At 41.9% G+C, this 69,963-nt stretch overlaps 6 protein-coding genes across 15 annotated transcripts in view; 2 read left to right on the top strand and 4 right to left on the bottom strand.

The window, feature by feature from the left end:
• coasy (CoA synthase) overlaps positions 1-1,792 on the top strand; it is a 6,157-nt gene extending 4,365 nt beyond the window's left edge. The window contains exons 6-10 of the mRNA XM_053614171.1: positions 1-44; positions 180-264; positions 349-446; positions 530-676; positions 785-1,792. The exon at positions 1-44 is cut by the window's left edge and continues 21 nt beyond it. Of these exons, the coding sequence (XP_053470146.1) occupies positions 1-44; positions 180-264; positions 349-446; positions 530-676; positions 785-856 (446 nt within the window). The 3' untranslated portion in view covers positions 857-1,792. The remainder of the gene's footprint in view (positions 45-179; positions 265-348; positions 447-529; positions 677-784) is intronic.
• Positions 1,793-1,890: 98 nt separating this feature from the next.
• LOC128600999 (myosin light chain kinase, smooth muscle-like) lies at positions 1,891-11,013 on the bottom strand. Of its 3 annotated transcripts, XM_053613967.1 has the most exons (14): positions 10,374-11,003; positions 9,045-9,080; positions 6,927-7,054; positions 6,402-6,558; positions 6,000-6,311; positions 5,781-5,877; positions 5,464-5,667; positions 5,149-5,366; positions 3,555-3,678; positions 3,323-3,472; positions 3,109-3,229; positions 2,820-2,910; positions 2,588-2,728; positions 1,891-2,377 (listed from the first exon to the last, which is right to left on the bottom strand). In XM_053613967.1, the coding sequence occupies exons 1-14, from the start codon at positions 10,534-10,536 to the stop codon at positions 2,172-2,174; spliced, it is 2,148 nt and encodes a 715-aa protein (XP_053469942.1). In that variant the 5' UTR covers positions 10,537-11,003; the 3' UTR covers positions 1,891-2,171. The 3 variants fall into 3 exon arrangements, with proteins under 3 accessions (XP_053469942.1, XP_053469857.1, XP_053470028.1); XM_053613882.1 differs by having other exon boundaries at positions 3,109-3,472; positions 10,374-11,005; XM_053614053.1 differs by having other exon boundaries at positions 2,287-2,377; positions 2,504-2,728; positions 3,109-3,472; positions 10,374-11,013.
• A 2,595-nt stretch (positions 11,014-13,608) lies between these two features.
• Positions 13,609-22,844, bottom strand: abcb8 (ATP-binding cassette, sub-family B (MDR/TAP), member 8). The gene is made up of 16 exons (XM_053613513.1): positions 22,549-22,844; positions 19,423-19,753; positions 18,863-19,018; positions 18,525-18,619; positions 18,190-18,295; positions 17,640-17,801; positions 17,451-17,536; positions 17,157-17,254; positions 16,964-17,069; positions 16,851-16,884; positions 16,387-16,523; positions 16,205-16,299; positions 15,911-16,044; positions 14,628-14,775; positions 14,251-14,501; positions 13,609-14,045 (listed from the first exon to the last, which is right to left on the bottom strand). The coding sequence occupies exons 1-16, from the start codon at positions 22,647-22,649 to the stop codon at positions 13,962-13,964; spliced, it is 2,124 nt and encodes a 707-aa protein (XP_053469488.1). The 5' UTR covers positions 22,650-22,844; the 3' UTR covers positions 13,609-13,961.
• A 115-nt stretch (positions 22,845-22,959) lies between these two features.
• LOC128600868 (clumping factor B-like) lies at positions 22,960-24,012 on the bottom strand. Its single transcript, XM_053613634.1, has one exon. The coding sequence runs from the start codon at positions 23,696-23,698 to the stop codon at positions 23,189-23,191; it is 510 nt and encodes a 169-aa protein (XP_053469609.1). The 5' UTR covers positions 23,699-24,012; the 3' UTR covers positions 22,960-23,188.
• Positions 24,013-24,138: 126 nt separating this feature from the next.
• atg9b (autophagy related 9B) lies at positions 24,139-32,555 on the top strand. Of its 8 annotated transcripts, none has more exons than XR_008384575.1 (15): positions 24,139-24,218; positions 25,095-25,247; positions 25,423-25,468; positions 25,572-25,634; positions 25,736-25,906; positions 27,312-28,268; positions 28,354-28,507; positions 28,588-28,767; positions 28,899-29,147; positions 29,247-29,488; positions 29,648-29,750; positions 29,907-29,976; positions 30,068-30,236; positions 30,730-31,048; positions 31,547-32,555. XR_008384575.1 is itself a non-coding variant. In XM_053613198.1 (15 exons), the coding sequence occupies exons 2-14, from the start codon at positions 25,139-25,141 to the stop codon at positions 30,214-30,216; spliced, it is 2,427 nt and encodes an 808-aa protein (XP_053469173.1). In that variant the 5' UTR covers positions 24,139-24,218; positions 25,095-25,138; the 3' UTR covers positions 30,217-30,236; positions 30,730-32,555. The 8 variants fall into 8 exon arrangements, 5 of the variants coding, with proteins under 5 accessions (XP_053469173.1, XP_053468799.1, XP_053468883.1 ...); XR_008384570.1 differs by adding an exon at positions 30,428-30,608 and having other exon boundaries at positions 30,068-30,258; positions 30,730-32,555; XM_053613198.1 differs by having other exon boundaries at positions 27,312-27,453; positions 27,520-28,268; positions 30,730-32,555.
• A 3,010-nt stretch (positions 32,556-35,565) lies between these two features.
• asic1c (acid-sensing (proton-gated) ion channel 1c) lies at positions 35,566-67,567 on the bottom strand. The gene is made up of 11 exons (XM_053613396.1): positions 66,790-67,567; positions 51,338-51,488; positions 49,543-49,670; positions 46,264-46,414; positions 46,102-46,158; positions 45,570-45,723; positions 44,912-45,003; positions 44,720-44,799; positions 42,900-42,971; positions 41,049-41,101; positions 35,566-35,826 (listed from the first exon to the last, which is right to left on the bottom strand). The coding sequence occupies exons 1-11, from the start codon at positions 67,312-67,314 to the stop codon at positions 35,748-35,750; spliced, it is 1,542 nt and encodes a 513-aa protein (XP_053469371.1). The 5' UTR covers positions 67,315-67,567; the 3' UTR covers positions 35,566-35,747.
• Positions 67,568-69,963: the final 2,396 nt, after the last annotated feature.

The raw sequence follows: 69,963 nt of genomic DNA, 5'->3' as shown, positions 1-69,963 counted from the left end.
CCATTGACAGACGAGCACTGGGCATGAAGGTGTTCGGAAACAAGGTGAAGCGAGAAGATATGTGCATGGAGAAAAAAAAAAAAAATAGTTCTGACACATTAATGGTCACGGATTTTTGCTACAGTAATAAACAATTCAGTGGATATACATTATAAACATGTGTGTGTGTATGTGTATAGGAACGATTAAAAGCCCTAACCAGTATAGTATGGCCTGAGATTGCACTTCTTGTGAAAGAAAGAGTACAGCAAGCTAAAGAAGACGGTAAGCTTTTCCTTCTTTCCTCTCCTTCAATGCTTTTTTTTTTTTGATGATTATTGAGTCCCGGGACTCTCTCTACCTCCACAGGGAAGCGTGTGTGTGTGCTGGATGCTGCGGTGCTGTTGCAGGCAGGATGGACAGACATTGTTCACGAGGTCTGGGTGGCCATTATACCGGAGGAAGAGGTGAGGTCATCTTTAGTAACACCTTTTAGTCTCACTGTTCCAATTAAAACGCACTAAAATCCATCTCTCTCTCCCCCCATCAGGCCGTGCGGCGTATAGTGCAGCGGGATGGGGTGAGTCAGGAGGACGCGCTGAGGAGATTACAGAGCCAGTCATCTAACGTGCAGCTGGTGGAGCGGGCCAACGTGGTTCTGTGTACACTGTGGGAACCGGACGTCACTCAGAGACAGGTACACACTATATCAAAACTGACACCGTTCTTAATTATATAATTATAGATGTTGCTGTGTATAATCGTGTGTGTGTGTGTGTGTGTGTGTGTGTGTATCAATCTACAGGTCATGAAAGCCTGGACTTTACTTCAAGTTCGGATACAGCAGAGAAAAGAGGACGCTGGATTTCAGCCCTGAGACGACCGTGTTTTCGCACTTAGTAGTTTGAGGTTTTATTTTTTCACCCAAACATCACACTGAATCAGGTTTCAGCATGTAAAACAGGAACGAAAGCAAACGGTCTTTAACCCCTGACCGAGCTGCTGAGTCATGTTTTGATTTCCAACGATCGCCGCTTTAGCTTTGTATTTTGACTGGATTTTCTACGACAAGGTCGGTAAACGAAGACTTTCGGAAACCTAACTTTCTAGTTTAGCGTTGTCCAAAACATGAACCGTTTCATAAAGCGAGTTGTAAAATCAGTATTATTGTCTCAATCATGTCCTTCGAATCGTGGGGTAGCGAGGAGCTGAGCCTTTTCGGAAAAAGGCCCTACTGGCGCAAGAAACAAAACTCGTTCCTCGTCCCGAAGACGTTTCACATCCGAGGACGAGCCCAAAGTCGAACCGCGACGCTCAATGAAAAATTTACTGGGTGCAAGGCAGGAACGTACACTGGATTGGAAACTGGTCTGTTCACAGGGTGAGGGAGAAAATGCATTAATTTAATCAAATTCTTTATTAAATTAAAAATCTTACAAATTGCTTACGAGTCAAAAAGTTTTATATATATTTTTTAAAAAAACGTTTTAAAAAAATGAGCTTCATGTATGCACACACCTTTCACCGACCACTTTATCAGGAATACCTCTACGCCTTCTCATTTGTGGAACTCTCCAATCAGCCAATCACATTGCAGCAGAGCCCACTGTTTAAAACATCAAGAGCTACAGTCAGCGTGGTTGTTGGTGCCAGAAGGGGGCTGGATTAAAAGTATTTCCCAAGCAGGATGGAGCGAAAACCAAAAAACAAACAGTTCTCAGAGGTCAGAAGAGAACGGCCGTGCTAGTGCGAGATGACAGGACGGCTACGGTAACCCAAGAAAAATATTTAAAAAAAAAAAAAAAGAAAGAAAGATATCACTCTTTGCAAACATGGTGAGCAGAAATACATGTCAAACTTTTAGATGGACGTGCTACAATCAGGAACCTAAGCAGGTGTAGAGGTGAATAATAAAGTGGTCGGTGTACATTGCGAACATTTAACTCTATAGATAATAATGCAGACGTGTCCTTAAGTGACAATAGTGGTGGAAGAAAAAAATTAAATAAAATTGATAGAATGGTCTCTCTCTAGTATCATGTGAATCGTGCATCAAAGTGCCTTTGTGATAATCGGGACCCGGAGACCTTAATCCTTGTCAAGCGTTCTTTTTCGGCTGCGCTGGACCCTTGTTCTTGAACAATTGCAGCTCTACACAACCGCACCTTCCTCTCTAGATCCCCCCCACGCCTCTAGTTTGCCACGGTGAGCCTCGCCGAACACAGCGCCCGACCCAGGTGGTTAGTGGCTCGGATCTTGTACAGCCCAGAATCCCTCGGTTGCACCCGGGTGAGGGTGAGCGTACATAGCCCGTCCTCTTTGTACTCCATCTGCACGCGCTCCGTCTCCTCCAGAGGCTCGTCCTCAAGCAGCCACACCACTTCCGGGTCGGGATAACCTGCAGAAAAAAAAAGAAAAGCTGATGAACGGAGGAACCTTAGCCACACTAAAGATTGTCCGCAGGGACGTTCTGTCCAATCATAATAAAATAAAAAGTTTAACAGCAAAGTGTTCTTTGACTCACAGATTGCTTTTTGTATTCTTTAACTGCAACTTAGACCACTCTAGGACTGTAACTCTTTCAGGTTGTGAATCCTTGTCTCGTTACCTTGGACGATGCAGGCCATGCGTACAGTAGCGCCGCAGGGCTCCGTAAGGTTGTGAAGGGCTTGTGGGAAATTTGGCTCGCTCCTCAGCTGCTGCTCCAGAGCCAGAACAGCCTCTTTCGCCTCCTTCCCCAGAGCCGTGTCTGTAAACGAAAAAAACAAACAGCCTAGAGGTACCGGTGTGGCGTCAGGGTTTATTACAAAAACAGGTAGAGTTCCCATCGAGGGCGTTACCATTCACTTGGCTGGGAGGAGAATCCGAGCCGTCCGATCTGTTGGAGAGGTGCGTCATCCTCTTCAGCGCCAGCACGGCCTTACCGGTTTTCTGCAACAATCACACCGAACGTTCGTCAAGTTCCATCATATTAGAAAACGTCAGCATTCACAGAGTCTTGAACTATTGAGTGCAAAATTCTGGACCAGTTCTGCCAGACAAAAACAACGAGCCTCGAAAGAACTCGAAAAGAAGAATAAAAAAAAGGTCACATGGTCCATAAGCTGACTCATTCCCAAACACACACACCTGCCATCGTCGCCTGGCCAGGAAACGCCGCATCTTGTCTTTGTTCAGGGTTTTTGTGACTCGTCCAGAGGACGACGCCATCCACGGATGAGCCAAAGCCTGTTCACAGGACATCCGCTTCCTGTGCGTGAGACAGAGGGATAAAGAAAGACCGTTATCAACATGTGTACATCCATACAATAGAGAAGGAAAAAAATAAAATAAGTGCACGAACCCTAACTCCTTCTTCAGCAGTTTGCAGATAAAGTCCTTGGCCTCGTCTGTGATGTCATCAAACTCTAGGTCAAACTCCCAGGTTCCAGCGGTGACCAGCGCGAGAGTCTCGACGTCTGAACTCCCCTGAAACGGCGACTCTCCGCTCAGCCTGACCGCGAGACACAAGAGAGATTAAACACAAACCCCTACACGCGTTAAACACAAACCAACGCCCCCGCTACAGTACGTACAGGATGTAGCAGATCACCCCGATGCTCCACATGTCGGTCGCCAGATCCACAGGCTCGAAGTTGACGACCTCCGGAGCCACGAACTCGGGCGTGCCGTGCATCACCTTAAGAAGCTTTCCAGGTTCTGTGGGATCCAAAAGCGTTCAGGTGTATTCATAAGAATGAAAATATTTCATGTAGACACGTAGAGATTTTATTCAGATTAATTATTAAGCAAAGACCTATGGAAAAAAAATTAGGTGATTAAAAATTCTCTCTCTCTCTCTCTCTCTCTCTCTCTCTCTCCCCCCATCTCCATCTCTCTCTCTCTCTCTCTCTCTCTCTCTCTCTCTCTCTCTCTCTCTATATATATATATATATATATATATATAAAAATTCAGCAAACAGTTCTCTTACATAATTAAAAAAAAAAAGAAATATTAAACTAAATATTATTCTAAACAACATCAATGACAACAATAATAGTAATACTAATTATTTAGTATTAATTTGTATTTATTCACAGGTTATGCTGCCCAAATAATTGACTACAATTTAAAACCAGAACTAGTGAAATAGTGAATTTTTAATACATTTCAAATTCAAAATTTAGATATTGATTAAAAAATTTAAAGTGTTTAAGCACAATCTTTAAGCCAAGTACAATTAACGTGAAACTTCACACGAGCTAAAATAAAGAGTGTACGTTTAAAATTGGACTAAAATGTATGACTAAAAATATAGACGATCTTGATCTGTTCATTTTAACTCCTAATTTAAGCCTACAGACATCTGTAAATATTAAAGAACATCAAACAGCAATCAAATAGCGTTAAACAACAAGAACCTTAATCAAAAATGTTAAACGGTTAAAGTTCTTTTTAATTTTATTTAACCACACAGTCTGGAGTGCATTATTCCGCATATACCACAGCGATTTGCCAATGGAGTACACAGTTTGTTTTATCAAACGATCGACACGTCATGCATTTTAACAGCGTATAGTTAGATTTAACATTGTAGAACTTCTGAGAGACAAGCTAGTTTCTGTTCTGATGCTATAACCTGGATAAACGGTCATTCCCCTCTCGACCTCATGCGCCCGCCCTCCCACCCTCCCTCCCTCCAAAAATGCAGTCCATCATTTTACAAACAGGAAAGCATAAACAACCCTTCCCTGGAGACTTTCCTGTGCTGGGACAGCGACTGTTGCAAAGCGCATACCACATATCTCCTAACCAAAAACCTTCACCACGTCATGGTTGGAGTGTACGAGTTGTTTCTACAGAAATATTAGAAATGAGCGTAGTAATATCAACCTGTTGCTCATGTTACAGCCAGAACTCCTGTGCTGTTATACTAACATAAATACGCACACCTTTTGACCAATCAGATTCGAGAATTCGAGTATGCTGTGGAATAAACAGCGTTAAACGTTTTTGATTGGTCAGTTGTTAGTGATTGACAGGTTTTCACAGGTTTATATTAAATGGGTTTGTTCTAATTATTGTTACTATAGTAACAGACTCAGAACATTGAAGTAAAATAATAATAATAATAATAATAATAATAATAATAATGAGTTTTTCCATGACACCACACACAGACCACTCACCGATTTTTCTGGCCAGGCCAAAGTCGATGATCTTTATGAGCGTCCCGGTGGTGTTGAGGCACACTATGTTCTCAGGTTTCAGGTCGAGGTGGACGATGTTTTTGCGGTGAAGATACAGGATGCCCTCCAGGATCTGCCGCATATACTGCATGCTGTTGGGCTCCGTGTGCTCGAAATTCTCGTCCACGATGCGTTCGAAGAGCTCACCGCCAGCAATGCTGGAACACAAGCGAACCGCGTTCACGTTTCTGTAACGATTATATAAAAGGAACAATTGTGAGAGAGACTAAAGCGCCGCTGCATCACAACACTCACTACTCCATGATCAAGGTGATCTCTGAGCGGGTGTCGAACGCTCCCAGACACTGCACCAGCTTCGGATGGCGCAGCTCCTTCATCATCTTGATCTCCTCTCGAGCCGCTTCTTTGTCCTTGGACCCGATCGCACGGTAGAACTTTCCGGCACACACGCGACCCGTCTCCTTATGGGTCAGTCGGAACACCTGGCCGAACTTCCCTCTGTGCAAAGAATATACAGACTACAGGATTCACACTGTGAAGTCATTACATTATAGGCTGAAATGCGTCTTTATAGCACAAGTTACTGCGTCGAGGCATAAGAACGTACTCACACTCCTAATTTTTCATGGATGTTGTAGCAATCTTTGACCTTGTGCGTGGTGTCAACAACAATCTCGACTTCTGTAGGAGTCTCCTCCTGTGGCTCCCCTGAGAAATAAGCGTTTCTGGTTATATTTCTGTTTGTCTAAAAACGTGAAGCGTAAAGTATTTCACAGAACACAAACGTCCGTCCGTCACATTCCGACAGTAAAGCCATAGCCGGTGTGTACCTGCTGTAGCCATCTTGATGCAGTCGGACTCTTCACTGGGATCGCTGACCCCCACAGCGTTGCAGGCTCGTACACGGAAGCGGTACTCGCCCTGTGCGTCAAGGCCCGAGCGGACCCGGTACGTCGTGTCCTTACACTCGGAAGTGAGCACGGTCCAGTCCCCGGATTCAGCTGGCCCGAAACTTTGCATCTCTACCACGTAATCTGCGATTGGTGAACCACCATCGTAACTCGGTCCACTCCAGGACAGAACTAAAGAACTGGGAGTCAGCTGGGACACGAACGGACACGACGCGGGGCGTTCCGGTCGATCTGAGGAAAGGATGGAAAACAAACTTGAGAATGTGAGAAGAATCGACAGCTCGACTGTCGCGAAAGTACAAACAGGATTAGTTCTCGCACTGTTAATGCAGAGAAGAATCGTATGTTCAGCGATGCCTTGTCGAGTTTGAACAAAGATCGTGTAGCTTCCTACGTCCACAGGAAGAACTTCAGAGATGGTCAAGACACTGCCACTAGTGCTGCGCTCGATGCGAGTTCGATCTCCGTCCACCACAACCTATAAGGAAATAAAGACCGAAAGGTTTTCACAAAGAGGTCCTGCTTCTAAAGTTACAAAGAAAATATAGAAGAAATCACACACGATACTTTTATCCATTTATAGTTACATTTAACGTTGTGGAACCTCATGCATGACAAGTTAGTTCCGGATACCACTTACCCCCCCCCCTTCTTACCAAGAAACTGCAAAGTGCAAAATCCTGAAGGCTGTCCACTTACGCAGACACTGGACTTCCATAAATGTTAAGCGAACATCTCTTTACTTCACCATATCAGCGATACACGCCAAATCCCAACAGCTCTGACTGTGAACGAACGATTCAAGACTTTCCTAAGTTTTAGAAAAGAACAACAAAAGCTCGAGACCTTTTTCCTGTTGTGGATCCAGCAGGACGCCGTCGGCCCCGAGAAGCTGAAGGAGCAAGAAAGTCGTGCGGTCTCCCCAACCCGCACCTGCACCTTGTCCACAGGGTCCACAAACTCAACCGCAGGGCCTGAGAGAGAGAACCAGACAGAAATGAGGGGTTGGACGGAAAACGTTTCATGTCAGATCTTGACCACGTCCTGAATCCACTACACTGGGACATTAGGAAACTGTTCAAGACTTCCCTTTCCTAGAAAAACACCCACATGGTACTATATATTCACAGCTAAAGACCTGCCGTTTGGTATAAACATATAGAAAAGAGATACATTGATGTTTCCTATACAGCCATTGAGGCAACATGGTAATATTTTTGTTTTTTTGACAAGGCATGGCCACAAAAAAAAAACTAAACAAAAAAAACCTACCTCAGCAGCTCCTTAGTTTCATAGTTAACTCCAAGATTTTCAAGAGAAACAACCTATTCGAGGTGCTCATCAATGAAAATGCTACTTGCATATGGAGCAGGGGTGGTAAGAATCACCTGGATATCTTCTAGCATTCGATATAAATACCAAATGTCGTCATGGCAAATCATTCCTTGAAACCCTCTTGGCCGAATTCCCACCGGGTCGCCACTGCTGGATTATCCAGTGTTCCTAAACACCACAGATATACAGTACATCCACAGGAGGAACCACATTCCACAGCGAGTCAATTTATGATTGCGTAAAAAGTTCCAGCTGTGGTACGTCTGGGTGCAGACCGAGATTGTGCTTCATCGCAACCTCTGCACAAGTCTTGAAGACCTCCCTGACCATAAGAAATAATAGAAGATCACCAGCAGCTTTGGAGGACAGGTTACCTTGTGATCCAACTGTACCCCGACTTGTGTACCCAAGGAGTACACAAAGAAAGGGAACCGTGACCGTCTGGCAACAGTACTTATGTCAATCACCAAGATAAATGGTCACTTTGAGTTTGTTGAAAGTGCACGAGCACAAGAAGGGATCTAAGTGGTTCTCACTGCCCCTGGCTGTTATTTCCAGGATCTTAACACCAAAAAAAGGTCTTTCAAACCAGTTCGTACGTCCACAGGCAGTGTCTCTGAGCCAGATACTAACATACAGGCTTAAACAGGGTTACTAGGGTAGTGGTTTTTAAGGCAACATGGGATAGATTTGGAACTAGGTTGCAGGTGGAACAAGCAAATCTTGGGGTGTGTTTTTTTTTTTGTTGTTTTTTTTTAGGGGTTAGTATAAAAACAGTCAGCAGCCACCGTGATATTGTTTGACAGCAAATAGTTGGATGTAAATCTAACCAAATGCCACAAATGTAGGCTTCGAAAAGGGAACATGTCGGTGTCTATGTACAGAACCATTTCTTGCAGCGCTTGAGTCATGGTCATGGTCTTACTAGGTGGTGATTAAAAAGCCTTTTTTCGGAAATGCGTACACACGTCGACGGATTGGACAACCCTGAGCTTAAAGGCAGAAACAAAACGACAAGAAGTGTGATGGCTGAGAACAATCAACTCTGTTATACACAGCAGCTTGAGAAGTTACCAAACCACACGTGATGACACCATCAAGCTCGTCACAGCCATGTGTGTCAAAATGAAACTTTCGCTGCCAACTCTCTCTCTCTCTCTCTCTCTCTCTCACACAAACACACACACACACACACACACAAATACACCACGGGCTTTAACCCCCAGAACCACATCTATACACTCATGCTGTTCAAAAACGCTGACACATTTAGCTTGCTAGGCCTACATCTAGACATGGGTGTAGTTCTTCTTAACTAGCTAGCTAGCTAGCTGCTAATAAACTGCTAATTTGTGTTTGAATAACAGATGGATGGAGTCAGGTCTAAAATGAGAATGCACTAGATGTCCGGCTAATCACTTTAGCTGATTAGCTAATGCCCAAGTTTGTTATGAAAAGCTGCTTTCAGAGTCATCTTTAAAATACGTAACATCAGCCGTATTATAGACAGTATTAGTATTAGCCAAACTTATTATTTACTTAAAAAACAAAGTTAGCTAGTCAGAAAACATTGAGGAAAACCATCCATGACAAACAAAGAAACATGGCAGAGATTTACCAAACACTCACCTGTTCCACTGGCAGCTCTTCTCTTGGGTGTGACAGCTAAAACGTGGACAAACAACAAACCAAACAGGTTAAAAGGGATAATTCAGGTACATATGGGACAGGTGGGAGAGGCTGAATTAGTCATGTGACCTCCAGGAAGGGGCAATTAATGCCTAATGATAGCCAAGGACTTGAATTGAAAAGCTATCTTGCAGCATATTTCACTGCCATGTTGAGACACTTCTTCATAGTCGTTATGTATATAGTATTGCTTAAGGAGGCATTGATACAGTCATATTTGTTTTTATTTTATTTGTACTGCTGCCGTGCAACGTGTGAGTAAACAGCTAGCTAGCAAGCAAGCAAAGCAAGTTTTATGTTTAAGATGTTACAGGGATGGTCAACACGAGCGTGCGGGCCAATATCATTCAAAATGAGCGTACGGTCCCATGAATTGCACTTTGAAGGGAAAGGAATTGTGCTCGTGTCTCAGTGCTCGCTGAACTGAAGTGCTCCGTGCTTGCACACGCTCTATTTAAACACCTTACGATGTTTCGCAAGGTTATCTTCATTATATTGTACGATGTATAGACGCTGTGGTCAGCAGAGTTTGCGATCATGACGTACATTCTGATCGCTGTCCTTTCGTGTCGTCTGGTCAGCATGCAAAGTTTACGTAAGCACGTGATGTCATGTGGAGGAAACCCCTGAAGTACGAGGAGAACATGCGAACGCCGCACACACAGGGCGAGGGTGGGATTGGAATCCTCGAGGTTGAAGCCACTAAGCGACATGCTAACCACTAACTCACTATATGATTAAATGTACATATTTATTTATTTATTTATTTATTTATTTATTTAATATTATATGCATATATATATTTCACACGTTTATGTTTGTAAGCACATAAATGAAGATGATTCTTTTCCAACAGTGACACATCCTGACGAGTTTTATTCCTCTTATATGACAGCGATTTCTTAATTAAAGAATACCGTGTACTTTTTAAAAAATTTATCCATTTATAGTTACTTTTAATGTTGTAAGAAATCCACGAGAGAAGATCCTGGTATCTCTTACATTATAGCAGTCTTTCTCTCACCAACCTCTCTGTTCTCTTTCTCTTCTTCTACCAAAGACTCGTTGTTTTTTTTTTTTGTACTTAAGGTCTTACCTATAGTATTAAGTTTATAAATAAATCTGCTTTTTCCAGAATGAAATCATAGAAGACATAATTTCTCATTGTACTCACTTTTTTTTTTGTTCTACCAAGACCATTCAAGAAGGTTCAACTGGAATTACCATTCAAAACAAAGTTTGTGGTCTACGACCGTCTCTTTAACTGACCTTTCGATGCATCCACGTCTGTCTTTTCTTTGTCTTCCGTCGCCGTCCCGTTCTCCGGGCTCCTCAGCCCACATCCTGGAGTTGGAGAATCTCTTGATGGCTTCAGCTCCAAAGTAACGGCAGTCATGTAAGTCTTCTTCTCAGCACCTCCGTTGCAGTCCATCTTTCACAGCAGTACTAACGTTTTAGAGAGGAAGATTAGAAAGCAAGTTTTACACACTCACCACCCCTCTTCCTGTCATGTTTCCTGCTCAGGGTTGTTACATTTTCGCCACGGAGACATCTGTAGCTATGGCTTTCCTTTGCTCTATGTGTACGTGTATGTATATGTGTGTGTTGTGAAGGTCTCGCTGATAGGACCGTGCCTCCTTTTCATCTTTAAAATGCATCAGAGCAAGCAGGCTGGGCGTGTCATCAGCTCTGGATGGGTGTGTGAGAGATCGAGAGAAAGTATGGCACAAGCTGGACAAGTTTCAGAAGCAGGTTGAGATTCATTCGATTCATTAAGACATTATACACAGTATGCATATTTATATATATATACATAAATATATATTAGAAATTAATTAGAAATACACTCATAGATCATGTGACCTCATTTATTATTTTACAGGAATGTCGAAGAGCTGGTCGGACCGTGCTCCCGTTCCTTTCATCGTCTACAATACGTCTACATCCTCCGTACACACACTCTTTTGTTGTATTTGTCTGTGTATGTGTGTGTGTGTGGTGCTTTTGTTACATTTTATTACAGATAAATAGATGCAGGATATGATATCAGGTGACATTATGCTTTAGAAGGCTGTGTGTTCAAATCCCTGTGAATTAGTGGAGCTGAGTGTGCACATGACCTCACACACACACACACACGCGCACGCTCACTCACTAATGGACCAAACTGCACACACATCCTAGAGGCATACCGTAGGCCTATGTTCGAAAATCTAGACGCAATGAGGTTTAATGAAGGGGAAATTTCACATGCATACCTCGGATGCATGTATGCCCTTAAACGCATAAACACACACACACACACACACACACACACACACACACACACATTCCAGACAATTTCCTGGGAAATGAACTCAGGATGTGCTCATCACTCCTTGGCATTTTCGAAAGGGCTAATTGTCCAGCATCCTGTTTTGTTTGTTTTACTGAAGAGGACTGGACATAAATCATCAGCATGGACGATAGCGTATGAACCATGCTACATGCTACGACCAAAAAACAAAAGTCTCATCAACTGGCATCCCTATTGCTTACACGTACATTACAGCGGGTGTTGATTTATTTTCCGTAACAACCGCTCTGGCCATAGTTCCTACTGCTGATTGCGAAACATGGAGGTTTTCCACCACAGGAGAGTCTTCAGGCTGGGGGACTTTCTCGTTAACGTGACAACCTGTGTTTTTTTTGTTTGTTTGTTTTTTTGCCTTATTAACTTGACGAGAAAAACAATAAAGGCTGGTGAAGAAACTGGTGCCGTAACGCAAGCGATTAAAGTGCATGAACTCGTTTCGTAACGTACTGCTCTTTCTTAATAAAATAACTTCAGTTCATCGCACCGCTGCATCATTGGTTATTTTATATTACTTTAACACACCTCGAAGTCTTTTATTCCTTAGATAATCGACTCTGTCGTTACAAAACATAGCTAACTAACTAACTAACAAATTTTTTTCTTTAATAGATTTTGAGATCTCACTCGGTGTAATATTTCGACTGGCCACTAGGGAAAATCAACAAGGACGTTTATTTTTTGCTTTGCTTTGTTTTTGTCTCGTGCGAAATCCTCGTTCATTGTGAAAACAAATGAAGGGAAATCTCTTAATCCATCGTAAGAACTGTTTATTGGGATGGTTGAGGTCAGGCAGGAAGCACCACCCTAGGCGGGGCTAGTTTGATGTTTCAGGACCGTACTATTGTTACACAGTATTTACACTGTAGATTAACAAACAACGAGGTCAGCGCGGCGATGCATTGTGTGTCGTACGGACTGTAATCGGATCTCACAGGCTTGACACGACATTATTTTATATTATACAATGCTTTTGCGACAGTAGTTTATGGTAATCTTGTATATTTGATGTATTTCATATGTTACGAAAAGGTACGACCATTCTGGGAAATTCTATAACTCAAACAAGACTACATCATTCTTCAGTAATATACATTCCCTATATATATATGTTATATATATCTTGTTTTGTAGCCAATAATCTGGATTAAATTGAATCAATTTCTGCAAACAAAGGCAACACGTAATAAAAATACGCAATTTAAACTCTGTGGTATATTCACGATATAAAAGCACAATAATCCGATCAAGTCGAGGCTTACGTTAGCTAGTCTTCTCATGCGTGAATGTACATTCTCTCAGGAGCATGAGTAGGCTACGAACGTCCCCCCCCCCAAACTTATCTAAAGTGCACCTATTATGGTTTTTCAAATACTACCTTTCTCGTAGCGTGTTATATACGTAGCTGTTTGCGAATGTAAAAACGTCTGTAAAATTTCAAAAATCAATCAATGCGCATGACAAACAGAGTTATCAACTTCCAAAAGAAGGAACCGATTCTGAACAGCTGAAACGAGTCGTTTGTGGTTCCAGACTTACTTCCTGTATTAACCTACATATGTTTGTAACAAAAAAAAAAAAAACCCGCCTCCAGTCTTCATCGGCTGCTCGCTGACAACGGTAGACCAGTCGCAACAGACTGGGACGTCTGACCAATCAGAGCAGAGTATGTTCTCTGAAAGGAGGAGTTTATAATGAATCATTTAGAACGGATCATTTAACGAGTCGTTTTTGACATTGGGGAAAAAAATGTAATGCTGCAATTTAAATTATGAGCACGTTAAAGTGATGCGTGTAAATCTATCGTACGAGGCTTCTAAAACAACATTAGGCATATTTCAAAACCATAATAGGTGCGTTTTAAATTTGTAGCTGCGATTTTATTCCCCCGGCTTTTTCAGGAACCAAGAAAGAAAAGACCCATGCTCTACGGCTCGTTCCGATTCCCACGACCCGCCGCACTACACACATCGGCTCTTAGCACTTGGATTAATCGTGAGCGTGATTATGACCTCTCATCGCTATTTGCGTATGTTTTGACATGGACATACTGACCGATGAGATCATAACCACGTTGCCCAAATTATAGACTGAAAGTCTAAGAGGTGTATGGAATGGAGGACGATAGGTTAGACTCTGCCACATGGTGGTGCTGTTATATACAAAATAATAAAACGTTCCGCCTACAAACGGAACATTTTTAAAGAACAACATATAGTGTTTAATTGGTCTCTGTTCCAGCGACCGACCACACGTTTATTCACATTCTTTATTTATTTACAAACTAAACGTTAAAATGTACTGTACACATATGTAGATATAACCATCATGGGAAACGATCAGATTTGTTTAAAAACAAAATTAATAGTTAAAATATTTCCGATTTGAAGATGTGAGCTTCAACGACTCATCGAATCAAACGCGTGTAAAGATCGAGTATGATGCGGTTATAAATATCATGTGGATCCAGGAAACGCTGATCTGCACTTCCTCCGCTCAAGGCTTCACTTCTGGTCGTTAGCTCGCTGTCTTCGGATCAGCTCGGCGTACAGACCTCCTCTTCTCAGCAACTCCAGGTGAGTTCCAGCCTGTCAAGAAGAAGAAGAAGCACACCTGTTTGGAATTCTGGATTCTGATTGGAGAGAAGATCTGACCATTAATAAAACATTGCAGTTGTTGGCAGAAAGTTGTTGTGTATGAAGACTAAAACACGTTGTTGATTATTTTCCTGTAACATCGCACCCCCAAAGTGTTTTCTTTATCCCCTAGTTATCGCGTCTGCGTTATCCCCACCTCCACCACTCTGCCGCTGCTCATGACGCAGATGAGGTCCGCCCCCTGGATGGTACTGAGGCGGTGGGCGATGATGAGGACGGTGCGTCCCTCTGTGGCTCGGTCCAGCGCCTCCTGCACCACGTGCTCCGACTCGGCGTCCAGCGCGCTCGTGGCCTCGTCCAGAATCAGCACGCTGGGGTTCTTCACGAGAGCACGAGCAATGGCAATCCTCTGCTTCTGCCCTCCTGACAGGGTCACGCCTCGCTCACCTGTACGGAGTTTTACTCGGTTACGTACCGGTGAAGGACGGATTATCCCCGCCCACTTCCTTCTATTACTACAGCGCAACCCTGATCTCGTCTTGGGGATCCTCTAGCTTAAAATGCAACACTCACCCACCACCGTGTCGTATCCGTCAGGGAAGTTGGTGATGAAGGTGTGGGCGTTGGCCTGCCTGGCTGCAGCCATCACTTCAGCGTCCGTGGCACCTGGCTTACCGAATCGGATATTCTCCATCACCGAGGTGCCAAACAGGACCGGCTCCTGCCAGAAACAAACAGCACGGTAAATACGCAGCAAACAAAAGGACAGATAGACAGGTAGGTAGACATACAGCATGACAGACAGGAAGACAAATAGAAAGCCATGCAGACAGACAGAAACATAGGCAGAGAGACACAAAGACAGGCAGGGAGACAGACAGATAGACACACACATGGACATACAGGCAGCAAGACAGACAGACAGAAAATCATACAGACAGACAGACAGACAGTCAGACATGTGGACAGACAGGCAGGTAGATAAGCAGACAGGTACATAAAAAGAAACAAACAGGTAGGTAGACATATGTACAGGACAGATGGACAGAAAGATAGTCAGATATACAGATAGAAAAGACAGACAGACAGAGAGGTAGATAATCAAATAGACAGAAAGTAAAGAAACAGACAGGCAGGTAGACGTATAGCATGACAGACAGGAAGACAAATAGAAAGCCGTGCAGACAGACAGAAACATAGACATAGTGAAACAAAGACAGGCAGGCAAGGAGACAGACAGACAGACACATGGACAGACAGGCAGCGAGACAGACAGACATGTGTACAGACAGGCAGCAAGACCGACAGACAGACACGTGGACAGAGACAGTCAGACAGAAAATCAGAGCAACAGACAGACACATGGACAGACAGGCAGGGAGACAGACAGGTAGCAAGACAGACAGACACGTGGACAGAGATGGTGAGACAGACAGACACATGGACAGACAGGCAGCGAGACAGACAAACAGACAAAGAGACCCACAGGCAGCTAGAAAGTCATGCAGCCAGACAGAAAAAAAAGCAGAAGCCCATACTGATAGACAGAGACAGATAGAAAGACAGACATAAAGATACAGGGAGACACTGACAGGTATAAAAGCATAAAGACAGTCAGGCACAGACAGAAAGACAGGCACCAATAGAGAGACATAGAAAGACAGATAGGTATAAGGTCATACAAACAGACAGACACAGAGACAGGGAGGCAGACAGACAGGCAGAAAGTTATACAGACAGCCAAACAGATGGACACACAGACAGTGACACAAACATAATCACTGTATCTATTTACAAAACCTGTTTCAATAGCGTTCTTTCAATATGTTCTGAAAAGACAGTTTATTATAACGTGCCTGACTAATGAATCCAATCACATGACCCCTGAGCCAGGAGGGATCCAGCGTCCTGATGTCCAGACCGTCCAACATGACCACGCCACCGCTCGGGTCGTAGAAGCGCTCGAGCAGCGCCGCCACCGTGGATTTACCTGAGGCGCAGCACAGAGACGTATCGTTTCCATAGCAACTAAAAATAACGGCAACTCGCGGTAGTGTGGAAAATACAACAAGCATAAGGGTGAACATCTCAGCACAGTATGAGATAAACAAACACACACACGCATGCACGCACACACGCACGCACACTACCTCCACCGGATTCTCCGACTATAGCCACCGTTTTACACGGAGGTAGAGTCAGGTTGAGGTTCTTCAGGATCTGGTTTCCGGGTCTCGTCGGGTAACTACAAAACAATAAAACGTGACCTCAAAATCATCCTTAAAAATGAGAAATGTTGCGTAAAAGGCAGCGGAGAATGTCTACCGTGTACCTGAAGTCGACGTTCAGGAAGTCCACTCGTCCGGTCAAAGACTCGCGTGGAATCCGTCCCCCGCCCGTCAGGGAAATGGTAGGTTCCAAGGTCATGTACTCGAAAACGCGCGCTCCTGCACTCATACCTCTCACCATCTGATCAAGAAGACAGATCTTTCAGAACATCCTGCTTGATAGTTCTGGTGCAATCTTTATTCTGATGTTCCACAACATTAAATGTAGCTATAAATGGATAAAAAATTTTTTTTACACGTTGTTGTTTAAAAAAAAGAAAGAAAAAAATGTAATCAACGGCTGTGGTACAAGAGGAATAAAACACTTATTGGAAACGGATGGAGACAGTAAGTCTGCTTCATCACACCCTTCTGTCGTTGATTATTTTCCTTTAACAGCATACCCCATAGTGTTTATTTATTTATTTGTTTATTTATATTACACGATATGTAGAATTGTGTCAATCACCTGCCCGAACAGAATGGAGATGCTGGCCAGGGATCTGCAGAGGACGAGAGGTGACGTGTCAGAGTGTTATAAGTGAGATAAGTGAGATCTGTGAGGTCTGTGATCAGGCTGACCTTTGAACCGTTTGCGAGGCGACCAAAAACGACATGAGGTCACCCGGGGTCATGTCGTTCTGCACCATTAAGGATCCTCCGGCAAAAATAGTGCCCAGAACTAAACCTGACGAGGAATGTTTATTTATTTATTTATTTTAAAACTCATGCAACATGAATATTATTCCGTATTCGTCGTTTATTTAACACTCACAGTTCAATACGATGTTTGAAAGTCCCTGGAACACTGCGATTCCTCTTCCTAAAGCTTCGTTCATCATGGCAGATTTCTCAACCTCTGTGGAGTACGTCCTGTAACGGACACGAGAAACCCGATGCGTTGGATTGGACAGAAAACAAGTCACGCGATGTACAAGATGCTCAGCTCTTCACTTCTGTAGACCAAGTTCTACAGGGCTGTAGAGCTCTTGATTCTGATTGGTTAACGTCCTCGTTCTAATACGTTCTATAGTAACTCTGTGAATGTAAAGAACAACGATGGACCTACTCCAGTTCTCGGTCCTCCATGGCGAAGGCCCGCACTGTTCGCACGTTCCCAAGAGCCTCATCGGCGATGCCTGTAGCTTTAGACACCTACGGGCAGAACCGGATAAAAGCGCTCGTGATATACTTACAGAAACCCGAATTCTGGTTGTTAGACGAAGCATTAAATTGGCCCAATGTGTAGTTATCGAACCTGTTCCTGGGCTTCTCGAGAAAGCTTGCGGAGGAAGGAGCCGATGAGGGCGCCGGCACCGACGAGACACGGCAGCACCACCACCATCAGGCCCGTCAGCTTTGGAGAGATCACGTACAGCGACACGACGCAGCCGACGGTCTGCGTGATGCTCCGTAAACCCTGAAGGTGCAACAACAGGCTCGTAAAAAAAATTAAAAAATAATTATACCTCATCTCTGTTGACAGATTTGAATCTCGGGGTTATATTAACGTGCTCGTTCTAATGCATAGTATAGCAACCCATGAAATTATAAAACGGAGATGTTTATGTAACATTTACAGAAGGAGGCTCTAGTGTGAGTGCTAAGCAAGTTTTACATGTGTTTTTACACGGGTTCTGTGAAGCATGGTGGTGGGAGCATCGCTGCCTAGAGCAGTTTGACCCAACAAAGACACATGTAAATCACTAAGTTTGATTGGTTTATAAAGAAAAAAAAAATCAACTGGATGAACTCTAAGCAGGATATAAGGAATCTATAGAATCTAGAGCTGAAATTTCACCCCTTACCTGAGAGATAACCAGCTTGAATGAAGACTTGAACTCCTGAATGTCAGCAGTGAGGCGGTTAACTAGCTGACCCGTCTTATTGGCGTCAAAGAACGCAACATCCTGTCTGCAGGAGAACGTAATCACAAACGTACCTCAATTGAAATGTATACGAGGTGTCAAAGCAACAACGACAACAACTACAGTTGCGTTAAACGACGACATGTTGTACTTTTTACCCATTTATAGTTGCATATAATATTGCGGAACGCCCACGAAACAAGTTCTTATGTAACGTTATCGCAGCTATCAACAGTCAAAACGTACGGCGTAATTAATAACCGACAAAAACAAACCTTAGCAATGATGCAAAGAGCGATTTCCTCATCTCGCTGGCTACGCTCTCTCCAACCCGGGACAGGAGGATGATGTAACCGGTGGTCAGCAGACCCTGAGGAACACGCGATCGGCTCGTATTCAGTTTGTAAGGCATGACATAGCGAATACAAAGAGTGTAAGTGTTCCAGCTAACTAGTTAGTTAGTAAGCTAGCTAATTAAGATGCTGGGCTAGATCGAAAGCTAGGGTAAAGGCTTGTCCAAGTACTTGTCTTTTGGGTTATGAGCGACCATCCACGTGACCACTCGGCTAACGAAGCGGGAAACTGGAGTGGATACGGATTTGAAGAGTCTCACCTGGAGGCCATACAGGCCAAGTAGCTTGAGCGCAGGTGCGCGAATGTCCCTCATGTAATTTCCCACGTGTTCCCTCATGTACTGAGCGACGACGTTGACTAGATTGCCAAGCATCAGCGGAATCTGGATGTTCAGAGCTGCTGCTCCGAATGCAAGCTGTAGGACGTTCAGAGGAAGAAAACCATTGATCAAATTATGGTTCAAATTCAGGAGGTGACAAGAAGAAAATCCTAACTCCTCCATTTATATTTACTGACCAAACAGACCACAGTCCCACCATCTTGATTTCTGTTCAATTACAAGACTCAAAGGTCAAATTTCATCTACATCAAGTGAGGAAGTGAAAGAAACCGCTACCAGAAGTAAACGTGCGTCTCTTACATCCCTCATGCCTCAACTGTAAATGTTGGCCCCTTGTGCTGCAAGTGGCCACTCCAGTTTCTACACGTTTCTCAAGTCAACAAGAACATCAGACTGTATTTTGTATATTGGATAACTGCAAACCTGCCTTAGATATCTTCTTCATAAATTTGTTAATTAATGACGGCACTCAGACGTACAACAATGGCCCCAATTAACCCGAGGATCTGCGGCCGGACGAACTCCCAGAGGAGCGCCCAGCTGAACTCCGGGATCTGCTCAGGGAGGTGGTGGTTGTTGTTGTTGACATCGGCGCTGCAGTAAGCCACAGTGCCGAACAGCCTCGCCGTAAGCGTGAGAGCGGCCGGTCCCACCACAAACGTCAAGGCCGCTCTAGGCGACTCGATGCGACGCCGGGTGACGAGTCGGAATGCTTTTTGAGCCTGGGTCCACATCCGGATGACTGCGCTGGTGGTGGAGTGTTGGCTTGAGGATTGAGAAGTGCTCCATTGTCGCGAGTGTCGTCCATATCTGTAAAGAAATAAAGAAACCGTGCAGTGAATCCCAAACAGCTGTCCTTGTATGCAATGCTTGAACCAAGCAAGCACTGGTGGGCCAAATCCTTAATCCATCGAAGTGCACTAGATATGGAATTCTACCACCGACCCCCAAATCTACACCGATGGGATTCCAAATAACTCCCTAGTCTCTAGTCAAGTGCACTACAAAAGGTATGTACCGTTAAACTTGATGTAAAGTCCCTTTTTAAACAATTAATTACTAACTACAAGTCAGAACGGCAGTTCCGTTTAAATCAAGCAGCAAACACGACGTCATTTCCTACTCGATGCGTTTTTGAACTAATGGATAAACATACATCCATTTTCTGTACCGCTTCTCCTACACAGGGTCGCGGGGAGCCAGGAGCCTATTGCCTATCCCAGGGGACTCGAGGTACAAGGTGGGGGACACTCTGGACGGGGTGCCGACCCATCGCAGGGCACAATTGCACACATTCACACACTACAGACAATTTGGAAATGCTAATCAGCCTACAACACATGTCTTTGGACTGGGGGAGGAAACCGGAGTACTCTGAAGAAACCCCCAAAGCACGGGGAGAACATGCAAACTCTGGGCACACAGGGCGTAGATGGGAGCCGTACCCCCAGCCCTGGAGGTGTGAGGCAAACGTGCTAACAACTAAACCACCGTCTAATGGATAAACATCTAAAATAAATACATTTCTCCGGTACTTTCATCACGTAAGGAATAAAAACACTCGGGGGCATGCTCTTATGGGAAAATAATCAATGACAGAGTGGTGTATAACAAGGTAGAGTTACTCTGACCACCTCAAACTTTATTATTTTCCAATAACAGCACATCTCGTAGTTGAAATGCTTTATTCCTCTTATACCACAGCGATTTTTTCCCCCAAAGATTCCATTTTTAAATTAGATTGAAACTGGAATTTTTTCATCAACATCTTCACCCCAATCACAACTCCCCAACACCAGCCTACGTTTTTCGCTTCGGAAAGTTTCCGGCTACCAAAACTTCCTCTGGCGTCAAATCGGTTTTTTAATGTTGTGCCAGTACTGTCAAATCCGGCTCCAATAGGAAGCTCCGTGAGGTCGGACTACATTCCTGAATGCCTTTGATCATCTCAACACTTACATCAGAAAATCGTCTCTCTGGCTCAAAAACCATTCTATCCAGGCAAGGAAATAATAATTTCCTTTTCAGCAGCTCTGAATCGCTACCACTAACCTCCCTTCCTGATCCACAAGGCAAGGACTACAAACTCGTCCATTCACTTCATTTTACTCCTATGATCAGAGGATTGCCCTTCAACTAAAATCTGATTAGCACCGCATATGGCCAACGTTCAGCTCCGCAGGTGTGGCATAAGACATGATTTAACTCGTATGCATAGCAATGCAGATATATTGCTTCAGGGTGTTGCCTTCTGAAGTGGGACTGAACACCCCCAGTCACCCCACTCATGAATGCAGCTCCAACATAAGTCTGTACCACACAATTTAAATGGCCAGTTCCTTTCTCTTGAACTTCCTTCTCTATTGCAGCAGTCAAAACAGGTCAGTTCTGTCAGGACCAGGAGTCTCTCCTTTACAGTACCCTCAGTTGCGACATATCCGACACATATTGCCAATTGATTTCCCATCTCTTGCCTCATCGGTCATAACAGCATACATCTTTGACTCGGCCATTTCTCAGACTACTGTTGCAGTCACTTCACGTGAACAGCAAGTGATCATCTTATTCTGACTTGCCTTAGAGAGGCAAGTAGTGTTTGATGGAGGAAAAGAAACAAGGGTCAACAAGGATATACACTCTTTTGGTGAACAGTGGACTAGTTCAACAAACAGACTTCATATAAAAACCATAATGAACTTTCTTTTACTTTCACACTATCCGTTGTTACCCAGATGAGGACGGGTTCCCTTCTGAGTCTGGTTCCTCTCAAGGTTTCTTCCTCATATCATCTTAGGGAGTCTTCCTCACCATGTCGCCACCGGCTCACTCAATAGGGATAAACTCACACATTTAAAATCTCGATCCTGTGTTTATATGTTTCTGTAAAGCTGCTTTGAGACAATGTCCATTGTTAAAAGTGCTATACAAATCAAATCGAATTGAACTGAATTCTCTGCAGTTTTTGTCCGTATAATGAACGGTGATGATGACCAAAACTTTTCAAGCTCCAAAGACGACATAAAAGGTATAAAAGTTATCCACGTGTCTTTGAGTTGTATATTAAATATTAACACGACACGCACAGCCCAATTCAAAAACCAACATCGACCCCATCATGACCTCTTTAATTACTGTTCTTAAAATGGAAAAAAAAAGTCATGATGTTATGTTTTTACATTTTTTTAAATAAAATAATACAGTTAGGTTTTGATAGGTTCATAGTTTTAGGAGGGTTCAGTAGACAGACAGGAGGGCTGAAGGGTTTAGAACCGCCCCTGAGTGACACAGTGACGGTATGAAAGCTTCAGTGGATTCTGCAGTATGTTTCGAGTCAATTGAATCGACTCGAATCAAGTGACTCGAAACCGATTCAGTAAAGTGATTCAATAAGCCTGTCACTTAAGAATGTAAAAGGTCCGAACATGTAGATTTGGGGTGATTTAAAGCAGACTGTCTTGCGCGCGCGCGCGCGCACACACACACACACACACACACACACACACACACAGACACATAAAAACACAACACAACAAATGTGTAACAGATGTTTCTATTTCCCCGTTTACTTCCTCAGTGTGGATAAAAAGGTTAATAAAGTCTCATACCGGCTGGAATGCAGCAGCAGGTCCCTTGATTTGGTCACATTATATCGCAGTAATCGATCAGAACCTTGCGTTAATCGACTGCAGCGCAAAATGTGAAACATTATCACTATCTGATTCGGAAAATAGAACAGATTTGTTTTCAATACAGCTGTTTAATTCAAACTATACGTGCGCCGCCATCTTTAAACTGCCCCACAAGCGTTATCTGAACAAACCCCGCCTCCCGCTCGACGATTGGCTAGGATTGGTTAGACTCGTCCCGGGTTCTGTTCTATGATTGGCTAGTCATTTGAATGCACGCGCAGACTATTCACCAACCTACCATCCAGCCAATACGAAGCCAAAACCCGGAATACGGTTCCGGTAAGAAATTCAGAACGCACCGCTAGTCCGGGTTCTCGGGCGATAGTTTTCTTTTTCACTGCCGCTAGGGGGCGGAGGAAGGTGAAGGTTAACCGATGATTAAAATGAACACATATTAAAATAATAATTTAATAAAAACTACAAAAGTTATACAGATGCTGTAATCCAGTCGCTCTTCTGGCTGAAGAGTTTGTTTAAAGTTAAGACGGTCCTTGCACTCATGCTGCATTCATGTTGTATAGAAAAAATAATGTTCTTCTAAATCTTCTACTGAATCTTATTCTGAATTTTTTTCTGAATCTTCTTCTAAATAGTCTGAACCTTCTTCCGAATCTTCTTTTGAATTTTCTTCTGCATCTTCTTCTGAATCCTCTGAATCTTCTTCTGAATTCTCTGAATCTTCTTCTGAATCTTCTTCTGAATCCTCTGAATCTTCTTCTGAATCTTCTTCTGAATCCTCTGAATCTTCTTCTGAATTCTCTGAATCTTCTTCTGAATCTTCTTCTGAATCCTCTGAATCTTCTTCTGAATCTTCTTCTGAATCCTCTGAATCTTCTTCTGAATCCGCTGAATCTTCTTCTGAATCCGCTGAATCTTCTTCTGAATCCTCTGAATCTTCTGAATCTTCTTCTGGATCCTCTTTTAAATCTTCTGAATCTTCTTCTGAATTTTCTTCTGAATCACCCTCTGAATCGTGTTCTGAATTTTCTTCTGAATCTTCTTCTGAATTTTCTTCTGAATCACCCTCTGAATCATCTACTGAATCTCCCTCAGAATCTTCTGGCATTTCTGAAGCTTCCTCTGACACTTTTGAAACATCTGAATCCCCGAATCTTCGGACTCTTTTTAATTGTCTACTTCTATGACTGTTGAATCTTCTCCTCAGTTGTTTTCTTCTTCTTCATCTACGTCTTCATCTACTTCTGAATTCGTTGACTCTCATTCTCAATGTCCTTCTTCTTCTTCCATTATCATCATCAAAACTTAAACATCTGCTCACCCACCTAACACTAAAAAAAACTCCACCACATTTTCCTCTTAGCATCGAACAGATAAATAAATAAATAAATAGCCAATTTTTAAACAAAACAATATTTAACATTTTACTCTACTTTAAAAGCATATTCATAAAAGGACAAAGCTTTTTCTTCTACTGCGATTTTATATATTAAAATAAAAAAGGGGGATGATGAGGCGGAAGTGACGTCACATGCAAGCCATCGTGACGTCGCGGCGGTTTGTTGACATGTCTGTATTTGTTAAGGAGAGAGAAGAGCAACAACAGAAAAGCGTCTGCGGTCGTGCTGGTAAGAGCCGCGGCGAGTTGATCAACTTTTCATTTTTTAAAAATACATGTATATATTTTAGGCAGATGAAATAATAGTCAAGAAAAATAAATAAATAAAATAAAGCATGCTAGCCGAGTTAGCTGTTTACGTAAACTGTATTGTTAGTTATTTCATCAGCTAGCTGTTAGCTCAGGTTGTTAGTTAGCTTGGGCAGGATGATTTTATTCATCATCTATATATATATATATATATATATATATATATATATATATAATATATAAAGTTTGAACATAAAGTCGAAATGTTTAACGCTATTGCGAGTCGAATAGCGGAGCTGATTGATATCTTTTATTCTTATTTTCCTCTTGGGCAAGTGAGTAAGTAAGTCTTCGTGTCATGCTTCTGGGATGTTGGCTGCATTTCAAACGACTCCGTGTTGGAGATACAAGCTCACTATGTAGTGCGCAGTGCAGTGCGCGTGTAGTGCACTTTGAAGTGCTGGAAGGGTTGATTTGGAATACAGCCGCGCGCAATGTCACCGTCTGGCTTGTTTTCCCCCCTTGTAATAACAGAAAAAACTTCTATTCTATTTATTTATTTATTTATTTATTAATTAATTAATTATTATCATCATCATCATTATTATTAAGTTGTCATGAATTAGGAGTACATCTTGTATCAAGATATATTCCTGTTTGTTTGTTTTTGTTTGTTTGTCAGCATGACATGCATCATAAACAGGATGTTGGAGAATATGACTTCACGCCTTGGTTATTTTTAAACCTCCAGGAAGAAATCAGTTCCACAGAACAGTGTGTGTCGTGGCTTTTTCTTGGAGCTGGCGCGTAAAAGTCCGTCGCCTTAAATCGTCTCGCTTTCCTTCCTCTCCGTAAGGACCCGTGACGAACGATTGAACGCGGCGGAGAATGTGAAGCACGATGGCCGATTTCCAGACCTACCGGGAGTACCAGAGACTGGAGGATTACGAGGAGGACTCGCCTCCGGGAGAGGAGGACCTGCTCATTCACGTACCGGAGGGACTCAAAGGTACGGAGAGGATGGTGTCACGTTCGCTGCGTAAAGTGCGGAGCGATGTGGCGGCGCTTTAATGTATTAACAATTCTCTCTGGTCAAACTATCTTGAGGCTTTCGTCACGCATGGAAGCTGTCTCTGATGCAACACTCTGTTTGTTTGTTTGTTTGTTTGTTTGTTTGTTTCTAGATTCCTGGCATCACATCAAGAACCTGGACAATTTCTTCACGAGAATATCCTTCCCTGTGACATTTACGTTCGCTTCTAGTGTTTCTTACGTTTCTGAGCATGCTTCCCCGAGTCTGCTCGTGTGTTCCTTAACGAAGCCTCGCGTACATCTATCATTTCCATCAGAGGAACGGGTTCGCCTGTATGATGCTCGCCGAGTTCTTCGAGCTCGTGTAAGTAAGCGGCGTTAAGCGCCCGTATGGTTGTTTTTTTTTTTTTCGGACCGGGTCCGGATTCGGAGCGTTTTAACCGGGCTGCGGTCGTGCCCTTCCAGGCAGTTCCTGTTTGTGGTGACGTTCACGACCTTCCTGTTCAACTGCGTGGAGTACGACGTGCTGTTCGCCGACCGGGCCGTGAACCACACCGGGCCGGGCGTGAACCCGCTGGACAGGACCAAGGTGACGCTTCCGGATGCCGTCCTGCCGCCTGAGCGGTGTGCCGAGAGGTCAGTGTGGCCCAGGTTCTACTCCAGGACTCGCCTCTAGTACGAATTCATAAGAAAATAATCGCAGTTTCCAGCTTCACGTTGGCGACTTTCTACTACTTCTACGTCGCAAACTTGGTGCCGACACTGGAGGCTAAACGCTAAATAAACATTTGCTCACCTTTAAAAGTGTCAGGTTTTTATTATTAGGTTTCGATCACGCTAAGTACGTCGTGTCTACGGTGTTACTGTAACTCGATACCTTCCGACCAATCAGAACGGAGAATTCGTTTGAAAAGCTTCGACGTTTTAAAAATTGTTTCCGAAAGCCTCTTTTATCACCTCACGTTTTCCGTGTCCGATCCGGTCAAGTTCGGCTTTTTTTTTCTTTTCCTGTTCAGCTCCTCCTCCTCCTCTGTAATATCCAGACTGTAAACAAACACCATTTATTGCCACACCACGAGAGAGAGAGAGAGAGAGAACCCGCCGTCACGGAGCTTGCTATTTCTGTGGCGGCGTTACACGGAACAGATCCGCTTTCTGAGAAGACCCGTTTAGTAATCTGCCTTCGTTTGAACGCGGCCGTCGTCTGTCCAGCCAGAACGTGTCGGTTACTAGAGGCGACGCGGTTCCAGCGTGGCCTCCGTCCAAGAACAAGCACAGCACGCGCTTGCTTGGCCTGGAGTCGTGGACGTCCGTTCCGTGCTCGTTCGACGGTTTGAGCTCAACACACTCGTGAACAAATAACAAAACGACTTTATACATCACCTTTTATACAAAAGGGACGTTTCCGGAAACCGAGTTTTCTTCTTTAAGGAGACCCTTCTGTAAAAATTCCTGGAAGGAGTCTCTGGCGTCGGCGCTTTCTAACAGAGCTTCGAGGCTTCTTCGGCGAACGTTCTAGACGGGTAAAAAAACCCCCCAAAAAAACGTGCAACGTCTCATTCTTGTAATCCATAATTCATATTGGAGTCATCTCCAAGATGGCAGAAACATCCTCCTTTATTATTGCATCGTGTTTTTATTTATTTTTTGATTTAATCACATTATTATTATTATTATTATTATTCGTTCGGATGCACAGTGATTGGACGGACGCACAATGTTTTATTAGCGTGTGTGACTTGTTAACAACACACATACACACACACTGCAGCCTGACAAAATAAAATGAGCATTACTGCCGCGTAACAATTGTAATGTCTCGTGTGATAAAGTGTCCCGCCGTTTTTATAGTCCGTTATATCGTTCACGTTGCCGAGTCTGAGTCCGGCGCGCTCGCTCTAAAAGAAATGAATTATATTCTATATGTATATATATATCTCAGCACCTTCCGGACTGTAAATCTCGGTTTACGCTGAAAATTGGCAGCTGTAGAACGTGTGACGAGAATGCACTAGAAAACATCTGGCTGTGTCGCGTTCAGGATTCGAGACAACAGCTGGATCATCTTTCTCCTCGTCATGGCGGCCATCTTTTGGGTCTACCGGCTCGGGAAGGTGATCTGCAACCTGCTGGGTTACTGGGAGATCCGGCAGTTTTATAGAAAAGCCCTGAAGATCAGCATGGTGAGTACAGGTGTTCTATTACATGCACGTTCCACGACGGTTTTTAAGCTCTCCGTCGTTCCTCAGGACGAGCTGCGTGACTTCAGCTGGCAGGAAGTGCAGGCGCGTCTGATCAGGCTGCAGCGCGAGCAGCAGATGTGCGTGCACAAGAAAGAGCTGACCGAGCTGGACATCTACCACCGCATCCTACGCTTCAAGAACTACACGGTCGCCATGATCAACAAGTCGCTGCTGCCCGTGCACCTGCGCGTGCCCTTCCTCGGCGACGCGGTCTTCCTGACCCAGGGCCTCAAGTACAACTTTGAGCTGATCCTGTTCTGGGGGCCGGGCTCGCCGTTTCAGAACAAATGGAGCCTGCATCCGAAGTACAAGCGAGCGAGCGAGCGCCTGGAGCTGGCGCGGCAGCTGAGCCGCACCATCCTGCTCACGGGCGTGGCCAACCTGCTGCTGTGTCCGCTCGTGCTGGTGTGGCAGACGCTGTACGCCTTCTTCAGCTATGCCGAGGCCATCAAGCGCGAGCCGGGCAGTCTCGGGACGCGCCGCTGGTCGCTCTACGGACGTCTCTACCTGCGCCATTTCAACGAGCTGGACCACGAGCTGCGCGAGCGCCTCGGCCGTGCCTACCGTCCCGCCGCCAAATACATGAACGCCTTCAACTCGCCGCTGCTCGCCGTGCTGGCCCGGAGCGCCGCCTTCTTTGCCGGCTCGCTCTTGGCCGTCCTCGTCGCGCTGACTGTCTACGACGAAGACGTCCTTGCCGTGCAGCACGTCCTCACTGCGGGGACCGCTCTCGGAGTCATCATCACCGTCGCCAGGTACGAAGATCCTCCGTATCTTTATTTTCCGCCGCAGGACAAGAACCGCTTACTGGTGCTCTCAATTCTTTGTGCTCTCTGGCAGGTCCTTCATCCCAGACGAGCATACGGTGTGGTGCCCCGAGCAGCTGCTACAGTGTGTGTTAGCACACATCCACTACATGCCCGATCACTGGAAGGGCAACGCTAACAAGAGCGAGACGCGCGATGAGCTGGCGCAGCTTTTCCAGTACAAAGCAGTGAGAAATACACACCGGAGACCTTTTTGTCTTTTTCACCCTCTGTGTGGTTCATTCGGTAAAAACGTTCTTCTGTGCAGGTCTTTATTCTGGAGGAGCTGCTCAGTCCCATCGTGACACCTTTCATCCTCATCTTCGTGCTCCGGAGCAAGTCTCTGGAGATCATCGACTTCCTGCGCAACTTTACCGTGGAGGTGGTGGGCGTCGGCGACATATGCTCCTTCGCGCAGATGGACGTCCGTCGACACGGCAACCCGCAGGTGTGTGTGTGTGTGTGTGTGTGTGTGTGTGTGTGTGTAGAAATAAATCTAAATGTATAATATGTATCTAAGATATAACTATATATACGCTGTTACTTTTTAACGATCTGACGTGACTTCTTCGCTCTCAGTGGATGTCCGAGGGTCAGACGGAGGCGTCGGTGTACCAGCAGGCAGAAAACGGCAAGACGGAGCTGTCGCTTGTTCACTTCACCCTGAAGAACCCTCGCTGGCAGCCGCCGCAGGACAGCTCGCTGTTCATCAGCCATATGCGCGAGAAGGTGCAGCAGGACGCCGCGCAGGCCGGCCCGAACCCTCAGCTCCTGCTCTCCGAGGCGCCGCTCTGCACCTCACTGCTCTCCAATGACTCCGCCACCGCTGTGGGTTACGCTTTTTTTTTAAAAACATTTTTATTTGTTAATCGTTAACTGTTCATCCGACAACGTTGTGTGAGAAACGATTGTGTGTTTCCCCTGCAGCATGACACCCTTCTGGCGAGCGTTCTGGCTCATCCGGTCCTCACGGCGTCCGGGATGCCGGGCTGGAACCGTCGTTTTGTTCCCCCGAGCAGCACAGCCTCGATCGCCGCTAGCGTCCTCGCCTCGCTCTCTTCCTCCCAACAGCCTCACGCCGGCCGCTCACGCTCTCATGTCCTCCAGCCGTCCGTTCATCAACACCACCAACACCAAGGACCCATGTACCACAGCAGTGCCGGTGACAGGTGATCACGTTCCACCTATTTAGCAGCGAAAAAAAATTTACAAGGCGTCGCTAATTAGAAATTGATTAGCCAGTTCATTTTGAACTATTAGGAAAGTTTAGATGCGACTCGGAATGAGTCCGTAAGATATTCGAGTAAACTCTCTCGTTTACGGTCCAGCATGTGTGCCAGCGAGTCGAGGATGCACAGCCAGTCCAGTTCAGCCCTCCTCTCGGAGTTCGCCACGGCCGAGATGAGCCTCCACGCCATCTACATGCACGAGGTAAGTGCTGCGCCGATGAAGGCGATGCAGCTCGTACGCCACGGGTCTCAAAGCAGTCGACGTGGTTCTGTGTTCCTGTCATGTGTCAGCTGTCTGTATGCGACGATAATATATGATATAATCCCGAATTAAGATGAAGGTCATTGCCGCACGCAGGTGCATCAGCAGAAGTTCCAGGGTCAGCGTGGACCTGCTCAATTACATCCTCATGTGTCCTTAAGTGCTGGTGAGTTTTTGTTTTTAATATAATACATACGTTAGTATACTATTGGAATTTGGCGTATAACGCGTTTCTAAATAATGTCTCCCAACGCTAGTGCCCTTGCCTCAGATGCACCCAGGTGGTCTGATGGTGTCCTCCCCTCTCCGGTTGGGAGGCTGGGTGGAGGAAGAGGAGGAGGAAGAGGAGATCGACAGCAGCTCTGGTCCACAGCATTTGAGTCACACGAGCGGGGCGAGCAGCTGAAGTGCCTTAACGATCTGAGGGTGTGTTATCCGTCGTTATAATGTAAGGAATATAAACACTGAGGTCAGGGGTTGAAGTGTTTCGTTCCTCTTGCACCACTGTAAATTTACCATTGACGATTTATTAGGGATTATCTTTGATAATTACCATTTAATTACGCACCGTAATTTACAGTTACATTTAACGTTGTGACGATTTAACATTTGGGTAGCAGTTGTAACGACAGTTACAAGAAAATCAAGAAAATCGTTGGCTTTTTTTCGTGGAAAACCCACTCGAATTGGCGCAGTCGCGATCGGAGGAAAGAGTTTTACGCGGTCTTTCGCAGCAGTGTGAAGAAATTGAACCAACACCTTGTGACCAATCAGAATTGAGAGTTTGACAGCGTTGCGGTAATAAATGTTGGTTTTTAATTAAAAAACAAAAATGTTGCTATTTTGCCATGTTATTATTATGATTTCAAAGTCTTGCTGTTTTTAAAATTTTTTTATTTCTTCTTTCTGTCTTTCGCAGTCTTTGCATTCGTTTTCTGGAAGGACGCCGTGGCCTTAGTTTCAGTCGGAAGCTTCTCGATCAAACGAGTCGGATCACGGAGTCTTCGCTTCAGCCGTCTTCCGGTCTCGAGGAGCCGTGGTTCCTGGTATTCTGGACCGACAGATCATACCGGCTACCTTCTCCTCTCGCTTAGATGTTTCACTAGGAGACATTTTTTTTCAAAATTTATTTTAATTTGTTGATGTGTGTGTGTGTGTGTGTATGTGTGTTCATTCTCAAGGTCAAGTGTTTTCAGCTGTAGGTTGGTTTCCGAAACATCGCACGAGTTATAGAAAAGGTTTGTTAGCGTGTGTTTTTTGCTTTTCTTTGAAGATTATGGCGTTTCGTCGGCGTATTATTTTGCACGTGGCGCCCAAACGACGGAGACGTCCGAACGTTTTCTACGAAAGATTTACGAATCGTTAGAGAGCACTGAACTATCCTGAATACTTTTTTTTACACAGGTGCTGAAACGTACACACGGTTCATGTCCACTTTCAGAGCGACACTAAAGCTATAATCGGGGCAAATCATTTCAATAAGGAATAACACACTCACTGGTGTGCGGTCGTTAGGAAAATAATCAAAGACGGGGAGTTTTATGCATCTGCAATAACGGCACGTCCTGAAGTGTTTGTTTTTCACCTCACGCTCCAGCGAGTATCATTTTATTTATCAGTAAATGACACGGTGTCCGTTTATAGTTGCGTTTAAAAGTTCGTTCCTCTTCTCACTTACTTTATAACAGCGAGCAGTAGTTTCCTCACCCGCCTCTCTCTCTCTCTCTCTCTCGCAGCGAGTCGTTACCAAGAAACCGTCAAGACCGATGTCCTGGAGTTCTGAAAACGGAGACTCCTTCCAAAATAACACCTCATTTATTTCTTTTCAAAATGGGATTATGTCGAGAATCTACCATGCACGTCTCGCGCACCTGAAAATCCACTTATGTAAAACGAATCAACGCCACCTGACCAAACAGAATGGAGAATTCAACAGCGTTTATATTTAATACTGATTCAGTGAGACGTTAAGTACGTATAAGTATTTTATTTTGGTTTTACATTATTATAAAACTTTTAAATGGTGCTGATATGACAGGATGAGGAAATGATGTACGTTTTTTTTTTTTTTTTCTTTTTCTCTCTCTCTCTCTCAATATTAACGCCTAATTAGCTAAGTGATGAATTAGCTAGCTTTTAATCAAGCCTTAGACAAGCACGATTCATTTTCTTACCGCGCGCTCGGATAAATAATGTATCGCGGAGAGGCCATTACGAAGACCGGATCCTCTCTCGTCGCTGATACGTGAAAAGTTTCCGGAGCCACATTTATTTCGACCTGAAAAATAGTATTGCTGTTAAGAACGAAGGGGAAAAAACAGCGCATTTGCCTCTGAAATGTTGTTGGTTTTTTTTTCTCTTTCTTTTCAGTTCACGTCAGGGCAAATGCATTAATATTCAACACAGCCTGAAATACCTCTGCACATTCACACTAGGTAATGTACAGTATTTATTTTGGTGCGTATATTGTGTTACTACAGGGGGGAGATCGGCGCGGGCGAGGCGAGGTGAGTCAGCTGATCCGACACGCGTACGCTCGAGGCGTGACTGAACGCGTTTGCGAAAAAGAATCGATTGGTGATTTTACGTGTTGTGTTATCGTCATGACCACTATAAGCAGTCTTAAGTTATGACTGTGCAAGGTGCTATATGTTTTGGTTGCTTTTTCATATTTATCGGTTTGTTTTTTTTTGTTTTTGACTGATCAGAACAACACTATTTAAAAATAAACCCAGTGTAAAATGGTCTCTTTGTCCTTTCAGACTGTTTCCATTTTTTTTTATATACGTTTCTTAATCGTAAAGTGTATGTGGTAATAATTGTGTGTCTATCATAGTAGTTATAACACTAATTACATAAGACGTACTAATACCATAACCTGGTACTGTGTACACTGTAACAGTGCGTACCAATAACACAGTAAAAACATCTATTCGATAATTATACAGAGATATACGTGTATGCAGTTAGAACACTCGAATAACATTTTGTATATTGTAACCGATTATTAAGCAACGCAAGAGTAGCACTGGTCATCAGTAAGGGGTCTCGATCCCACTGGGGCTTTCAGATGTCACACCTTTTATGTTTTTTGGGGAGGATTACTGTTTATTTTACCCACACGGGCTTAGAAAGAAAACTTTTAGCTTTTAGCTGAGCCACGCCTTGAACCCTGAACTTCCACACAAGAAATCTACCAGCCAAGCCACCAGGGCAGATGTGGTACGGCTTTAACCTTTGGGGGGAAAAAAGCACTAGAAACTGGCGCTAAAAAGAAAATGGTGGTGGGGTGGGGAATATATATATATATATATATATAATCAAGTTGTCCATGTCTCCTCTTTCGTCTCTAATGATCAGGTCTGTGTCCGATTAAACAAAGCAGTGCTTATTTACCAGCGTCGCTCCAACAAGATAAGTCAGAGCGATCAACTCAGTCATCGAGTGCATTCAAAGGTTTCAAAATAATCTGACAGAACATCTGGTTTTTACCAATCCACTCAAATATATTTACAGTTGAAAGTACTGAAAAATGAAAAACCTGCTAGGAGTAGTAGGAGATAGGAGAAAGTAGTTTAAATGGGGGAACTTCAATTTTAAAAAAAAAAAGCTCGAGTAACGTTAGGCGACATATAGCAGGTAGAGCAAGTCTTTCGCCTTGCAGCTCCAGAGTTCCTGGTTTGATCCCGAGCTCTGCTTACTGTCCGTGCAGTGTTTCCATGTCTGTGTAGGTTTCTTCCAGGTTCCTCCCAACATTCCAGTAGTTTGGTTAGGAAATCTAAATAAAAACACTTCCTCTTCCTCAATAGAAAACAAGTGCTAATTATTCAGCAGCTTCACACCAGCCTGCTGGGATTTTCGTGTTAGCAATGTTAACACTCTTAACACCTGAATGTACAGTATATGAAAGACAGACAGACGGACGCGGTACTCATTAAGACAAGGTTAAATATGTTTATTATATAGGTTCATTTACACTTCACAATTGACTCTTAAAATGTGGATTATATGTGCTAGAAATCCTGTTCTATAAAACAATGCTGTTAACTGAATGCAGAAGCGAAATGAAAAAGAGGGCGGATGTTTGTTTGTTTGTTTGTTTGTTTTGTGTGATATATCCCTCAGTCTTCGCTCGCAGCATGTGGAACGCCATCGGATAAATCGTTCATATGCAGGAAATATGTGCATGCAAGCAAAGAAAGGAAGACGCCTTTGGCATATGTAGTTTGTGGTGGTGGTGGTGGTGGTGTTTTTTCGGGGGCTCGATGTATGAGCAGTCTTTCTTGAAAGACGCAAGGGGATTATGATTAAAGCTGTCCTGAAGGAATTCCGCATCATTTATAAATAACTATACCATCTTCGCTTTGTATTCCGTCACCGGAATGCTTTCTCTATCGTTGCTGTAGACTAATAGGACAGATAAATTGGCGGAACTGGACCGAAAGCAGTGCACACACACACACACCTCTCATTAATTCACGCAAATCGGCCCACTTTTTGATGCTCTTAACGTGATGTGCTGAAACCTGAATCTTTCCCGACTTTCTCCTTAATTCGAAGCCTTGCTCGCTACTTCGTAATACCAGGATATAGAATAGAAACGATTAGAAATATGATGCATATCAAAAGTAAAACGCTCCGCCTCGGCGAGCTCGACGCCGAACCTGAATCTAATCTTTCCTTTTTGACTAACAGTTAAGACTTGAGGGTAGTAACATTGGTTATTCTAACACGTGACGCGTATTATTGCACTTATATACATGTAATGTAAACAAGACAAAACATTTTTTTTTTCAACTGCATTCAGAGAAACACGTTCGATTACACGTCGTCATTTACTCCCTTAACGTCGACTAGGCTTGTGTTGATGTTTCAGTTTTACCTCACGCTAATAGAATACACTGTATTGCACATGAATGCGTGTTTAATAATAAGCGGCCTTTTTTGTGTTTAACCACCATGAACGTTACCGCGTCCGCCATTTTGAAAGATTTGAATCTACCCTGATAAAGAACTCTAACGCATGTTCGGTCCTGAGCTCGGGTTACTGCTCGCCCTTGGGTTTCCTCCAGGTCTATCTGGTTTCCTGCGACCTCCCAAAACCATGGCGGAACCGTGGCTGTTGATGAAAGATGGATGAATTTTTGGTACTCGATCACAACTTCGCACCAAATATTAAGAACGTTAGCTAAGATCTAGCTAGCTAGCAGTCATAACCATGCTTTAAACCAGTCAAGTCCTTCATGACGCTTCTTATCCTCTTGAATTGAGGTGCCAGCAATTGATATACACCTTCTGACCAATCAGAATCGAGAATTCATGTGCATAAAGTTAGCCTATGAACGAACAATGCAAACTAGCTAACTAAACACGAAAGCAAAAACACAGTGAGTAGGGACGAAGTTTGTCCGTGATAAATATCGGTGTATATTGTGGGCTACATTGAATCATCAGCACAAGCCTAGCGTTGAACAAAAGTAAACGTTACTGCCTGATTACGCTCACTTTGTGCAGGGGTGTGCCTTGTTTATTTCACTTTCAGAAGCAGCCTTAACAATCAGAGTTCAAGAAAATGGCAACCGGTTGCTCTCCGCGTCTCCGGCGTCGCCTTTAACTCGTCGAAAAAAACAAGTGCTTACTATCGTTTTCACAACATGAAACAAAACAGTTGGTGCTGCTGATACTGCGTTATGCTAATATAACCTGAGTATTGTTTTGGAAAAGTGTTGCCTACTTGTACTTTTTATTATTTTTTTTACGGGTGATATCTGATTCTATTCAGGCATTGATTTTATTCGTTGACCGATTGGAACTACTCGTCACGTACTGTGCGTGTAGATATGTACATGTATACAAGTCGGAATCACAGTTTGCCGTCGGACCCGCTAATCGTCCCTCGCCGACCGCGTCGTCAACAAGCGAACTCCTCGAAGTTGCCTAGAGTCGGGTGACTAGGTAGCACGTTCGGCGCGAATCCGAGGCTGTCCGAGTGACTCCGGAGTGTGTCGCATGTGCTCTGGAAGAGAGGGGAAACGGGGAAGGAGGGGAGAGATGTTCAGATGTGCCGGAGGATGCACGATGAATCGATGGCACCGCCGGAAAAGACAGCGGGAAGGGAAGGGGAACGGAACGGATAGATACAAATAAATAAATAAAAAACCAAAACAACATCCATAGATGGGGCATGGAACAGAAATATAAATGGAGTTATGGTCATTGAGGTATAAAATGAGACGGGGTGGAGTAAGTAAGTATGAATGAAAGGGGAAGAGGGGGAGAAGACATTCTTACTTAATCCTGGATGTAGGATTTTTGCTTTTGGTCATACATCATAGAAACATGTGCAGAACATTTAATAAAAGCACCCCACCCCTTCTCAAACTTGAGGACTATTTCCTTAATCTTGGTTTCAAACTCATTGCGTGTAGACCTGTGATGACATCACAAAGGGATGCATCTAGTGATGTCATTAGACACAGGTTCCATCACAATGTCTCGCACGAAGAAAACTCAGAGCGTCTGAAAATAAGAGCTTCGGCACTCGGGCATGGTTTTAAGGGCACGATTTGTAAAGTGTTCAAAGACGACGATACATTTTTGACAAGACTTTTTTTTTTTTCGTGCATCGAATCGAGAAAGCTGTGCAAAAAAATAAAAAAGAGACATTCTGTGTGACACTTTGTCGAATCGTGCCCTTTGTAGCCTTTCAGGCTCAAATTTTGATGCATGGAATGCTCCCCCTCCCCAGTTCCAGTTATAAGAACTAAATCCACACCAAAGGCGCAAAGGACATCACTTTATTAGGTACGCCTGACTCATACCTGACATCAATGGCTATTTTATGAGATGCAACTACCACACGGGCGCACCTCTGTATATAGGCATACGATTATTGATACACTCGTAGCATGACCTCCACATTAGTGTCACAGCTTCACGGAGATCGTTCAACCACCTAATAATGTGCATTTGATGATGTCCTGTAGTGGCCCCTTTCCTTTGATGGATGAGGCAGAACACACTGTCAAATTGCGCATAGGAACGCATGGACTTGCCAACAAATGCATTTATACGATGGATGTAAAATGCTTTGCGCAAGTATTCACCCTCCATAAACTGTTCCTTATTTTGTAGTACAATCTCAAAGTGAATAGACCTCACCGGGATTATAGGTCATAAATCTGCACAAAATAGCCTGTAATATTGAAGCGGGGGGTCATTTATGGAAGGGTGGCAAGCCGTATGAACTCCTGGCTTGCAGTTTGACAGAAAGGAACTATTTGGCCATGGCACAAAAGCACCCTGAGATTGCTATTCCCCCACAGTGAAGCACATTGGTGGTAGAATCACTTTGAGAGAATTACCCTCGGCCTCTTGGTTCCCCCTCCTTAACAAGTCGATGACTTTTATTGCACAGCCGCCTCTCCTCTTGTTTAGACGGTAGAATCTGGGGCCTTCCAGGAACAGGTGTATTTACATTGAGGTCATGTGAAAATAACTGCACACAGGTAGACTCCAGAACTAAATTTAGGGCTTTTACAACGGGGGCGAATACTTACACTTATCTCACAATGTTTACATTGTAATAATGTTACAAACTATATTACCTTTACCCCCACTTTGGGTTATTTAGTGAAGAATCATGACATATAATACCAAAACAAGTCCATTTCAGTTCCAGCTTATAGCACTCACTACAAAATGAGGAAAAGTTCTAGGGGGTGTATACTTATTCAAGACGCTGTACTTGATAAAAGGCCCAATGAATGTACATGTCGATATGCACAATGAGACAGTCTGTGAAATAGTGCAAGAACCATTTATTGCTTTAGTGTAGTGTTATTTGGACTAAAGTGATCATTTCCACCAAAGAAGGCTTATAATCCGTTTCAAACAGGACAATGTTCATGCAGGCCTTTAATGACTAGCATAAATCAAGCAGAGACGTCAAAAGGTTGAAAGAAAAGAAAAGAAAAGAAAAGAAGATATTACTAGTTTTATTATGGTTGCATATTTGATGCAGGCAAAAACATCTAGCACTTCTTTGGGGCAGATAAACCTAGTGACGTCTTACACAAAAGGTTACGTGATGGTATTGGGGAAGTAATTCAACGTAAATCAAGCATCCTAAATCGAATGTTCCAGTTTAAAGATACCTTGCACGAATCTGGGATATATCAATACTTGGAAAGATTGATTTGCTTTTGCTCGTTTGGCTAATGTTTTTTATCTGAAGCAACATACAACTGAACCGGGATACAACTCAGCAGTCGAAACAAGGCTCGGTGTTGCTGGGATTTGAATTCATGACCTAATGATCTATAACTCAAAGCCTTAGCCACCGAGTCATGCTTAAACGCTTGCATGTTTGTAAAAGTCCATTGGAATTTGTTGTAAAGGTTCTCTTGGGATTCCTCATGGTTTCCATACATACAGTTCGCTAAAAATAAACCACACTTTAAATCTTTAATAGATCTTTTAATTGAGCATTCAGGTTGTCAACCTAAGAATACCTTAACGTAGCCATATGCATCAAGAATTTGATGTATGTACAGTATGTCCTGGAATACTGATTGTATGACTGTATGTGAGCAGTTATTGACTACTAACTGGATGTCAGGTTTGGTTGATGCAGTCCCTGTTGGCAGATATGACCAACAAAAGAAGTAGGATCTACTTCCTGTTCCTGGCGCAATCTTTAGTGAGGTAGATCACTAGATAAACAAGATCAGCATGTCCACTGAACTAAACTGGCTATCCATTGATGAGTCATGGAAAAGAGTTGATGGAAAGGATATGCAAGTAGGGCAACCCTGATAAATATCACCACCCGCCTGCAACGTTTTGACCAGCAAACCACAATGACGAACCTACTCAAGCTCAAGCAATATCAAAAGGTTCATTAAGCAATAAGAGAGGTTGTGCTACATTCCCAATTCCCAACTACCTGTTGTGGAAGATGCAAATCAATGTCCCAATGTCCTCAGGCTTAGATTCATTGTTCTAGGACCTTTCTTAAGGGGAATCGAGAGAGACAGCACCTTTGTCTGCTATCACGTGAACCATCGGAGTAGAGTGAGGTCTGACTACTTGCTAAAACCATCTGAGCAAATCCTCACATAGGTATTTCTCTTTTCACCTCATAATACTATGGGAAGTACAGAGCAGGAGTTTTGTCCTCCAAAGTTGTCCTCGTTTCATTCCTTTCAACATCTGTGAGTAATATTTATTATTTACATTATGGGCATTTTTATAGATCTGGTGCTGTAGCATCTGGTTAGCATTAGATAGTCAATCCATGTTTATGGATGGCAGCCTCATCGATTATCTCATAAGACTTGCTAGAGCTGCAGGCATTCCAGAAGTGGGTTATCAGCCTGTGACTGGACCCAAGACAATATGGACTGAAATGTGTCCTTGTCAACATGAAAGGAGCCCAAGCACTGGCCCGCTGATATTTCAGAGCGTTCCAACACAAGGAGTCTGTTTGGTAGCAGTGTGCCACTAGAATGAGATAATCACTCCCCTACATGCTGGTTTGTGGTGTGGTACTACAGGGCCACTGGGTGAACATGACCCCCTAGAGTAAGGTGGGAACACGTCAACCAGTTGGAATTGAAGGCGGTCCATCAGAACTATAATCAGTTTCTCCTCAGTTGGGCCCACCCATGATGGACCTGTCCCATGTCATCACACTGCCGGTCGTGGTTCTCCCTGGCAGAGCCAGACAACTCACAAAGACAGGATGACCTGTTGTATACCTTTTCTTCTCTATTGATGATTCTTCCCATGCTGTACAACAAATTCAACAACTAGGCCAAAGAGTCTTTTTGGTGGCCCCTAGATGGCTGGCAAGACCATGGTTCCCTGGAGGCTTCCTACCCGAACAGACTGACTGTCCCAAATGAATCTGGCATGCACAGCCCGACCACCCGTATCTTTGTGTCTGGCCCCTTGGGCAGAACTGCCAGCTGAGGACTGTGATCAATCAGTCCAGGAAACTCTTCTCAACACAAGAGCCACTAGCACATGGACCATATAATTGGACGCATCCTGTCCAAGGTGTGTGGCTGCTATCGTGGCACACCACAAAACTATGGATGGGACTCCTATTCTTGTTACTGACTTTCTGCCACAGTCCCCAGCCTGGGACATTTACATCATTTGTGAAACATTTGTCTGCAATGTCAATTGACCTTGAGGGTTTCAGTGAGGGTGAGCCTGCAGAGCATTCTTTGCTGTGCCTGGTATGTACCCTTTGGTGTTATTTGTACCAATTGGCAGCCATCAAATCCTCAGACAAACTATTTATTTGATTTGGAGGTAAGACACATGGGGCTCCCTTGTCTAGGCAGTGGCTGACCCAGTGGTGGAGGTGGTGGTGGTCACTCAGCCCTTATTGAGACATACCAGTGTCTCCTCCTCCTCACTGGTTACATACATAACTATGGTTCTCTGAACTCACCATAACTGCCATGGATCCTGCCTGGGCTGGCTTGGCAAGTAGGTTCAAGGGAATATTTTTGCGCTACGATGGTGGTATTTATTACAAATACTGGCTCACACATCACTACATGACTGGATTGTGGTATACATGTGAATAAGGAGGTATCTGGTGTTTCAAAAAAACAGTTATGTATGTTGTGTAGCATTGTACCCTCATTATGTAGTGTTATATCCAAGTTGAAATACCACAAATAAAGACTATTTAAAGGATATGCAAAATATGCAAACAAACAAACAAAAAATAAATACCATTAGTTGCATATACGTCACAAAAAGTCTGTTTCCCAAAAGCTTCACTGCAAACAGATTTGGAATGAGCATATATTTATAATTTGCACATGTAAAAATGTCAGTATAATAAAACACCTTTTGTAAGCATCCATAGTCAAAAGTTTTTGGGAAAGAGGGCTGCTACAAAATACAAAAAAAATCAAATAAAAACCAAAAACGAGGCAAGACTAATCCATTCATAGCACGGATTTGCTTTACCTGAACTTGTGCAATACATCATCTCCGTCGTGAAGGCTACGGGGTTTGAAAGACTTTCCTTAGAACGTTTGGAAACAACAGTTTCCTGCACTAATTTATTATTACAGGAAACATACAAAAGGGAAAACCTCAGAAAAGAAGGATATTTAAGGGGTTGAGAAATGAAATGCTGATGGGAATGGGTTATAGTTAGACAGGTTAAGAGGATGTACAGTATCTGCAGTATTGCCAGCGGCCAGCTACCTGGGGGTATGATTAGGCGTGACACCAGGGCTGGTGGGGTTCTCAGAGTAGTCCTGGAAGACACATGACGGGGAGAGAGATGAGGATGACCACACCAGGTATGGGTTCAGTTCAGTTTCAGGTTCAATCAAAGTGAATCCTGCATCAGGCCTCCATCCGAGTCCTAAATTTGCTGAATTGAATCTGAACTGACCCCAATCCTGGAGCAAACAAAATTATACAATGCGGAGTAAGTAATGATCCATTCATCCTTTTTTTTTTTTTTTTTAAAAAACAATGTTGACTTCTGTGAAACTGAATGAATAATAATTGCATTAACATTAAAAATGCATGAACAAGTCTTAATGAACTGGATCTTACAGCATCCACTGGAGAATATAAAGGATGAGGGAAACAATGATAACGTTTACTTAAGCATCTTATTTTAATACACAGCTTACAGTATATCTAAATAAAATCTTAGTAGAGATCATATTTTCAAAACTATAAACCCCAGAAATATGTTTTTATAGGTGACATGCAGTGGATTAGCATAATGTAGATAATGAATCTTGGCATGAAACGCCAAAGTATCAAGCACACACCAGCTATTCAAGCTGTATTTATTACCTATATTCAGGTATTCCTGGCACGGATGGTAAATGAGAACTTCGCAAGATGTGGAACTACTTTGTTGGATCAAACGTCTACATCCACAATGGGGCTTTTGTAACAGTAAACATCAGCAGACATATACGTGGTGGTGTTTTTTTTTTTTTTTTTTTAACCGTCATATACATTATAGGGTCTTAATTTGGGATGAACCGACCAAGCCAAATGAAACCTCTCGTGCAGAAAAGCAATCTTGGTTTTTCGTGAAAGAGCTTCACTCTTTACTTGGGTTCAATTGCTTTCTGTAATGTAAACCTTTTTTTCTATAATGCATATCAATAATTGCACTAGCACTCCACTTCCTGTTCATTTATAGACAAACCTTGTATGAGCCACACACACACACACACACACACACACACACGAACTGAGACAGACTCCATGTCTCCTTCTCCCCCCCCCTCAGAGGATCTGTATTAGTGATAGCTAAATCAATGCTCAGGATGTAATGCTACTTTACCCTTAAAATAAATAAATAAACAAATAAATAAAGAAATAAAGAAATCGATTACAGCAGCTTACTTTAACGCAAACCAATTAATGTTTCACCAAATTTATTATTCATTTTTGCCTATTTCAGTTCAGTAATGATAAATTTAAGAAGTAACAGAAATAATACATGTATTTGTGCCATTAAGTGTGATAAACATACATTACATAAGTTTAAGTTCGTATAGACGTCAGAGAATCTGCACTCATTAGTAATGAAACACAACCTAAAGGGTACACCCTGTTCTAGGGTGTTCATCTGGTGCCGTTATTAATAAATGAAATTATTTCCTAACACCAAGGGCGTAGACATCTCTGCTTAATCACCCATATTTATTCATTCATATTATCGCTTCCCTGTAGTTGCATATGAATGCACATGAAAAACGATTAGAACTTAGTGGAAGATATTATGACTTACTAATGCAAGTGTTTACAAATTAAATAAATAAATGAATGAATAAAATCACCCCAATTCACCCACGTCCCTGTTTAATTGCAATAATTTGCATTTCCCCCATATCAGAATTTGAGCCAAAGACGAAGGAAATAACAGCAGCGACATGCAGCGGTAAATATACAGTAGCTATGCGTTCAGATGCAGGTTTCCAACCACAAAAAACTAAACTAACCTTGCTTTCGTTTCGGTCATGTTATCTCAGCTCCACCTAAAGCATGCACATGCAGGCGGTATAGAACGAGCTCAGTTACCAGATTATCACTTGCACTCCGACGTGGCCGTCCTTTACGTAGAAAGTAGCCCAATACTTTATCCTTAAACACCTGAGGAAACAAGGTGCCGAGTTATAAAGACGTTAGTGCATGGCAGATTATAAGAGAGTACAGGAAAAATCCACAACATGTAAACGAATTAATGGACTTGATCTTCACATGGGTTTCATGTTGGGATTTGTTTAGCATCAAGTTCGTATTAATATATTTATCCAGAAATCCATTACTGCGCATGAGAAAATGCAAAAATGTTTAGTTTACATGACATTAAATGCACTGCTATATTGGTTAGCTTTGGCTTAATTGTTTGTCATGCCCACTGGATTGTAAATTGGTGACTCAGGTTTATTTATTTATTTATTTATTTTAAACTGACGTTTTCGTCTTAAATATATGACTCATTTGAGTCATTTACTTCAAAGTCTATATATAGACACCATTTTAGCAGCTCAAGCAAGACATTTCTGAACACGTCTTGTGTATAAATAAAGGAGACGCCATGTTGACGTGTTTGTTTATAATGTGTTAGATTTGACATTTACAAAGGGGAAAAATAACCTTGAGAATATTAACTCATTTACGTAATAAAATGAACCCAGCGTTGGGTTGAAAAACAACCCATTTGCTGGGTTAGAGTTAACAATCCAACGTGATGGGTCTGTTTAGTCAAAATGTGTTCGGGCCTGCATTTACCCAGCCGATGGGCTAAAAATAACCCAATTTGAGTTGTTTTTAATCCAGTGTGTTTGTTTTTTTTTTAAATATTTGCTTGCATCAAGTACATCTTAATGACTTCCTCAATCTTGCAAATGTGTCTTGCCTCAAGTTTTAATACTCGTCATATATACACAGCAAAATCACCAGTGTTGATTTAACACACACAGTGTAGAATTCACACCCTACAGTGTTTATTTAAGTCCATTGGACTCCACATGGCTTTGACTGGCCACTCAGGACCACTTAAACCGTGAAGCCAGCTCAAGGTAGCGTTAACCTTGCCTCTGAAGTCACTGTCCTATATAACAATGATTTCCCCATAGGCTTCAGCAGACAGAAATGAACTTTCTTGTAGGCTTGTAACAAGCTTTCCACACCCCTCATGATCCTGGAGGGATGGTATTGGTTCAGGGATGTTGTGTTTCCTGTACGCCGGTCCACTGGGCATTTGTTTTAGGCTTTTAAGTGTGCAATGTCTGGTTTCCTTTGATAGGCAACAGCTTTGTGCAGAGTTTTAGATGTTGTTGGCTGATGCACATGTCTTTTCAAGTTGTTTTTAGTTCCTTTTAGTCTGGTAGCTCAGTTTGGACGGATGGCGATGTTTGAACGGTTTCATGCGTCTTCTCGTCCTTAATTAAGAGCTACAAAGTACAGACAGGGATTTTCAGACACTTTCATCTTTTATTATTATTTTTCTTGTATACCGCCCTTTTGACTTTCTCATACCTTCAATATCATTTCCGATCAATATTTAACACTTAACCGATGAACCTCTCAGACACGTCTGTGTTTAATTCCAATGAGACGAGAGCCAGAGGCCACTGAACTATTTGGCTATCTCATGAAGCCACTATTAACTTCAATGACAGGGTCTAGATAGGTATGCATTGCTCATATTCCGTTTGAATCTTATACTCGAACACATCATGTGTGGCATGTGGGACGTGTTAGTAGATTATTCTCATTTGGGACATTTCTGCTTTCAAAAGCTGCATGCTTAATGTAGCTTAAAATCAGTACGATGTGAACATAGTGCAGATTCAAAATAAATAAATATATAAAGAGACAGAAATGCAATTTACCTCATACAAATAATCAAATATTTCCAGTATCGTCAGGACACTAGCTCCTATAAACAGTCCCATCTGCCCACCAATGTCACCTGAAAAAGGACAGTTACAATACAATAGCAGATGTATTACATGGAGATTTTAAATCAGTTAAACGTGTTTGTTTAAAAAAAATTTTTTTATCCCATCCATAATACGTCTCACCTAGTAGACCAGCCACTTCATATGCCTTCTTCTGCTCAATCTTTTCATAATTCAGGGCCTCAAAAAAGATATCCAGAACTAATATGTTTTCTCTGTAAGCGCATACACAAGCAAAGAAGGAAATGAGGGAACTGATTTCGTAAAAAGTAGATTTAAAAATGCCAAGATCAGTGTTATAGTCAGGACATAAATAATAAATACATTTATCATACATTCACTAGGCACTTTAATAGGAACACCTGTACACCGATTATCCAATCAGCCAATCATACTCACTCAAAATGGACAGTTGAATGGAAGAAAAATCAAGAAGAAATATTCCGTGGTCTTTTTCCAGTCTTCGACGGGATCGGTTTGGTGAGTCCGTGCTCAGTGTAGACAGACGTCTAAATTAATGTAGCTGTATAATTTTAAGAATTGTGATGCTGCCACATTGGCTGATTGGATAACCGCATGAATGAGCAGGTATACAGGTGTTACTAATAAACCGGTTGGTCAGTGTACATCATAGTATATCATTCAAAAGACCAGACCAGTTTTGTTCAGTTTACGTTCTAAAAACTATGCGGCTCCTGAAATGAAACTCCCAGTCCATTTCGGACGTTCTAATCTTAGAAGCTTTGAACGAATCGTTATCTGAATCTGGCTCGTCTCGTACCCGATGTACTGCTCTGATTTGTTGAACTTCTTGGCCAGGTATTTGGCAGACGCTTTGCTGGGTATTTTCACCATGGAGAGCTCCTTGCCATAGCGAGTCATATTGCAAGGTGTCGGGCACACGCAATAGTTGTTGTCCTTTTCGACGAGGAAATCTGCGAGTCGAAAGCAGCCGAAATTAATTCATTCTGAATAGTAAATTATATAACTAAATCCCACAGTGGGCTAAATCCCACTGCACCACTCTCAGCAGGTCGTCAACTGCATTGCAGGGAAATTACAAAACACGAAAGCAGACCCTAATGTTGATAAAATCAGTATTTCAGTATCAGATCAGTATTTCATCAATAAAATAAATCTCGGAAGCCATTGAAGATCCTGTTTTAACCATAAAGATTAATATGCAAGTTGTTCAGGGTGGATTTCTTCCTTTAATCACTTGAGACAGTCTTAATAATTGCTCAGCTTTGAGTGGGAAATTGTACCTTTTTGTATTTTTGATGCTACATAAAACTGTTAATATGTTCTCTTACCCAAAGCAGGATCTGCACAGTCCTTGTACTGCTCTGGGGTGCATACGGTGGAGGTGCCTAACAAAGTGTTCAGAGAACAGTAGACAATAACTGCAGTGGTTGTCAGAGTCGATATAAAACTAGATTTTATACGGCGGTAAAAAAATAAGTGCGTTTCTTTACCTGGCATGTGCACCATCCTGCAGTTGCAGTTCTCCAGCAGATACCGGGTTTCACAGTCGATACGACACCCTGTTATACTGTAGGTGGAGAAGAACTCCGAGTTCATGGCAGTGGATTGGCAGTCGCCCCAGGGCGGTGGAAGATACTGAAGCTGAGATACACCACACGGTTTTATTCATTAATGGTGCGAACATGCTGTTCGATAACAAATCAGACACGAGCAGCCAAGCAAAAGAAAAGACATTTGGTAAAAGGAGACAACACCGAGTACCAACTGAAGGATGACATAAGGGTCATAATGAATCATTTTTCATCCAAACGTGTGTTTGAATGAAAGGAGATTGCCAAGAAATGCCACAAGCTTAGAAAATGTACTGCTAAACAAACATGATGTGGAGAAAACCAGAGAAAGTGCAAACTAAGATCTTAGATCCAAGTCAAAATGCCATGAGAATACCATACATAAAATTCATGGTATACTTGGAGTCAGGCCAAAACATTCAGTATACCCGACTAGAACTTGAACTAGATCTAGATCGAGGCTCAGAAATGCACGACTACAGCCGACAAGACTTTGCAATGAAACACGAAAGAGCAGGACATAAGTAAACAGACATACTAATTAAGAGCTAAACACAGAACAGGTGCACACATTAGGAGAACAAACCAATGGCATGACAGGGTGGAAACCGAACAAAGGTACATGGCAAAACACAAACAAAAGCACATAGAGAATGAATAACAAGCACACGCAGCGTTTGTGATGCTGGGAGGAGGGATTTTTTTTTTCAGGAATTATCATATCTGAACATATTTGGATGTTCTCCCTAGTTCTGTCGGTCATTGATTGAGCAAATAAGGACTAAACCATCCGTTCCATCCCATCCCGAGAAATCCCAGCCAGTTCTGTCCTTGCAATCCTGGAACGTAGCGTCACCGATAATCGGATGCACATTCTTAGCCAGACGCACCATTTGGAAGCCTTGCACGCCTCGTTAGATACGAGCAAATGATATGATGGCATATTTCATTAAAGTGCTAAAGATCTACATATGGACCTTTCGAAAGAATCTCAAACAAACGTTTATCATGAACAGCTTAGCAGCCAGCAAGGCGTTGCTCGGGATGTATCGTGATTTCATTTCTGTACTAGAGAAAAGGTTGCTCCATTTCTCGTTTCCTTCCGTTTCCTCACTGAAGAACCTGACAGTAGCTTTTGGACGGTTTTGGGGATTTGAGCTCACAAATCAGCCCACTTTCACCACCGAGTTGTGATGGTGCAAACAGTCCGTGACCTTATTTACATGGGAGGTCTGTCATAATATACAGAGTCTCAGCATATGGTAATTGCATATTGTAATATGATCGTGAATGTATTTATTAATATTATTATTATTACGCTGATGATATTACAGCATATGTGAATATAAAGACAGACTGAAAGCAGTTTTTTATTGTAACAGCTCGTTTAATGAGATTGAGGGATTTTATTGACCCCTCCCCCTATACCCTTTTAATGGGTTACAGTATGAAGACCAAGTGACACGACCAACATGAGCCAACTTTCTGGGAGACTTGTATAAAGAGATCTTTAAACATTCTGGATATATGCAAAAATGTCACAGCGGGCAAATAAACACACTCTGACAAAAGACGTGCCTGTAATTTGAAATCTGCTTGCAGGGGTGGCTGTAAGAGAGGCACTAAAAGGATCAGTTGATAACAGCAGAGATGGATTTTTTTTTTTCCACAAGTGGAGGGAGAAAATATAATGGCTGTAAAAAGGTGTAAATTACTCCAGTTCCCCCAAACGTAAAACAATACGCTGTCCGTATCTGTAAAATAGGATGACCAATAAAAATGAATAGTTTTGTTCCCAGTGTGAAAACAACACATGTATCGATGACAATTGTTGACTGATGGTGATCACGGGTATCGATTTCATTTCAGCTGCTACAGGCTGATGGCCATAGAAATAAGAAACCAATGAGGCTGCAACTTCCAAAGTGCTCATTTCTTCAACAGTGCATAATGAAAATGCAGCTGGTTCACACAGAGGGTCCAAGTTCTAGAACAGCATCATAGCATAAAGGCTATCGTTTATCAAACGTTACGGTTAGTGTCTCTTTGGACAGCCCCTCAGTTAAGACGGACTTATCGCTCGCTACAAGGCTTTTTTCAAAAGCGAGTGACTGTCCAGGAATCCAGGAAGTGGATTAGGACACTATCCTTTCCACTTGTAAGGCTGTCCTGAGTGGGAAATTTCATTTCGCAGACGCTATGAAGATCCTCTAACGATAGAGCTGAGGTTAAAAGGATATTACTACGTTCTGTGTAGTCTGTCTGAAATCAGCATGATCTACGCTCGTGAGGAAAACATCTCTGTATATACACAAACATTCTTCAAAGTGAGTGGGAGGTAATAAGGGTATTTAAGTTTTTTAATTTTTTTTACATCCATTAGCAATTACATTTCACTGTCGCCATTACCGTATTTGCAGCTGGCTAACGAGTTTTCGTAACCTATGGCTTTTAGACAAGTGTCATAGCAGCGCTCTCACGCTGACTTTTTAATCAAAATCTTCCACTATAACGCTCCTCGGTTGTTTTGGGTACATAATGTGCTCGAAGACTGCCAATCATAGAGTCACGACAGCAAAATTGGGCTGAAAATCATTGGCGAAATGATTTCATCCTAATACCAAGTACACGCCTTGGTGACCTTATCGGAATTCTAAATAATGCAAATAATGCAAATAAATGCTATTTAATAGTGTTTGCATAGGCTGAAATAAGCTGTCCAGGATAAGGATTTATCCACTTGCCCCTTTTCCCCTATTTTTAAAGACGATAAATGAAAAACAATCAGTGCATTGGTTAAAAAGCGTTCCAAAAGTTACGTGAATATTTACACTAGGAAATCGTAACGTGTTCAAGGCATATAGTGTATTTTAGCATGCTTTTAATTCGCCTTTTAATAACCTATATATATGTACGTTTGTTCATTCGATGTGCTTTCCTGTAACAACAATGTGCTCGAAGTTTGAAGGATAAGCTGACCAAACATTGATCCGTTATACTTTAAGTTTAATCTTAATTGTATACATTAAAAAAAAAAAATCCCACATTCCCTTCGACTCTGTACTGTGGGTATGCTCGTCTTTGGTTTTCTCCAGGACTAAAATGAACGAGTTTAAAGGCGTTAGTGTATGAATCACACAGGCAAGCACAGACAGTGTGAAAATGGGGCTTGTGTGCAATAGGCATAGCATTAGGTACCAGTTGCTGCTGACAAGACACAAAAGTTTGAAAACCAGGGGCCACACCAAATCCCAGCTGGTCTATGAAGGGCGGCTCGTCCTGGCTGTGGATCTGGACTTTGATGCCTGCTTCGTACGATGTTTCATCTGTGGAGGAACAGCATGGCAGGATGTTAGAGAAGACAAAGAAATAGTCATATTTCAAAATATATCTTTATTCACATATAATTCGAGTGAAATCTGATCTGGAACTTTCATATCATATGGAGTGTGTGACATTAGATATGAGGTTACAATCCAATATCTATCAACAGCTTGAGAAGGATGAATCTACAGTCTGGGCTAGAAAGAAATCAGCCACAGCCTTGCTTCTTGCTTCTTCATACCATTAACAGCAAATATGATATCTGATGTAGAGACCAACAAACGAAACCTGTTTATCTTCTGCTAGGACACGGACACCAAGCTGAATCTGATCTTTCCATTCCAAGTATGAAATTGAATTCAGAGAATGAGGTGAGGATAAAGGAAACAGTGAGACACACTGTATTAGAAAAACATAGTAATCAGTTTCTTTCACTGAAAAAAAAATTGATGAATAAAGCTTTTTTTTTTTTGGGGGGGGGGGGGGGGGTTATTATTCCATCAGGAAATGAAAAGCACCTGGCTAACATTAGATTTAGGAAGGTGAGAGCATTCGAGAGTCTCTAAGCTATCCATCAAAACTTGTCACAGATCAGTTGGCTTTGCATTATTTTTGTTTCTACAGCGCATAACTTTTTCTTTCCCAAGTGCACCATTAGCCCAATGAAAAGCAAACACTGAGAAATGCAATAAACGGTCCTTCATGAATGATTAATGTGTGGTAATCATTACGGCCCCGAGCACATTAATCAAAAAGGAGTACAACAGACATTAGCAGGGAATTTGGATGGGGTTACGCCGGCATCTTGCTCATCTAATTGCTTAAATTGCTACCTTGAAACCTTCTGTTTTGATGCCAATAAAATGATATGTTACTCTTTGGTTGAAAGGTGGACAGCCAAGGTTTTTAATTTTTTTTTTTTTAAATTATGGTTATTTTTTTAGCACTTAAGGATATAAAGATTTGAAATGGCACCCCCACATTAGCAACGGATTCTAAATGGACCGGCGATTATAAGAATAACGTCTTAAATTTTCATCAAATCTCAATGCTTTACTACATAGATCTCAAATATTGAATCCTTTTTTATTTTTTAATAGCTCCAGTTTAAATTGTGCATTTAATTCTTGACTAATTACCTTAACATTAATGCACTTTATAGCACAGCGTTATTGAATTTTCGATTCGGATCGTCTGGGGTTTTTTTAAATGGTGAAGTTTTCTGTAAGAAGACATTGATTTAACATTTAAGGAAGGAGTCTCCAGTGTCAGTGCTATAGGATAGTTGCTGAGAGAGAGAGAGAGAGAGACCGCTGTGGGAATGACTATGTGTAGCTGCTGTAATGTGTGTGTGTGTATATTATATATATATATAATTAGTATGAATCCTAAATCTACAGTAATGAAAACTTATTGACTGTTACAATGCGCTAACACTGGAGACTCCTTTCACACATGTTGAACAAACATCTCCTTCCAGAAAACATCACCATATCGACAGTTAAACACGTCTCCAAATCCTTTCATTGAAGTTGTTACTATAGAAATGACGTATTAGAGCAAGTGCAAATCGGATTCACTGCAAAGGACTGGTTATCATACACAAAGCGGAACCGACGGTAAAATGGCCGCCGTTTGTCGTGTAGTTGTTTAGGGGATTGATATTTACCCGTGTCTCCCCACACTGGCAGGTATTCATCTTGCTGTATATCCAGCATTATCTCCAATCCATTCCCTGTGCCGCCTTTTAACGTTGTCAGCAAGGGGTTGCCATCCAGGCCCGAGTTGAAGGTGTAACACTTGCCATATCTCGTATAAATCTGCAATAAAACAATAGAGGGGGAATATGTTAAGAAACGTAAACATTTAAAAAAAAAAAATTATTATTGTCATATCCAGGTCAATGGACTAGAATAAATATAAAGAAGGTTGTGAAGATATATTGTGCATTTCAAAAATGAACACAGTACAATCGTATTACTATGAAATCAAATAAGAACTAGATCAATAACGGAGATTTTTTAAAATTATTTTTGCATAAATCCGCCTACTTTCACTCATTTTAAAGTGGTAAAAAATTATCCTTACATTATTATATTGAAAAACTAAACTGAATCCAGCAGGCTGAGACAGCCGAGTTGAGTGTCATGGCTTCCTGATCAAATGGACTCACTAATGAACAGCGCTCTGCCTTTACCTTTCCCAAGACCCATCCGAGCTTTAACAACCGTTTCTGAGCAGTTTGAAGAATTGTGTTTTATTCTTTTTTACCTCTGCTTTGTTCCTGTGCATCACAATAAAAACAGCACTGATAAAAGATAAGACGAGGATTTGTCAGGTTGTCATTTATTAGGAAATAATGGCTTTTTGAAAATGAAAAAAACTCCCCCCACAAACCCCAATAATAAATAGACAGCAGACTTGTTCTAGTCTAAATATATATAACGGTTTAAATGCTGGAAGGGATTGGAACACTGTTACAGAATGCAAATGAAATAATAAAAAAATGGTGTCCTAGAGGTATGGTTGAGATTGTGATCTCATTTGTGCTAGAAGAATGGAGAGACGTTTAATTATTCATGTCTTTTCCACTCTCTCTTCACTGAGAGACTGGCACTAGTGCAAAAAGCAATAATTTTTTTGGGTGGGGGGGTGGAGGAGTCTATTAGAACCTTGTAAGAACAATGTAATTTCATTTGATGTTTAAAAAAAAAAGTTTACACCGCTGCACTGTCGGATTCTGTATTCTGATTGGTCAGAAAGTGTCGATTCACTTTCCAGAACATCTACAATACTAATGCTTTATTAGAGTTTTGGAAGGAGACGTTTATCTAGCATTTACGGAAGGAGTCTCCAGTGTCAGAGGTGAAGTTGGAAATTTTCTGACATCTTTTTCCTGACGCTTCCGTTTATAGCTGCTGTAATGTAAGTGATAACAGGAACTAACTTGGGGGGGGGGGGGGGGGGTTGTGCTGTTATTGGAAAATCAACTTCACGGTGTTAGCAGTGAGTCTGCATCATCCCACCACCCTGTCGTTGATTATTTTCCTATAAGTGCACAACACAGTATTTTATTCCTTACGTAGATGATTTCATATGGATTCCAAATACATAAGAAACATTACGTATACGAAGAGTTAATTAGAACTTTTCTAAAAACACTTGGTATTTTCAGATGATTGCGGTACGATACGAGGAAGTATGAGATACTTATGGAATAATATACATACTGTAGTAAAGTTTTTATACGTGCAGCTTTCTCCCCTGAACCTGCACACCAAAAGCATGTCCTCTAACTGGTGGCTCAGTCTGCCAATCATCTCGGTGGTGTTGAGGTGGAAGCGGGGTGGCGGGACATAGTCGGAGAAGTCCAGCAGACGCATCAGCCTCTCTCTGTGCCGGCTGTGCTTCAGCATCGCCATGCTCTGCCTGTTCACCGAGTGGTTCGCGTGCATAATGTCTATCCAGTAGCCGCTGTGGTAAAGGTCTGCCTTGGTGAGGCTGGACACACGAAAGAGGTTCTGGTTGCACAGCGTGACGGCGGGAAACGTCATGTTGTTCGCCCACACCATGTAGATCTTCGTGACGGCGGGGAAGGACAGAAGGTAGAGCAAGCGGTTGCAGGACCAGATGAACAGAAGCGCCAAGCAGACGCAGATCGCCACGAGCCAGAAAAAGCGCCGAGGTTTGGATTTGTCTGCCGCAAACACGTACCTCAACCCGTGGACCTTGGTTCTGAACACGAACGCCAAAGTGATCTTCGCCATGCTGGACATTCTTTCAAAACCCGCCTTCGGCGCTTTCGACCCGTTGTTTACGGGTTCTCGAGTCGTTGTGAGCGTCACCATCGTTTCACAGGCTCATAAGTCCCAGAACGTGTCAGGCTTTGGGACTCGAATACAAACCATCAAATCAACAAACCAGCGTACGCAAACTCGACAAGTGGCACTGCACTAATAAACACCAAGACTTCATTAAGCTTTAATTAAAACGCTCCATTTAAAAATAAAAGGAAAAAAAACAGTGCATACGTTACCAAGCGTAGAAATTCCTACAACCCTCCTAAAACAGATGTCAAACAACCCATTAGATTGTGTATCTCTAACAACCCCAGATGTTCCAGATGCCATCTTTGCTTCAGATCTCTACATTTCTTCCTTTAAATCTGACATTCCTCATTTCGCTTCCCTCTCCACCTGCTTGCTCTCGCAGTGTCTGGCTGCACATTCCCGTTGCTTTCCTTTTGTGAGATGGAGCCCAACCCCTCGCTCCCTCCCAGATTTCTCTATCGATGGACTTGCAGAAGGGGTACCGATCATCATTTTTCAGCTTGTGTTTTCCCTGACACCAAGATAATCATAAATTGCCCTAAAATGGCATCTAGTTAAAAGTGAAAGGAATTACACCTAGTATCAAGACTTCATGGAAAATTCTACCTTGAAACACATCAAATATGGCTATATTGAAATATTTGTGGTTATGTTTAGTGATTCTGGTGCCAATTCGTTGCTTGGTGCGGTGTTACTCGCGTGAGACGTTGGGGTTTGGTGCAGTGCTGAGCTCACATTGTTATTGCTAGCACAGTTCAGGTGAAAAACTCACCATTCTGCGATGTTTAAAGTCATCGTACTGAATAATGCAAATGCTTCTTAAAAAAAAAAATATATATATATATATATATATATATATACACATACATACACACACACACACACATATATATATATATAGACACACACACTCTGCAATTATTATATTGACTAGATATTAAAACTGTGCAGTTCTAATTCGAAAGTGTTTTCATGAAAACAAATTCACGTCACATCGTGTCTGCTTTTTTGTTTCTCAAAATTTTATATCCGCTTCTATCATCTTGTAAAGTCCATATCATAATAAACCTGTTTTATTACATCATTCGGAAACCAAGTTTGCAATAAACAAGGACTGTACAACGGTTGTTAATTCCAGATATCACAGGCGGAAAGCGTGCTGCCTCGATGCGGATTGTTTGTTACGCTCCGATTGATTCCTATTAAAGCCAAATATAAGCGTATGATGTCAGACGCAATAGAGACGAATTAAAGTTTGAGATATGAATGCCAGGGCCTGGCATGGTTGGAATTACATCCTTAATTCAGTCAGCTCTGTTACCACAGGGTAAAGGCACTGTAATAGACTTTTTTTTTGCTTCATGAAAAATTGACCTGCACCAGCTTAGCGCTGAAAAACTATTTCGGTCATCAGTCCCAGTCAGAAATTCTGTGTAACTGGTTTCTGTGTAACTGATCGTTCTATCACACACACACACACACACACACACACACTTCTTCCAGAAAAGCACAATGTATGGGGGTGAAAAATGGTAAATTCTGGTTTCTCATTAATTTCCACACACACACACTCACACACACACACACACACACACACACACACACACACACAGTCCCTCCACCAATAAGTCAAATCTGCTGGAGTCATCTATTTAAAAAAATCCCCACCTGTTATACCACATGCTGCTGAGTTCTCAATTCCGACTGGTAAGAAGGTGTTGATTAATGTTCTATAACAGCGTGTTATTTAACAGTGCGAACCCTACGATGATCGATATTGATATGGAGAAGCTTTCCGTGTCTAGACGTTTACTTCACATTTATGGAAGGAGTCTCCAGAGTCAGCGCTATGTAACAGTAAAAATCTGCATTAACTCAGAGAGAATAACAAGAGACGAATGAAGGAATGACTGTTTAGAGCTGCTATAACATACTGTAAGAGAACAGGAACCCCGAAAGGAACTTAAAAATCTACACCATCTTACCAATCAGAGTGTAGTATTCAAAACAGCGCTGTGGTATGAAACAGCGTAGTATATCGTAATAGTAAAAGGTAGTCAGATTTTCCTCTCCATTCCATAATGCCAAGCGAGCAAAAACAAGTGCTGCTGGCATTGCTGCAGGCAGAAAGGATTTGTGGCAGTGTCTGGCAAAAAAATCCAAAATCTGGTGTTTCTCAGCTGACCCTCTGGGACACCCAGGATCGAAATATAAAGCAACGACATGGTGTCCAGTCTGCAAACAGCCAACTTCACCAGTCTGTTATTGTGCACGGAACATTCCAGAAGCTAATCTTCAGCTCTATGTTCTACAGTAATTTTCACACCCACTCATGTGCCACTTCTCTACAATCATTCCACATTTCCAAAGAAAAGGAAATATCTTAAATATTTAAGATTCAAGATTCTGCACGGTTTGTTGGCCACTGTTCAAACAGAAGCGAATTCGTTACATCGTGACATATGTAATGCCTTTGTACAAAAAGTCAGATATTCCTCGAGATGACTGGTTTTGATCTAACACAAATCATCAGGTTTTACACAAACTTGTGTAAAGAGTCCATGCCAGCTCTAGTCTAAACTTTCATTAACTCCTTCTTGTTCCATTCGGCCGGAGGAAAGGAAATCAGACATTTTCAATGAGCATAAACAAAAACGAATTGTTTTATCTCTGCAAGTCTGTTATAAGATGTCAGCTCTGTTGGGTTTCTGTGTGTAGAGTATCACGACGTGTTTAGCTGCTGGTGAGCAGGGCAATGGGAAATGGGAGGGATGTGAGCCCCCTGCTGGGCAAACAATACACACCTCTCCACAATGACATTGCACAGAGATCGATCAAGAAAAAGAAAGAAGCAAACTAATGATGAACGAGTGCAAAAGAGCTGGACGAGATCAGGAAACAAGCAACTGATGGAGCAGGGGGCAGAGACAGGACTCAAACAGAAAACAACACAAACACGAGCAAATGGTGCTTCACCATGAGCGCCTCAATGCAAAGGGGAAATCTGTGACAAATCTCCGAAACTGGAGACTCCTTCCATAAACGTTAAACAAATATCTCCTCGCAGACCTACAACGTGTAGCTAGAACTACCATCCGAGCTGCAGTTACATAAAAACACCTTCTGGCCAATCGGAATCGGGAATTCATCAGCGCTTCACACCAGCATCATGACGTATTCAGATTAGCGCTGTAGATTTAACATATTTTCTATCTCCCGGTAATGAAAGCAAACTCTGAGCAGAAAAAAACCCCAAAAAAACCTCTGAGGTTGTGAAATGATGTAGAACAATTCTATCAGACTGCGATCGTTTGACATTATGAACGTCGTCAGCTTTTTTCCAATTGATATTATCGCAGGAACAAATAGCAAAGTCACAAATCCAATGTCATGACTGAATTCGCAAAATAAAAGCTTCACAACACAAGACTCGTTCAAACCGTAATCAAACCATGTTTATAAAACATTATCCTGATGTAATTTCAAAACTCTTAACGTCATAAAGCCAAAAGGTCCCCAGTCTTATATCTAATTAAATACTGCCCGGACCAATCATGAAGCCGCATATAAATGATATTATTACTGCAATTTGGCCAAAGGCACAGAGTGAGGGCTTGACCATTAGCCTTATCCACACAGCTACTTATCAGTGAGCCGGTCTTCCTGTCCACACGATTGGGAGAACAGCTGTTAATTCTGACTACCGGTCGGTCTGTAATTGATTATTATCTCTTGCAGGATTACAGTCAAAATGGTGCTTGGTTAGTATTTAAAAAAGCAAAAACAAACAAACAAAAACCTGCATACTTAACAGCTTTAGCACAAAAAAAACCCCTGCTTTAATATTTCATTTTAGAAATGGAGCCTTGTGTAATGATTACTGATTTATTACGAGTCCTTAATGCGGTTTAAATTAAAGATGGACTGCAGTAGTGTGCCCGAACTGCATTAAGTAAGCAATAAAACACGAGCTTTTATTCATTCATTCATTCATTCTTTAGATACAGTTGACCTGTACATTGACGACCTAAACTAAACAAGCAACCATCGGTTTTGCTCACGATGCAGTCTATTTCACACAGAGTGGTGTTCTAATAATACTATAACACTCAGAAACCTGAATAGTATCTCGGCGACAAAAGTAAACAAACACTAAACACGTCGTCACTCTTTCCATCAGCCTTTAAATGCACAAGTATTAGCGAGTGGCGCTAGCATCTGTTCATACATACTATACCTGCGTAAGTGTTCAACCCCTTTTTTTCGTGTTGCGAAAATCAAAAAGATGCGATTGCACATGTACTGTATTCACGAACGCTGGAGTGAAAAGAATACGGCACAACTGCGACTCATCAGCCACGTCATCAGTTAGGGAGACATCCAAGAAGTAACGCGACATGATGCTACCACCACCATGCTTCACCGCTGGGCTATTCTGCATAGATCTGCCGGCATAGTCCGTTTCAGTTCCTGGGTGATGTAACTACAAAAATGTGGGAAAAGTTAAAAGGGGGTGAAGACTCGTGCAAGGTTGCGTAATGTTTAGCTGGAAAAAATATATATATAAATAAAGCATTTTAATAAAGGCTAGTATAGCATTTTGCTAGCTTTGCAATATATTATGGTAAATGGTCTGCACTTATACAGTGCTTTTTAAAAATTTAAAAAAAATTTTTTTTTAAAAAAACTAGCGGTTCTCCAAAGCACTTTACACTGTGTCTCATTCACCCATTTACACACACGCACACACTAATGGTAGCATGCAAGGCGCTAGCTTGCCATCGGGAGCATCTTGGGTTTCAGTGTCTTGCCCAAGGACACGTTGGCATGTGGAGTCACGTGGGCCGGGAATTGAACCTCCAACTCTACGATTATTGGACAACACGTGTCTACACACACACACACACCCCTTCATAGGGTGTCACATTTGGAGCCAATCGTTCTTGACTTTTTCTTCATCTTGGTAATAGTGCCCTCTGGTGGTCGACTTTATGTAAACGCAGAGGAAAACATGAGCATTCTCTTTTTAATTTTTTTTTTTTTGCTAATAAATGGAAGAATCACTGTAGGCCTACTGGCACAATGCATCTATCAGGCCGTCGGTGTCTAGAAATCTACCAGCTGTTTTTTCCCCCCTTTCTTTCCTTTTACTTTAGATTAATGAGAGATCTTTAAGACAGATGTTTAATCTGAGCTATGCCTTCATGTGAAACGACTGCTAGTTTTGGGAAGCCTGTGCCAATCCCCCATGACGCTGTCTCTACCGAGAGAACATTCCAGCTGTATCAGTGAACAACAGCTGCCTCTTCTCCCCCTGCCGTGCTTTCCCCGAGCGAGAGTGCAGGAGCCGAGCGAAACCTATCGGAGGAAAACAGAACGTTTCTGTGGCTCAGCGAGGTGGCACGTCGCCTGCAGACACACTCTGTCGGAGACAGGCCTTAGACTCGACGCTTTAAACCCGCCCCCTGCTTCAGACAATCTGGATCTCAATGATGGATGTTGTGTTTGAAAAACAACGAGCAGACATCTCAATTAGAGTCGTTAAGAGAGAAGTTAATTAGCGCAGAACATCTTTAAAAGCAGGTGCCAGAGAACGAAGTCTCCGAGCTTGGTTATGTCTCGCAGGGAATCGCAACTCAAAATAAGACATCACGACAAACGCGATGCGTGACCGTATGTGAGAAATGGTTATTGATCTAATCACGCTTTCGTCCAATCAGTCCGACGGCCCACAGCTGAGCTCGGACGTTCACCGTCTCCTTTCCTTTTACCAATACATTAAGCTTCTTCGCTTCATTAAAGAACAGACTTTGCTCGAGGTTTATCAAATAATCAAGAAGACATGGAGTCACTAATTATTACCAATAACATCATCTTTAATCCTTTTATACCCCAGCAATTTACCAACACTAGCAATTAGCGTAATACTTTTTTATCTGTTTATCGTTACAAAGCAAGTTAGTTCCCGTCATCACGTACATTATAGCGGCAATAAACAGTCGTACTCTCTTGAGGTTACTTCGATAAAAACAAACTCGGTTTATCCTGTTACAGAGAAACAGGAAAGCGTAAACAACTCTTATAACTTCGTCAGCGCGGACTGTTACTATACGCAGACTGCTTCCATGGTAACATTATTTTAAAATGTTTACGTGGAGCGTCTAGGCATGGTTACCATAGAAACGACATATTAAAATGAGTGCTGTGATATTAACCTTAATTAATATAAAATTCAATTTGGACCATTATTCTGAAGGACACATTTGCATGGAGCCTCTGTAAGCCCTTGATATGATATAACAGGAAGTCAATTAATTAATTAATTAATTAAAAGTTTTTCAAAACATAACAGCTTTTGCACACAAAAAGAGATGCATCTCGACTCTTGTCGACCTACATACATTATATTCTACCATTAAACTTTTATACGTATAATAAAGGAACTCCTTTTAAAAAGATTCATATGGAAAGACATACAGGTCCATCTAAAAAAAAATATTTGAATATCATGGAAAAGTCCATTTCTTCCCCGTTATTTAATTAAAAAAGTGGAACGGTCAGCAAAAAATTCAGCAAACCAGTTACTAGTAGTTTTGGCGCTGTGGGCAGGTGCAGAGTCCTGCTGGAAAAGGAAATCAGCATCTCCATAAAGATCGTCAGCAGATGGAAGTATGAAGTTCTCTAAAATCTCCTGGTAGACGCTGCATCGACTCTCGACTTGAGAAAACACACTGGACCAACACCAGCAGATGACATGGCAACCCAAATCATCACCGACTGTGGAAACTTCACACTGGACTTCAAGCAGCTTGGATTCTGTTCCTCTCCACTCGTCCTCCAGACTCTGGAACCTTGATTTCCAAATGAAATGCTTTGTTTACTTTCATCTTCTTCATGATTGTGGTTGTGTGTACTGCAACAGACCGAGAGATTAAAGCCTCAGGAAACCTTTGCAGATGTTTTGAGTTAATTATCTGATTGGAGTCTTCTCAGGTCGACATTTCTGTATTATAAATTCTTTATTCCAATATTTTGAGATGCTGGATTTTTGATCTCCGTGAGCTGTAAGCCGTAATCATCAAGATTAAAACAACAAAAATAAAAAGCCTTGAAATATTTCACTTTGTGTGTAATGAATCTAGAATCAATGAAAGTTCCACTTTTTGAATTAAATAATGGAAAAAAACAAACTTTTCAATGATACTCAAATTTTTTGAGATGCACCTGTATTGCTTGTTTTTTTGTTTTTTTTTGCTACGAAAGCTCAGTTTACACAGAAGACTTGGTGCAATGCTGGAGAAACATTTCCCGCTTACTGGCCAGGGCCAGATATAGATCAGTACGAGCATGCTGCTGACAAAAGTAATGCTAGACACAAGGTCACTCTGATCCAAACCGTCAATCACGTGTTATTCAAGCAAACTTTTGTAAAAAAAAAAAAAAAAAAAATGGTGTTAAGTATGAAACGCCAAAATCTGTAACAAATACAACAAATTCTGCTTCCAAGGACATGTTAAAGATGGAAAACAAGCTTTATCCAGGTTTCGGGCTTTATCTGACAAAAAACTCATTCAATTAGACTTAGACTTTTATTTATTTATTTATTTCCACTGTATTTAGCATCATACTTTGAATCTGTTATAACTAATGAGCTTCGGTTAGTGAATTCGTTTTGTCGTCAATTTCACAAAGCTCAAGAGGAGACAGATTAAAGATGGATGGATTGATGTTTTGGAGCAAAATCAAATTAACAGTCTAACACAGGGTGCAATCATGAATTCTAGAGAGGCTTTTAGACGAGTGTGAAACACATTACCCTCATTTTAATTAAAAACGGTGCAGGCAATTAAGAGCGATTATGGATTCATTTAGGGGGGGTGGGGACATGTCGGACGCCGCTCTCTCAAGTCCAGTATCTCGAGGTGTGAAGTGCGTCTATCAGATAAAGTCAAACACTCAGTGTGGTTAATCCCCAAGTCTCACATCAATAAATTGCAGGCAGATAAAGGTGCAGATTTGGTCTCTGAAGTAATCCCTTAACTTGATCTCAGCCCAATCACGATACACTGTGGCTGAGATTCAGTTTTAAGGTTGAGGCAGAGATCAGGGGGTTAAATCACATCACGAAATTAATCAAATAGTGGCAAATAAAGCAAAACTTCAGAACTGTGTGCTGAGTACTCAGATGTCACAGCGGTCTCTTGTAGAAAGTTAATTAACTATAGAAAGATCATTTCACTCCTCACACACTGCTGTGTCCAAGGACTGAAGAAATACCTCTTTGAGAAACCGATCTAGATTAAAAAGAGACATAATAACAACGATGCATCACAGTAGCAATGAGTGTACAAAGAAAAGGGGAATAATGTTCACCTTTGTCCAAACTGTTCTGACATTATCTTTTTTTTTTTCCAATCAGGAAATGACACTGCATTTCGTCATATAATGTATGCAATTATAAACATTATTTTGAGTAGAACGGCGAATTATTTAGTTTTTGTGTAGATTTCCTGATGGAAAGACATATTTAACACCCTATTTTTGAATACTCTATTAATACACCACTAATATTCTTTACAATAACAAAGATAAAACATACAACATGTAATATAAAGATTAACAACTAAGTAAACTACAAACATTACACAGCAAATGTTTGACCTCATCACATTACTATAATAGTGCTGGTTAAAGTAGTAAATGACCTAAAGGTGGCCTCAGTGCAGCTTTGCATGTTATAGATGACAATATACCACAGAATACAATGTTCAAAATATTCTTAGTCTATCTAGAAACTAGATAGATTAGAGAACTGTGTTGTATTTAAGGGAATGAATCTTTTATTATTTTACTGGCTCAGGTCTTTGTTGACTAACCACAATCGGTTTGTAAATTAAAATGCATACAAAAGTACATTTCGCTGTCTTCAAGCACCACTGCTCCAACAATAAACTCCATGTATGCTACTTATGGATAGCTCTTTACAACAACTACAATTGTGATAAAACATACAACATATAATATCTAGATCTACAACCATTAAACAAGCTACAAACGTTACAGTTTATGGTTATAATGGATGAAAGGCCTGGGAAAACTGGAAGGTTTTAAGATCAGCTTTAAGGATGGCTGAGCTCATACCTGCATAGCAAATCATATACCTTAGATATTTTAGTCAGTGTCTCATCACTGTATTGAAATAGCGCTGGTTAAAGTAGTAAATGACCTACTACTGACTTAAGACCAGGATTGTGTATGCTTGTTTATATTACTTGATCTCATTGGAGATTTTGTAACGTTAGATCACAATATTCTTCTAGACAGCTTAGAAAAAGTTTGTTGAAGTTAAGGGAACAGTATTTTTTTTTTCCCTGGCTCGGGTCTTATCTGACTGACCAGCATCAGCCTGGTAACTTTAGTGATGACTTCACTATGTTCCACAAGGTTCTGTTTGTTCTCTTATCACAACGTTTAAACCATTCTAGCATAAAAATGTCCATAATAGTCTGTTCTCTCTTAAGCTGTAGGTGATGCTCTGATTCTTCTCATCCTCTGGACCTGCCTGATTCGTCCCAATTCTCTACTTCCGCTTGGAGCTGCTGCACTCATGACTCACCTTCTCCTCCTGCAGATGTTTCCACATGGAAAGATTTGTACTTCTCAAAAACGTGATGCCCGTTGCTGAACAAGTTGATGCCCATGGCTCACCCTTGCTTCAGTGGATAATTTGGAAATTTGTAGACTTGTGCCTAAGAAGAACTGCTGTTATCATAAAGGCTCTGCTGTACTCTTAATCACACACATATACTGTAATAATTTATAATTCCACTATGCACTGTCACCGAGAAGAAGAAGTTTCCTCTCAAGTCCGCTCTCAAGGTTTCTTCCTGCCATTGTCATCTCACGCTCTACATTCAGATTTCTCTAAAACTCTTACTGTAAAAGTAACAGTAACCCAAGCTCAGGATTGAACCAGGGACCTTGGGGCTATGAGTCATGGTGCCCACATGCGTGCGCATGCATGCATGCATATATATATATATATATATATATATATATATATATATATATATATATATATATATACACACACACACACACACACACACACACATATACACGCAGGGCAGGGAAAGACAATATGACAAATGATACACTGCATCATAGGCTGAATAATGTGACTAATCAGTGTAGGCTAATAATTCTAACAATACTCGTGACTGTCAAATGATTCATAACTCGAATAGCTCTTTATCCCATACCAGCTCTTCCGACCGTGGAAGTCTGGCCAAAGGAAGTTGCCAGTCTCCTCTTTTGAATTGCTAAAAATTTTCATTAGCTGTTACATTTTCTTCAGCGCAAACTTGGATTGTTTCACAGTTACTTAAAAAACCCCAGTGTCCTGCCCAGTCCCATGATTTGGTTGCCTTGAAATCTAATTAACTTGACTAAAAAGTGGTAGCTAACATAATAACATACGAAGAGATGTTAATAGTGAGAGATAAATGATGTATGAAGTCATTGCAACAGAATATCCTGAAATAATGAGAACTTGAAGTAACGATACTTTGAAATAAATACTTGCATATCTTGAAAGAAGTTTAGTTGAAATAACATACTGTATTGAAATGCTGAGTCAATACACTGACATGGCACTTAACGTGAAACTTGATTCAAAGCCTCATGCTGAAGCCCGATTGTGCTAAATGCCACATGTAGCACCCTGTGGTAAAGCTTTCACCATGTATTTCATCGGGTGAGTGTTATTACTTACTTTATAATGCATTCCATTGTGTGGTGTCAATATTCCCTTTCGTATTATTGACTATTATTTACTGTAATGGCGAAAGCCAATATCCACTCTCTGACTCGCTATTGAACGCTTCCTATAATGTGTACATGCTTTCATGCCAAGAATGCAATTACCCTGGGGTGAGGTCTAGAGTGCTCAAAAGACAAATGCATTTCCTTCTAATTAAAAGGAGCACAACATTAACGTAAAGAGATACTTAGATGGTGCTGTCAGAAGCCAAACACATCTGGAAATGAAATAAAAGCACTATGATGAGCATCACCTGCAGACGTCTCTTCTGACTGTCCCCCTAAAACGGCGGTTTCGTTTAATGGTCAGGAAACATTTGCACGTGATGCACACGGATTCATACATTTTTAATTTCTCCTTGCTTTCGGAGCAGAATCAGAGGCTCGGATTCCTGATACTCAGCTGTAACCCAACGCCTGGCCACTGCAAGGGCATGACAGACTTGACTACCCATGTAAAAAGATGCACTTTGTCGAATATTTATGAAGGAATATTTAGTAAGTAGGATGTGATGTACAATCTAACGGTTAATCCAAGGTGGACTGTGGTTTATAAAGTGCAAATTGGGAAAAAATCTTTAAAAAAAAAAAGGTACAGTAAATACCTCATAGGAATATATTAGCAGACCAATACACTACTTTTTCTGCAATGACAGTGATGGCCTCATCCCATTCAACCCGCCAGAACTCAACCTTGTTAAAACTATGTGTCAGGAATTATATTATGAAATGATGCACTAGCAGTGGTTGCGTTTGGGTATGAAAGTACAAAGGTATGAAAAAGTTTAATACACCATTGATCTAACTAGGGCGGCTGTGGCTCAGGTGGTAGAGCAGGTTGTCCACTAATCCACTAATCGTAGGGTTGGCAGTTCGATTCCTGGCCCACATGACTCCACATGCCGAAATGTCCTTGGGCAAGACACTGAACCCCAAGTTGCTCCCGATGGCAAGTTAGGGCCGTGCATGGCAGCTCTGCTACCACTGGTGCGTGAGTGTGTGTGTGTGTATGAATGAATGAGCCACAGCGTAAAGCGCTTTGGATAAAAGCACTATATGAGTGCGCCATTTAACTGGACAGCAGTGAATTAGCCCCCCTTTCCCCCCCCAGTAAGAAAACAAAGACGCAAGGGTTTGGTGTGATGCTAACTTAATAATGAGCAGCTCCACCATTTTCTCCATTAAAGACATTACCAGGTCAGGGTAACACTGGTTAAAATTAGGCTACTGCTATGTTTATAATTTTGGGAAATCGAACTAAGAAAATTAGAATATAAACAAAAGTAACCCCATGAGTGGAAGTCGAGACCATTATACGGAGACAGCAACTTGTCCTCCAGGTTTCTCAAACCATCACTCCTATATATATATATATATATATATATATATATATATATATATATATATATATATATATGAAGATTGTATAGGTTATATTTAAAATAGCTATTGTATTATCTTTGTAGTTGTGTACGTATGACAAAATACAGTTTGTAGAGTAGTTTCTCTAGCTAGCTGGAAGGAGCTTTGCAAGTATTCTAACATACCTTCAGGAGCTTTTGCAGACCACGACTGTAAAATACCGCCAATTGTGAACGCAGTGAAAGAACCGGAAACGCAAGAGCAGTACTAAGAAGTGCACAATGAGGCAATTGTGAACTAGAGTAATGTAGCTGAGGTTGAGGAACTCTCAGAACCAGAAATTCACCAACATGCTGATAATTCCAGAATGATAAATACGGTATAAACCACAGGGAGTTGTGAATCTTCTTATATTCCATGTTAAAAAAAGGTTAATAATAATAGTAATGGCAACATCAACATCTGAAAGTTTACCTGAGATCAGTGACAAGAGCAAGAGCTAGACTTCCACAAAGAGTGACAAAATCCCCACTTTCATTACTCAAATCGCTGGTGCATTTTATTGAATTGAAAACTTTCTACCACACACAGTGCTGGAGGTGAGAGAACTTTCCTCTGAGGAAGGACGGTCAATCACTTTTACATGCAATACGAGACATTTATGATCAGAATTTATTGTTACCGTGGTAAAAAGATATTGGGGTCAATGCTGGCTTTATATAGCTTTGACTCTCGGAAGGTTTTTGTGTTTAAGGTACTTGCATTCGCCTGTGCACATTTCTGCTGGACTTTTTTTTTTTTTTTCTTTTCCTCTCTCGGTGAGAGTCTTGAACGAGTCGTAATTACTTGCTGAGGATTAACGCTTGTAGACTTGGAGTATTCTGATTTAAGGTCTTATTATAGACTAATATTTGGAAAGTTAATGGAACGGTCACGTTGAAAAGTAACAATTACCGTTGCACTTACGGCATCATGACCGTCATTGGTTAAAAAAACAAAAAAAACAATGTTAAAACGTCTTAAATATAGTCAAACTTATTGAGTATTTCAAAGATGATCAGCTTGTTCTTATTTCAAGCATTTAGATGGTGTCCAAGCTTTCACTTACTGTAGTGAAGTTCTCTGGTCCACAGTCCTTGCCCCGGTACTTGCAGTCCAGGAGCATCTCTTCGATGCTGTGGCTTGTCCTCTGCACAAACTCCAGCATGTTAAACGTCTTACTCGGAAAAAACTTGCTGTCATCCACCGGTTGTCCCAGGGCGGCCAAGAAGTCATCAAAGTCGCTCTGTTCCACACCGAGAAGCCCTGCCATCCAGAAAAGATCATTCCGCTGCATCTTGGAGCGCCGGAAACTGTTGTAGTTGCAAAGGGTGATGGCTGGGAAGAACATGAGTGGGCTGTCCATCTCATCCAAGATGGTGACATGAGGATACCGGTAATACTCCATCACCGCTCCGGCTACCTGGTAGAGGAAGATGGAGAGCGAGCTGACGAAGGCAGATGCCCAGAGCAAGCGACGGATGGTGACTCCTCCGGGCAGGAAGATGTGGCTGAGCCCATGAAGGGTGCAGTTGGCTCCGAAAACTGTGATGTCTGACGGCCGAGGCGACTCATCTTCTTCAGGAGTGCCCATGGTTTCAACCGGAGAAGCAGGACGGATCCAACGATCCTAACAGAAGGCTCTTGCTGATGCGGCTTGTCGCAGGGAATGAACAAGGGTTGTCAGGAACACTAGATGCCCACCCTTGTACATTTTTGAAGGGCATGTGCAGGGCCGGGGTTGAGTTTCTTCAGGGACCACACATGGTCCCCTAGTGGATCGAATGGAGGATAAGCGCACAGTCCAATTGGAAATCAGATCCAAAATCAATACGCGCTCTAAATAAATCTAATGCCAGTTTTGAAGCATGAACATCAATTATAATTCATTTCCACATGATTCCTTTTTTATAGGGTTCATTTAATGGATTTAATGGAATGAACTGAGAAAAAAGGTTTGCTCAGCAGCGAGTTTATAGTCTTCCCAAAGCTTTCCGTTTCAGACTGAGACTGTAGACCATTATGCACTGTACACCCATACTAGCATGACATTTATTATCATCTCAGCCAGTTTCCAGAATGGATCTCACTGCTTTGTGGAAGACAACTGCTATTGTGCAGAGACTTGTCTATAAAATGCTCAACAAAAGCTTCACAGTTGGCTGGGGAATGAAGAACAAAAGGAAGAATAGTAGAATCGTAGCGGTGCATTATTGAAAAATGGATCTCATACAATTCATTCTGAAACGTTTGGCATGTTGGCATTTGCCTAAATGATAGACCTGTCTGAAGATCTTAGGATGGAGTGATTCAGCACTAAATGAAAACCAAAACATGGAGCACATCATGACAGAACGCAAGGATTAGGGTGCGGACTTGCACGGAAATCGTTTCAAGCCCTGGGGTCAGAAATACTGCTTGTGCAAGGTCAACAATAACATTCAAATGGTTCCTAATGAGGTCCATATGGAATGACGCTGGATGAAAAAAAGGCTGCACATCACCAGTTTCAGATGGAACGGGTGGACCCTAGAAACTAAAGGTTCTCAGGGTCGCTATTTAATCCACAGAATCAACAATGGTTGTCAGAAACAAGAGGTGCCAACCTTTTTGCATTTTTGAAGAAATACATCTTGTCCAGTATCACCAGTGGTGCCTAATCAGTTCATCTTTAAACCTTATGATGTCATTTTTTGGTGTTATTTCTGCAATTCCCTTTAATGTCACAGGAACTCGATGGAAAGGGTTCTGCTCCCACCTCCTAGACAGAACCTGTGGATGGACCGTGTCACTTTTCAGCCTGTTCTGGATGTAGACTTGGATCCCTAATGAGCAAGCCAGAGGCATCAGTGGCGAGGGGGGAAAAAAACCAAAAGAATTTCCTGATTTGACACGAGGAAGAAACCAGACTCAAAGAGAACTCCTCTTCTTCTATTCTTCTAGATGATGCATCTTTACCAGTATAGAGGTGTGATGTGTACGTTTACGTGTGTTAACAGGATGTTATGAGCAGATTGTCGATAAGGGTCCTGGGACGAGCACAGGACCGTCTTTACGATTACAACTGCAGTTGTGAGTGCGGTTTTGTTTCGCAATTTCCATACAAAAACATCCATGAAACAAATGTTAAAAAAAAATGCTCACTGCTTAAGGGAAACTTGTATTTCACGGGGCTGAATGTGTTCAGGTAACAAGGTCAAGCAATTGAACTAAAACGTACATTTTTCACAACGCATAGTGGACGGCAAGCCCCCCCCCCCCTTTACATTACATGCAGGTTTGTAAGTGTAGTATCATGTACAGTATAACATAACATCAGCCACGCTCAGTGACGCTATGAGTCTCTGGAAAACCAAACCTTTCGTAGCATCTAATTACAAAAATCAACAGAGGTAGGGGCAGTCTGGTAATATGATCATGTAAAAAGAGTCAAATGCATCCATTAAGGAAGGACAAGAGTTCTATTAAGGACAAAGCATTTAATGTAGTGTGTTAAGAGAAAGTATTCAGTCAGACATCTTCCCATCATGCAATACACAGCATTAACTCAACACCCGAGTGTATTTGCTGAAATTCCCTTAAGGCGCATTTCACACAGGAGCTCCTCGTACTGAAAACCCTCATTTCACACAGCTTAGCCAAAAAACCCCCCCAAAAAAACAACGTCACAGGAGATTACCTGCGTTTGGATTTAGACTCATCCTTGGTTTATATCGCATGTATCTTAAAAGGTTTATTAATGAGCTCTACTGAGCATTGCTTTCCAAACTTGGCCTGCACCTGAAGAATTGACATGTTCAAGTTAATTGTGCGGGAAATCACGTGCGGAAAGAAAATCACATTTGGAAAAAATTTAGAAATAAATCACATGTGGAGAAAACATTTACTACATGTGAAAAACTGTATGTGAATTATGAATGAATGAACTGCATGATCAAAAAAAAAAAAAAGAATCGTGTGCAAAAAAATCATGTGAAAATATAAAGACGCACTACATTTTTAAAATGACGTTCAAAAGGCAATGAATCGTGTGCAAGAAAAAAGTCACATTCAAATATAAATGAATCACAGGGGGAAAAATATCACGTGAACAAAAATGAATCGTGTAAAAAAAACACGTGAAAAGAATCATGTTTCAAAATCTAATGAACAAAAATGAATAGTGGAAAAATCACTGACATGGCCTACATTACATGTGAAAGAACATGTGTCGTGTGTTAGAAAAACAGCATTTAAAAATAAA

Source organism: Ictalurus furcatus, chromosome 1 (assembly GCF_023375685.1).
Source record: "Ictalurus furcatus strain D&B chromosome 1, Billie_1.0, whole genome shotgun sequence".
Taxonomy (NCBI): domain Eukaryota; kingdom Metazoa; phylum Chordata; class Actinopteri; order Siluriformes; family Ictaluridae; genus Ictalurus; species Ictalurus furcatus.
This window is presented reverse-complemented; position numbering and strand designations above follow the sequence as displayed.

What these genes read in the sequence shown, in the direction of transcription:
- LOC128600999 (XM_053613882.1), bottom strand. Translation starts at nt 10,536, where the DNA reads ATGGACTGCAACGGAGGTGCTGAGAAGAAGACTTACATGACTGCCGTT. An exon ending in AGACGTGGATGCATCGAAAG is followed by an intron (nt 9,081 to 10,373) that starts GTCAGTTAAAGA and finishes TCCACGTTTTAG; the next exon opens with CTGTCACACCCAAGAGAAGA. An exon ending in GGGGTGATCTGCTACATCCT is followed by an intron (nt 3,473 to 3,554) that starts GTACGTACTGTA and finishes TCTCGCGGTCAG; the next exon opens with GCTGAGCGGAGAGTCGCCGT.
- abcb8 (XM_053613513.1), bottom strand. Translation starts at nt 22,649, where the DNA reads ATGTTTCACATTTTGCGCTGCAGTCGATTAACGCAAGGTTCTGATCGA. An exon ending in TCTCCATTCTGTTCGGGCAG is followed by an intron (nt 16,524 to 16,850) that starts GTGATTGACACA and finishes CTTCTTGATCAG; the next exon opens with ATGGTGAGAGGTATGAGTGC. An exon ending in AGTCGGAGAATCCGGTGGAG is followed by an intron (nt 16,045 to 16,204) that starts GTAGTGTGCGTG and finishes GCTGCGCCTCAG; the next exon opens with GTAAATCCACGGTGGCGGCG.
- LOC128600868 (XM_053613634.1), bottom strand. Translation starts at nt 23,698, where the DNA reads ATGCCAGAAGATTCTGAGGGAGATTCAGTAGATGATTCAGAGGGTGAT.
- atg9b (XM_053612824.1), top strand. Translation starts at nt 25,139, where the DNA reads ATGGCCGATTTCCAGACCTACCGGGAGTACCAGAGACTGGAGGATTAC. An exon ending in GCCGAGTTCTTCGAGCTCGT is followed by an intron (nt 25,635 to 25,735) that starts GTAAGTAAGCGG and finishes GTGCCCTTCCAG; the next exon opens with GCAGTTCCTGTTTGTGGTGA. An exon ending in ACGCCATCTACATGCACGAG is followed by an intron (nt 29,751 to 29,906) that starts GTAAGTGCTGCG and finishes TGCCGCACGCAG; the next exon opens with GTGCATCAGCAGAAGTTCCA.
- asic1c (XM_053613396.1), bottom strand. Translation starts at nt 67,314, where the DNA reads ATGGGCACTCCTGAAGAAGATGAGTCGCCTCGGCCGTCAGACATCACA. An exon ending in GCCAGTGTGGGGAGACACGG is followed by an intron (nt 49,671 to 51,337) that starts GTAAATATCAAT and finishes GTTCCTCCACAG; the next exon opens with ATGAAACATCGTACGAAGCA. An exon ending in TGTCTTGTCAGCAGCAACTG is followed by an intron (nt 46,415 to 49,542) that starts GTACCTAATGCT and finishes GGTGTATCTCAG; the next exon opens with CTTCAGTATCTTCCACCGCC.